At 38.2% G+C, this 72,089-nt stretch overlaps 2 pseudogenes; one reads left to right on the top strand and one right to left on the bottom strand.

Annotated features, from left to right (window-relative positions):
* Positions 1 to 22,692: 22,692 nt before the first annotated feature.
* On the bottom strand, positions 22,693 to 31,209 carry LOC114023063 (annotated as a pseudogene).
* Positions 31,210 to 40,905: 9,696 nt separating this feature from the next.
* On the top strand, positions 40,906 to 42,902 carry LOC114023065 (annotated as a pseudogene).
* Positions 42,903 to 72,089: the final 29,187 nt, after the last annotated feature.

Below are 72,089 nucleotides of genomic sequence, written 5' to 3' on the forward strand. Positions count from 1 at the left end.
GGAGCTTTGACTTTGTTGTCTTCTTCTGGTTGTATGTTTTGATTTTCTTTTTCACCAAAGTAAAATTCTATGGTCTGACTTCTTTTTTTTGTGTTGTTTGTTCATGATCCCAGCCAATTGCTTGAGTTTTAAACTCTTTGTTAAGGTAGGGGTCTGCTTCCAGTGTGGAGAATGTACTGTCCCCAGCTTCAGGAGTTTTGTGCAGCTGTTTTCAGAGATACTTCTAGGGACCTGTAAATTTTCAGTTCTTCCAAGGTGATGTGATCAAAGGAGAGGTGTTTACTCCTCTCCTGGCCTGTGCTTTGGTCTATGAGTGACCACAAGCACTCTTTTCTGTCTTGGAACTAACTGTGAGGAGGATTCCCTCTCCACTGCTGCTAAAAGCTGTGTCATGCCAGCACTCCTCCTTGCCCCAGGACCACTACCTAGGACTGCGACCCAGATCCAAGCATGGACAAAGCAAGAGAATCCTGCCTCAGTGCCAGAAAAGAGATCCTTGCAACCCTCTGATTAGCTGCTTGGTTCCTTCACTGCCTGTGGGCCAAGAGCTCCCAAAGCAACCTCTCCCACTATGGCTGCCACCCTGGGGCTGGGGCTGGACTATGTTCCTCTCTCACCCAGGTCTGACAGAAATTTCCCACTGATCTTTTAAGTGGTCTTTGGTGTCTGTGGGTTGAGAAGTCTGGAAACTGCCACAGCTGCTTGTGATTCAGTCCCCTGAGGCCTGCTCCAGGTTTGCTGGGGCCCCATCTTTGCCTGCACAGCCCATGCTGAACTGCACTTCTCTCCCTGCACTCCAGCCTGGCACAACAGACCTTTCCTGCTGATGATCCAGGTTGTCTTGGACTGGAGATTTGTTTCACTCTGTCTTTTTGTGGGTTCTGCAGCTCTAGAATTTATTTAGAGTCATTTTTACAGGTATTTGGAGGAGTTTGGGGGAGAGCTCTAGCAAGTCATTGCTTTTACTCTGCTATTTTGGCTCTGCCTATTGGGGTTATTTTATAAGAATGCTAAGTGATAAATCTCAAAGAACACAGGATTTCAGAGTAGGAAGTGACCTCATGTAGCTTAGAGGTAAAGTAACTTGCCAAAGTCACATAACTAATAAGTAGCAGGACTGGAGTTTAAATGCAGGCCCTTTGACTCCAAATGGCAAGGTTCCTTCTGCTGCATCTTTCTACTCCATTGTGGAAATTACTTTTTAGGGCTTATCTGCTAATTTTACCCTCATCTTCTCCAACTTCTCAGGAGCTGAAACATTTCTTCATCAGTGAAGATCACTTAAATTACAAATTCTAAAACTAGATACAATATGCCTCCTTTGCTTTACTAGTACTTACTACCTGTGTGACCTTGGGCAGGTTGCTTAACTTCTGTTTGCCTCAGTTTCCTCAAGTGCAAAATGGTAATAATAACAGTTTTTCCCTCCCTGGGTTGTTGTAAGGATCAACTGAGATAACATTTATAAAGAACTTATCACAGTGCCTGGCACATAATAGGCACTATATAAATACTATTCCCTTCCTTTATCTTCCCCTACTTAAGACTTATTGCTATACTATGACTCTAATGGGAACTGTTTTTCCTGACCCAAGGCTTAAATTTGTCCAAAGTTAAGACTGCCTTAATTATTTCAAGATAATAGGCTACAACTTGGAAACTACTATTTCCAAGCAAATCTGCAAACCTTTTGGGCCTAGGAGTTAATGAGGCTTTCTGGAGAAATGTCTAGTTCAGATACTAGGAAAATAAGATTTATATTACTACTGCTATAGTCTAAGACCTAGATATTTTTTGCTAGTGAAGAATTCAGTAGTAGATTGGTAATGGCTCAGATTCTTGAGAACGCACACTAGAAAAAGTCTTTGTGATCAGAAGAAGGTTAGCGATTTACTTTGGTCTCAGCACGGATCTAAGCTAGACAATCCAGGGCTGGCACAATGCACTTAGAAGCATGGACTCCCTCAGTACAGAATATGATTAGGCAATAACAGAGCGTTGCCATGGGAAAGGGGATGGAGAATTGGCCATTGTGGTATCTAAGGGCAACCAGTTGATAAATAGCTGAAGCTTGACTTAAAATTACCAGCAACGAAGTCACCACGTTGGGACGACTTGAATTAAACTTACATCAAGTGTATTTCAGTGTCTCCAGAGAAGACTGAATGCCAGCACAGGGGGGTAAAACCTTTTCAGTTTCCCTTGGCTAGCTTTTTAGTTGAGAATTCCCTCAGCACGACAAAATGATGAAAAATATGTTTTGGTTTTTTTGGATTTTTTTTGTTGGTATCTAAAACAAGTTTTTATTTCATTTTCTCAATTCAGTACACCTCAGATCTGGAAAAGGTTGTCTCTTGGTTGCCAAAGGAACTAATCTACTGGGAATAGTAAAACAATGGATTATTTCTTGACTAATGTGCTTAGGTTTGTGAAAAAGAAAAAAAAAAGTAATGAGAGAAAAATACATTTTAAAATAATAGCATATGTATGTAATTAATTGATTTATCTGACTGTGATAACTTTCAGGAAACTTTCCTAGACTGGATAGTAAGTTTCTTTGGTTGATATTTTCTATGCCTTCTGAAGCCCTAAACAGGAAATAATCGTACATTTCTACTGCACTTGGGCTCTTAAGGACTATGATCAGGTTGTTTTTTTTTTTAATTTCTCAATTTAATTTTGGCTCATGCTACTATTCAAGGTTTCCACTGGGACCATGAACTTTAGCTCTTGTCTGTGTGTTCTCAGTTTCCTTGCAAGCAACCCACATTAATAAGGCATAGAACAAATTTATTTATATTACTTTTATTTCATGCAACAAGGAATGCAGAAAAGACTCATATCTAAGCCCATACATGGTTATGAAAACTTTCCCCAATGGTGATCCAACCTTCCTCAGGGCCTTATACAGTTTCTACAGATTCATAGCATCCCTGTGGATATATGAACCCCTTTTCCAAATGTAGACAAAGTTCTGGGTTACTAAAGAGTCAATGCCCTCCCTTGCACCTCTGCAATCCATATGACTCACAGGACTAGTTAACTTCCAGGTTTGCTCTTCCACATAGTGGCTCTCTGCCTTTCTTCTCCCTGGTGCTGGTTCCTATAATTTCCAACTTGAGTCAGGAATTCTTTGGCTTAATCCTGGAATCACTGTCCTTCCATTGCTGGCGTCTGCTGCTCCTGCTCATATTATTATAACTACTGACTTGGGGACTCTTTGCCTTGACTCAGGGACCCTTTGCCTTGGTCCAGAAGCAGCTTGCCTATGAGCAATTTGCCTTGCTGCTGCTGCTGCTCTACTTGGCACCTGCTGTCACCTACTTACTCCATATTCTACCATTGTATTTCCACCATTGCTGCCATCGCAACTTGTAACTTTGTAAAAAAAAAAATTAACTTTTTGGGAATGATCTAGCCCTATCTAACATATCTCAGGGTATAGTCAACATGTTTCCAGCTTTTCTGTTAGCCAGGCCTATGTACACATAGAGGAATAGGCAGAGCTCTCTGAAGACCTATTAATTTGTTCTTCTTGACTAATGGTCAACAGTTCTCACCATTAGCCAGTTTAAGGTTTCTGAATTCCATTCACCTCTTTGTTAGCACCACCTCCTCTCTAGGCTAGCATCTTCTACTGAATCTTTTTGGAAGGCCTTTTCCTTTGGCTTTTTCAACTCCTGGCATCCCTTTCAGTGGCACAGTCTATTCAATTACCCTGAGATTCAGAGAAGCCTCAAGAAGGCACTAGAAGCACAGCAGAGAAAAGAGGGACTGTTGGCATCTACTTTTAGCATCCAGCTACGATGGCAAAAAGATCGCATCCTCCACGCATACCTAGTAATGTTTTCATTCAGTGATTATTATTTCTATGTCCTTTACACATTTATACTGGTCAGTGCTATCTCTATTAGATTGTAGGCTCATAGACCCCAGGGAACTTCTCCTGACATGCATTGTATGTTACCTACAAGTACCAGTTGCCAGGTGGTTAACTAATGTATATTTATAATGAGATATACTAATGATGGTATTAAAAAACACTTTGGCTTATTAATCTCTGTAAGAGACTGACAATTATGGTGATTAATATCCATGGGTCACATGCTAAAATTCTTAGTTGATTCATCAGAGATACTATATTAGGCAATCCTGTATTGAGTGGGAAATCATAATAGATGCTAGTAAGATCCCTTCCTAAGGTCACATAATTCTATGATTTCTTCCTTTCTCAGTGTCATACACATACATTAACAGTGCTTGATTAATCTTAAAGCATTTGTCAGGTTGGTTTACAAAAGCCACTAGCACAAGACCTCATGGTGGGGGTTGGATAGGAGAAGAGGTGTGAGGTAGTTGGGGGTGAGGAGCACAGCCTCTTTCCCATGCATTTGGCCCATGCATTCTCATGGCACATCTACATCAGGGTCTTGTCTCATGATATTCCCTTCCACATTCTCTGTAACTCATGGGATCAAGGATCAGATAGTCCCCCTTTCTCCCAGCACACCATGACTGCAGTCCATGCATTTCTAAGACCATTTCAAAACCAAAGTGTTTTTTGTTAAAATCATTGGTACATGTTTCCATGACCAATATAAAGCAATTAATTGGAATAGAGCCTGGACTGCCCTTGGTTTGTCCTTTCATCATGATGATTATTTGTCTCTAGGCCACAGGGAGGTTCTTACCTTCTTTAGTGTTTGTATTGCTTTACTCTCAAGTCTTTCACTCTTCTTACTGGAGTTCATATAACTTCCTGACCAGTCCCAACTCCAGGACAAGGGAACAGGGTGTCAGCCACATGGGGAACCAAAGAAAAAAGATTTTTAGTAAAGACTTAATGTTGCTCCATTCCTCTGCTCTCATCTTTCAGGTGGGCCACTCTGGGATCTCTTGAGTCATCCAGAGAAAGCTTGTATAATTATTACCAGGAGAAGGCAAAGGAACAAATAAAGAACATTAAATCAAGGGAACAATGTAACCAAATGTAAAAGAGGCAGTCTTGGAATCAGGAAGGCTTGACACATACTGGTTGTGTGACCCTGGTCAAGACATGTAACTTCTAAGTGTTCTGGGTATCTCTCTAAGACTGTAAGTTTCAGAGAAGGTGCTGACATGCATTGGTAGAAAGAATTTCCACATCTGGGAGTTCCTCATTTCAGTGAAATCATACTTCTAGTCTAATCCTACTAAGCACAAAGCACTATGCTAAGTGCTTTGAGGGATACAAAGACATATAAGACTCAAGGAATTTATAATCTTGTTGGAGAGACAAGATGCTTTTATAATGCTTCCCTTCATCTATTCTATTTTGAGCTAGCCTTGATTCTCAACTCTGAGCATTCATGGACCATCCTCCCTGTTCTAACTCCCTACCCTACCCCACCCCACTCTCCATAGCATTTCTGGCTTTTGAAAGCCTTCTCTCGTTTTCCAAACTAAAAATGATCTCTTTCTCAAATTTCCCCTAGGACTTTGTCTTGACCTCTCATTTGTATGATTATTGATTTATTTGGCCTCATAGTTGAGGCAAAGACCTGGGTTCAGGAATTTTCAGGAAATTGTTACTGTGGCTTTATTATTATGTGGTGTAGCAGGCAGGCAAACAAAGAATACCCCCCCCCCCAACACACATGTTCATCCCTACAGATTCAAGAATTTCATCCCAGCATGAGAGTGAGGGAGATGAGTTGGGGAGTAAGCACACTCAAAATTGAGGTTTAGGTGGTAAAATTACATACTCTAAAAATAGACCTGGTTGAGAACAGATAATTGGTGTCAGATGTGAGAGGGGGTGTTCTTTGTCAGACCTAGATGTGGTGGAAAAATTCTTGGGGTCACTTATCAATTCCAGGCTTCATTGAAGGTTGGATATTTGGAGTTTCTTTAACAGGATTACAAACTAAGTTAACTATCTATGGCATCAGAAGAATGACTCAGGCTGCAACTAGTCAAGAGTTTCAGCCAATCAAAAGCTCAAAGCATGATCTTCCTGATGAAGAATTAACACAGATAAGAATAGTGGAAAAGTATAAACTGCTCTCTTTGCCTATATACTTTTTTGGGCATTAGGACCATTCAGCCTGAGTGACTCTACATTGGAGTTTTAAAATTATGACTATAACATCAAACAATATAAAGCTAAAACTATTATAATTATTTATAATGTGCTTTGTTTTTCAGTTATTAATGTAACTGGGCCTTTACCCAAGCCTTTACCAAAATACCCAAGTATTTTGCATACTACTGTGTCTACACAAGGATATATGACTCTGGACTAATGGAGAGAATACTGAGCAAGATGTGATGGTCAGTACCTGTGTAAGGGATAGATTTGATGTGAGAGACAAATGTAATTCTTTGGGAGAAGAGAGAGAGAGGGCAAGAGAGAGAGAGAGAGACTTTGGAAGCTACAGACATGTAGGTGAGTCCAGTTCTTTAATATATCCTTGATTTCTATCTGGCCTCCCTAAAGATTTCAGAGACTTTCTTGTGGGTGAGATTAGGTCCTCTCTTTTGGTTGAGCTGAGATTTTATTTTGCTCCCATCTACAAAGCTCAATCACTCTTGGGTATTTTCTGGTATATTCTATTTTACATAACTTCTCTGGCTTCTGTTTGCTATTTGCTTAGAAAAGTAGATTTACTGAGTATTCATTATTTGTGATAGTTGTTGAGAGAGAAATTCTGAGACATAAAGTCCAATCACAATCCATTTATTAGCAAGGCTAGCAATTGCCAATAAATGGGGTCAGTGGTCTCTCAATGACCAAAGACCCCAAGTTAGGAATGATAAGATTTTTTATGGTGATTAACAAGATGACAGAGCAAAATCTCAAGCAGCATAGGTGTGTCTTCTTCTGATTGGCTAGAAAGAAAAAACTTCTGACGTCAGCTTGACATTACATCTTTTGGACCTCTCCTTCTGAAACCCCCTTAACCACAAACAAGGTGTGATTTGGAAAATTTGGGAGCGGCTACAACAGCTTTGATTGATTCAGTTTGACTTCTAGTAAGTTTTTTCCAGAATGTTGGTGGTAGATGAAGTCACAAGGATGTGACCATGTAAGGGTAGAGTTACAAGGAACAAGAGTAGAATCATGACCCAAGTGACCTGAGGTTACCTGAGTGAACCTGCAAGAGCAAGGAATTTAGGCACATACCATGAAGAAGAATATTAAATCTATGCTAACTTGAGTAAGTCTTAACAAAACAGAATTAAAAGTCAATTTTCAATTTCACATAGTCTTTTATGTAGGAAGGAATTGGTGGGAAAGAGTTAGGCTAGTAGATATAAGCTAAAGGCTACCATCCAGGTTATTGTTCTAACATCCAGACTCATATCTCTAGAATATCAATATTTAAAGGGGGCAGATAGATATAATTATAGTCTGATAACCTTCTTCGAGAAAAGTGGGGGAAGAAGCAAATGGCTAACCTTGGCCCTTCCTTCAAGGCTTACCTCAAGGTAGAAACTGCAGTCTCTCTTGAGGAGGAGCTATCCAGATTCCAGAGATATCTATTCTTGACACCCATTAGTCTCAATTAGACATTCATGTGGGCATACATATCTTACATGGGAACACACACAATCTTATATTACTACATGTATCATACTTCCTATTAGACTATAAGCTGGGGTTGAGGGTGTCATTTAAAAAATATAACCCCAGCACCCAGCATAGACATTTGATACATATGTATTAAACAATTGAATCTAATCCAACAATCAAAAAGTTAAATAGCAATCATGAATAAATGCTATTGGAGTTGAGAAGGGGATAAAATCACTGTGATCAAGGAAAATTTATGGAGGAGGCAAGATTTTTATCTGGGTCTGGAAAAATGAAGTAGTATTTGAGAGGCATAGAGAAAAGTGGATGAAACAGGAAATGCTAGAAATAGATAAACGATAGAGGTGTGGAAACTTGGTGAGAGATGAAGAGGGAGAAGAGACAGAAAAGAAAGCCATTATCTGGTTTTATTTCATCTTTTTTTCAAGGAGAAATTGACAGAAAATATATTGTTAAGTGAATTCTGTTACTTTATGAATTTTATAAGAATATAGGAAAAACACCAACAGGTAGCAAAGAAAGGATGAGGATATACTCTAGTACAGATAAATGCTTGACTCAGTCTCTTGAAAAAGAATAAAACCAATAAAAAAAAACAAAACAAAATCTCAAACCACTTTTATTGAGTTAAAAGAGTTTATACTCATTTAAACAGTAAACCAGTAAAATGTTCTGCTTTTTGAAATTAAAGTTTTAGATGAAGTTCATTGTTGTAATTGATAAATTAAAGGTTTTTTCACAGCTAATTGTTTTAATTTACTTTTTAAAAACTCAGATATGATTTTTTTCTTGTTTATTTAAAAAATAAACTTGCTTTTAAAGCCTGGATTCTAACTTTGTCAGTACTTGCCAACTTGCAAATGATCTACATTATGCATACAGTAACACATAACCAAGAGCTTTTCTGTTCAACCGCTGGTTCCCTTGACAAGTCACTGAATAAGATAGTGTAATTTGACTAAATTTTGAAGACATTGAATAAGTATGCATGGTAACAGCAAACCCATGGAAACAGAAAATTATTTAATCTTTATAATTTCAACCAAAGCCCATATTTATTGAGTTAAAACTGATTTTGTTATTAATGGATATTGCCATTTAGTGGAAAACCCAAGGGTTCATATGTATTTGTCTGAGTTAATTAATCAGGCACATGAAAATTTTCATACTTCATTATAATTAAAAAGAGGGTGGTGGAATATTTTAGCTTCAACTTCTCCACTCAAAGACAATCTTAAGAACATTGTAAAGATTTTCAGGTGTTTTAGACTGAGAAACAAAACTCTCACTCTGACCCATTCTGCTCTTGAATTTATCACTTAGATGAGGAGATGCATTGAACCTGTGATTTTATCAATATAGGGAACTTCCAATGAGGAAACTTCTTCTACCAATGCAGGTAAACACCTTCTCAGCAACTTAAAGTTTTAGTTGCCAAGGGCACTGAGACTTTAAATAATTTGTGTTTGTACTGAGCCATGTATCATATGTATCAGAGATGAGTCTTGAGCTTAGGTTTTCCTGGATCTGAGACCAGCTTTAAGCCATTATCACACTATGCTGCCTGTCAATCAACCCCCTAGATAGGAAGTAAGAATTTGTGATTAAAAAAATTGCATTTCATCTGCTTTCATTGAATTAAGAGTCCTTTGGGGTAGCATCCTTGCAGATGAAATCAGTGAGGTTGACTCACTAACTGGAACATTCTGTAACTTACTTTGGGACTTTAAAAATGATTAGTTTTAGATTTCTTTAGTAAAGTCCTTCTTTGGTCCTACCTTGTGGCAAGGAGATGACCCTGGGTTCTCAAAAGTTTTGCCAAAAGACCACAAGCTCTGTTAGGTCCTACCAGGCTGGAAAAACTTTGATTGTACAGCTTAGGACTGGACTGTTGTTTGGCCCAGTCAAATAGATTAAAATAAATTGGAGAGAATCTTCACTGGTATGGTGACAGGATGATGTGTTTTTCAGCTATAGTAAATCTTTCAAGTCCAAGGAGGGTGGTTATCTATGTCATCATATAGATCAGAGGTGGGGAACCTGCAGCCTTGAGGCCACATGTGGCCTTCTAGGTCCTTGGGTGTGGCCTTTAGACCGAGTCCAACTTTTACAGAACAAATCCTTTTATTAAGGGGGTTTGTTCTGCAAAGTTTGGGTTGAGTCAAAGGGCTGCACTTGAGGACCTAGAGACATGTGGCCTTGAGGCCGAAGGTTCCCCACTGTTGAGATGAAATCATTAATTGACTAAGACAGAGGGACATAAGATTTAGCTTAGGAAAAGACCATAGAAATCACCTCAGAGAGGGTTTCTTAACTTTTTTGTGTATCATATATCCTTTTGACAGTCTGGTAAAGCCTATATGGGCCTAATCACAGAATAATGTTTTTCAATTCATGAACTAAAATACATAGGATTACAAAGGAAACCAATTATATTTATATGTAGTTAGCAAAATATTTGCAAAAGAAGTTTAAAGGCCCCTAGGTTAAGAACCCTTTATACAAAAGAATGCCCTTATTCTACAGATGGGAAAATTCAAAATTCAGAGAGGTTCTTGCTTGCCCAATTCTATAACCAGCAATAGGTGGAGGAGAGATTTAAACATAGGTTTCCTGACTCAAAGCCCAGAACATTTTCTACTTTTTCACTTATACACTAATTATATATGTATCCAGAATTGGGGAAGGGGTCTACAGGGGTCCTTAAAAAAAACCCCAAACCTGAAATTCAAATCACTTGTGACTTCTAGAAATAAGCTGTCTTGATGCAGTGATCACTAACATTAGTTAAAAACATCTTCATTCAACAGCTGACCAACCTTTTCCCAATCTGAATTTAGTTTTGGCTCAAAACCTAAATGCCATCTTTATTAGTTTTGCTTTTTGGGAGTTAGTTAATTGAAGACATTCTCACAGGTACACACCTTGTGATGACTATGAATTTAACAAAGGGAGACAGAAGTGACAACTGAACTTACGTAATTAAAATTCAGTGAGTGGGAGTTGTCTGTGTCAGTCACACCCTCAGTGTTACCAACACGTCTGCATTCACGTGTTAGTCTGCTCAGGCTTTAAAAGGATTTTGTTTCCCAGTTAAACATCTGGGAAAGGGAAATTAACATGGACTGTTGGATTCTTTTTTCTTTTTTCCTATGGCAGAAAAAAAAAGAAAAGTTGAAGAGGAAGAGATGAAATAGTGTCTATTTTAAGGTGGGTGGAAGATGAAGTCCCTGAAATCAGGTCTGACAGAATTTCCTTCCCATGTGTTAAAATAGGCCTTTGTGATGAGCTATTTAAAAATCATCGAACAAAAAAATTAAAGAAATGATGTATATCATTTAGTTCCAAATGTTGTAAATTTAAATGGCTCTTAAAAATTCATGAAACAAATATTTTATTTCCACTTGGCATTTTGTTCTGTTTTGTTTTTCCTCTGGAACAGAAATGGAGAGGTTCCCAAGAAAGATGATAATGCAACAACTGAATATTTGATTATGAAAAAATGTTTCAATAACTACACATGCTATTTTCTGTTTATACATCTATTGCTTTTCTTTCATGGCATATATAGAACTCCACAAATATAATCTTATTAATTTTCACAAGCCTTCTGTGAATAAGATAGAGGATAAGATAGCGATATTATTCCCATTGTAGAGATATAGGTACTAAGGGAGTGTAAGTGTAAGAGTGTAAGTGATCTATAGATGAGGGATCTGATCCAAGTCACATCCAATTGGGAGGGAGAAATAAAGACCAAAACTTGAATCTATCTGTAGTTTCCAATAACAGATTCAACTCATTTCAATAAACATTTCTTAAGTGAATATGCAGAACACTTTACTAAGTATTAAGGCAGATAAAAAGTTTATAATTGACACCTCTGCCCTAATGTACCCACAATCTCACCAGAGTGAGGTTTCTCTCCCCTGGTATAAATCTATGACCTTTATCTTGTGTAGTTCTTATTCTATGTCCTCACCCAAGTTTGTCACATAGGATTTACTGAATATGCTGGAGAACTTCCCTTTCATATTTTAATATTTCAAAGATATTAGTAAAACACTCAGACTATCTACCCTTCATTTTTATGCCTTTAAATTTCAAATGGGAAAGATATAGCTCCACATCTGATGGAAAGGCAGGAGGCAGAATTTGCACCAAAATCCCTAGCTACTAGTTTTCCCCACCATTCTACCTTGTATTCTTTTTGTTTATACCTATGTAATAGAGCATTGGCCAATGAGGGCTCAGTCCTGGGAGCATGTGCAGGAGAATCACATGGATGGTGTGCACATTGTCTCCACTGATAGAATGTAAAGCTCCTTGAGGGCAGGGACTATTTCATTTTTTTTGTTTTTGCGTCCTCAGCACCTAACACAATGGTTGGCAGATGGTAGGCACTTAATAAATGCCAATAAATCAATTGATTGATCAATTCAATGACAGAGCCAGTCTGCCATAGCTAAGAAGTTACTCCCTCATGAAGTGAGATTATCTCCTATCAATGGTTTCCTCAAGAAATGATATCCCTCCCTGGCACTTTATGTCTCATCCAACTTGGGGGTATTTTTTTTTTTGACAGAAGGGAGTTGTGTCAAGCAGAATGGGTGGTTGAGTAGAAACTGAAAACCAAAATACAGTTAAGAAATGGTGGTCTTCAGGCTAGTAGTACATGAATGCACAAAGGGTCTATAGTGGCATCAGTGTGGGAAAATCCCCTCATGATCTTTCAAGTAGTATATAACATTTCACTTAAGTAGATAAATCCTAGGAAGCTACCTGCAACTTGTGGCTTTCCTAGTAATTTCCTATTTCTAGATGTAGATCTGGAAAAGCTGCTAGTGGAGATGTGGCCTCAAGGGGACAATTGAGTTGGAGGGACTGAATTTAGGTCAAATGAACATTGAGCCTAGAGGAGCATAGCAGTGCCCGTGTCTATTTAACTTCCCCAAAGGGAGGCTAGAGATGGCTCGCATATACAATGTAGAGCTCACGGTCGCTCAGGCCAGCAACATAAACCACCTCAGTTCAGACACACGGGAATTCCGCTCTAATCTCAATTGGCTGAGTATGACTCAGCACCCTGGTTAGCTAGTCCCCTCAGCTGCTGGAGCTTCTTGGTACCTCACCCTGGACTTGTCAATATTATTTTTGCTCACTCCTGTTCTGGATCTCATATTGAGACTGGAATTCATTTTTTAAAAATTTCCCTTGCTTGTTTTTGAAGAGGGCCAATGAAATCACAGGTGATGTCTTGACTGTGTTTGAATTAGATTTAAGTGAGGCGGAATTGCCCAAAATTGTCAGCATCACTCGCTTCCTGAATCATCAAAGGCCAGTGGCAGGACAAAAGTCAAGATGACTGGCAATGGCCCGGGATGCAGTGGATGACATTGGCATTTTCAGGCAAGGGTTCTTTACCAAGCTCCAAATGCTCCATAGCACCTGCTTCAGTTACCTTTTGGAACAAATTGTTTTCACAAGCCCCATTTGAGGGACTATTCCTTTCAGGCAACATTCTGAAAAGAACCACCATCCACCCTTCACCTGGACCTACATATTCTAACCACCTCTGAGAAAAGGATTTCTGGTTGATAGCTATCTCATTTTGATGTTCAGAAAGAGAAGCTAAAAAATTATTAGATAATAATTTTAATTTAATTTTTGATTTACCCAAAGTTATACACATAGTAAAAGGCAGAACTTGGGACTTAGGAACTTGGGATCCTTTGGTTCCAAATAGGTATAGTATCCATGGCAGCATGCTGTTCAATTAATTAAATTTGTCACTCTTTTGGTTACTTCCTCTCCCCTACTGTTGCTCATCTTTTAGTGGCTCAATGACCTCATGCTAGTTCCTGGTCATCCAAGTCAACCTATTCCAGAGATGCCCCAGGCTCCAAACATCTCTTTATCTCCCTCAACACAAAAGTAAATACGTTCTTGTGAAACAAAGTAGGTTTTGGGGTTCACTACTCACCTCTGATTTCTGCCTTCTTGCCTGTTTTTCTTTCTCATATCCACTTATTGGAGAATCTCCAGGAAGGATTCTTTTTCTTTCTGTGCTTATTGATTGATTGGAGGACAGCATAAACTTAATCTTTGTGGGTTCAGAAGGATGAAAGTTTCAAAGAGAACGATTATCCTTGTAGAAAGTCATGAAATTAAGGTGATTTTATATACTATACTTTCATGGTCTATAACTGTTGGCCCTAGCCGATTGTTGATAATCCTTCTATTTAATCAATCAACCAACAAACCTTTATTTCTGACTTCTATATGTCAGACACTCTGATAGGTGATGAGTATACAAAGACAAAAATGAAATAGTCTCTGTCCTCAAAGAACTTACATTCTATTTGCGGAGACAACATGTGTATAAGTAACTATGTATAATAAAAATGCAAGATAAATATTTGGACCATGGAGAGCACTCCGTGCCAGGGTAATGGGGTCAAGATTATCTTTATGTAGAAGGAGGTATGTGAACAGAGTTATGAAGGAAAGAAGGGATTCAAAGACATGGAGGTGAGGAAGAAATGCCTTCCATACATTGGGACAGCAGTGCACAGGTGATGAGATAGAAGATGCAGTGTCTTGTGTGAGGAACGAGAAGATTGCTTTAGCTCTACCTTTATCAGTTTCTTATTTTATCCCCCACATCCCAAAGTTTTCTTTTCTCTTTTCACTATCCACCTTCTGCCCTGATAGCAGATGAGCTTGCCTTCCCCCTATCTGAGTGAATGGGAACTATCTGATGTCAATACCTCACCTCCTCTCCCTTCATATCTTTCCTCCTCCACTTGACAAATTTCCTATGTGCTTTTTTTCTTAATTTACACACAATAGCACCTTTCCACCTAAAGAGCTGAAGATATTTTAGAAATGTCAACACTTTAAAACAATCACACAAAGAACAAGGATTTTTGCAGGCAGCCTTTGATTCAAAGTGCACCAGAAACTGTCAGAACAGCAATCCTGCTAATGATGATTCAGGACACAACTCCTTTTTATGAGTTTTAGATTGAACTGGGGGGAAAAACTCTCCAACTTAATTGCCTGAAGTTCTGATTTGCTTTCATAACATGGGCATCCTTTTTTTTCCGTGATATTAGAGGAGAATACAGACTTGGGTAAGCCTCAGGGAAGTGAAAACTTCACAGAGTTGTCACTAACACCTGAATGCACCTCATGAGGCAGTCAACACTATTTCAGGAACACAATTAACAAGTACAAGATCATAGAATCATAAATTAAGGTGAAGAGAGACTTAAGAAATCATCTAGATGGTTTCAGATGGTTACAGATGAGGAAACTGAGGCCAGCAGGATTAAGTAACTTGCCCACAATCACAGTAGAATCAGAGGTGGGATTTGAACTCGCTTTTCCTAATTCCAAGTCAGCTCTATTTCCACTGTACCAACACAGTCTCTCTCAAGTAGTCAGAATAGTCCAGTGTAAGATGTCTTCCAGAAGCTGGAATCTTCCACTCCTAGACATTCAGATAAAAGGAAGCTAGTGGCACAGTGGATAGAGTCTTGGTCCTTGAGTCAACATGACCTGCATTTAATTTCAGCTTCATATATTTAATAGCTATATGACCTTGGCAAGTTATTTGACCTATGTCTGTCTCAGTTTCCTTTTCTGCAAAATAGGGATAATAATAGCACCTACCTCCCGGGATTGTTGTGAGAATAACTGGAGCTTTGTAACCCTTAAAGTTCTATGTAGATGCTAGCTATTATTATTGTTACTGAAGGGAATTATTCAGTCTACATAATAACTATTTTCTAAACCTAAACTCCTTATCTACCCAGCTTAATCTATTTAAATAAAATAGTGGGATTTTCTTTTGAAAAATGTCATGTTTGGGAAAGAAAAGCCAAGATGACAGAATATCAGGCAGTTGTACAGTGAACCCTCCCAACTCAAAACTCCTCCAAATAGATTTGGAGAATGCACCAGCTTGAATCCTGATAGGGAAATAGAAGGAAAAGTCACAGTAAGTCATATTTTCTGCATTACGTTAGCACAGAGAGATAGAGAGATCTGTGGACAATGGAGATGGGTCTGAGCAAGAACCCAATGCATGAAGCACTCCAACACTCAGGGAGAGACTGTGTCACAGGGCAAGTGGAGATCCCAGAACCATATAGGTCACAGTCAGACCTATATCAGGGCACCTTGATGAGAACAGGTCCGGTAGCTTTGTCACATACTAACAGTTTCAGGTCACAAAAGCAGAGGAGGAAGACTGAGAGAAGACCTGTGCCCTGTTCCCATTCCCTCCCTGTCTCTCTCCCCTTCCCCGCCCCCCCCCCCCCAATGCAGGGCCTGAGATGTGTATTGAAAGAGGAGCAGGTTCAGAGGCAGCAGCAGTGTCATTTAGATTCCAGCAGCAGAGCAGGGTATCAGTTCCAGCTTCTAGTCCAGTCTGAAGCCTGTAGAGGAATCACTAGGGCAGGAATTCCAGACCAAAGAGGAGTCTGCCTTTCTGTTGCTTTGAACCTTCAGTTTCCCAGCTGGCTGCTAGTGATTGAGTCCAATGGTATTCTATTGTTGCTCAGAACCAAACTCAGGTCAGGAATTTGAAGAGTTCAGACCACGGAGGGGCAGCAAAAAAATATTTCTAGCCCTTTTTTAAGTAGCAAAGAATGGAAATCTGAGAGGGTACTCATTAATTGGGGAATGACTGAGCAAGCTGTGACATATGGATGTGATGGAATATTGTTGTGCTATAAGAAATGACGGTGATGGTTTCAGAGAGACCTGGGAAGACAAATGGACTGAAAGACAGTGAAGTAAGCAGAACCAAGAGAACAGTGACAATAATATCTTAAAGATGAGCAACTTTAAAACTCTGATCAGTGCAGTCACCAACCACAATTCCAGAGAACTATTAAATGGAACATGCTATTTACCACCTGATAGAGAGGTGAAGGATTCAGAGTTCAGAACGAGGCATCTACTTTTTTTATATGGCCAATGCAGAAATTTGATTTGTTTCACTATACAAACATGTTACAGGGGTTTTGTTTTTCTTTTATTCTCATTTTGGGGGGGGGGAATTGGAATAAGAGGGAGAGAAGACAGATTTTACTGATTGAAAATTATATGTATATATACATGCATATATATAAGGAAAAAAGAAAAAAACGCATTTTTCTTGTGAAAACCATTCATCTGAACAAATTCAGTACATCAGTATATCTTACGTTAGTAAGAAGTCAAGGCATTTATTTTACTTACTACTGCTGTTTTATTAGAAACCAAGTATCTTGTAAAGATAAAAAGATAATAGTAAGTCCTGTTAAACACAACACAAGGGATTTCATATACAATCTAAATAGAGGGAGTAACAAATTCTCTTGTTTTCAGACATGTTAAGATGATCAATTCTACCTTCTCCTCCACTTCATGGCATTGATTGTTCTGTACAGTACATAACCGCTTTTCATGAGTTGAAATCCTATTATCAGTTTCAAGTTTGCAAGGTACAGTAAAACGTAGAAAGAGTGCTGGATTTTGAGCCCCAAGACTTGTATTCCAGAGCCTAAGGCAAATAGGATGAGGTGGAATATAGAAGAGAACATTTTCCTTTTTCTCCCCTCACTCTCCTTGTCCTCCCAGGTATACCACCATCACTTCTATTCTACCAGAAGGATGTTTGTTAAGAGAGGGGAGGTTCATCTGGGTTGTAATCTAGGAAGAGACTCTTCCATACAACATGAGGTTTCTACATTGGTGGATGTGGACTAGCATGCTCAGTGACAGCTGTATAGCCACTGGGGTAAGGAAGCATACTCTGGGATATCAAAAGGGTTCTATATTGCTGAAGAGGGAGGAAATGTTCCTTTGCCTGAGCTGGGTAGAATGGAAGTGCTCTTCAGGGAAAGTACTTTAGATAGCCTCTAAATTTTCTACTCTGGGACAGAGCTTCTGTGGCACCTTCCTAGTTACCACTCTATTGAATTTGAAACCTTTTCTTTTACCTACTACCTATGTGACCTTACACAAGCCAGTTAACCTCTGTGGGATGCTCCTACAAATGAATTTCCTTATTTGTAAAATGAGAGACATAGTATTAGATGACCTCCAAGATTCCTTCCATCTCTTAATCTGATTCATATAATTCTATATTTATGAATAAAAGTTCCCTTTTCTTTGTGCTAATAAAAATTCTCAATTGTATAAGATCCTAGATTTAAAGCTGGGAGCACCATTAGAGACTAGTCAAAAAGCATTTTCTATCTTCCAGGCTGAGTGCTAAGCATTGGGGAAAGACAGACACAAAAAAGTAAAAACAGTATCTGGCCTTGAGGAACTCACATTGTAATAGGGGAGACAGCATGCAGACTTTGTAGGTACAAGTACATATAGAGAAAATTGGAGGTAATCTCAAGAGAACAGGAATTAAGATTAAGGAGGACTGGGAAAGGATTAGTTGGAATTTGAGCTGTCTTGAAGGCACCCAGAGAAGCTGGGAAGTGGAGACAAGGAAGAAAATCATTTTGTGTATAGGGGCCAGTGAAAATGAAGAGATGGGAGGCCAGTTTTGCTAGATCTCAGAATATTTTTTGTTGTTCAGTCATTTCAGTTGTGTCTGACCCCCTTTGGGGTTTTCTTGGCAAAGATACTGAGTGGATTGCCATTTCCTTCTCCAGCTCATATTACAGATGAGGAAACTGAGGTAACCAAGGTTAGGTGACTTGCCCATGATCATAAAGCTAGTAAGTGTCTGAGGCTAGATTTGAACTCAGCTCTCCCTGACTCCAGCCTTTCCTCCACCTACTACCCAGAATATGTAGAGAGGAGTAAAGAATAAGAAGACTGTAAAGATAGGAAGGCGGCAGGTTGTGAAGGGCTTTAAAAACTGGAGGATTTTACATTTGACCCTGTAGGAAATCGGGAACTGCTAGAGTTTATTGAGTAGGGAAGTGACACAGTCACATCAGCTGCTTTAGGAAGATTGTTCAATGCCACCTTTTCATTTTACATGAGAGGAAACTGAGGTCCAGAGAGGTTAAATAACTTCCCTAAGGTCACAGAGTAAATTAGTGGTAAAACTGGGATTTAATCTCATATCCTGTGGCTCCTAGTTCAGTGTTTTTTTCTACTGTACCACACTGTTTCCCTTGTGTTGATAAGTTCATAGGTGAACAGTGGATGGAGGCTAATTAGTATCTCCTTAGCCAGTGATGAACAGGCAAAGTCCCATTAAAAAAAAGTCACATTGAAGAAACAATACAAACATTGGTATAGGACAAGCAGTATCTCAGGGGAGGGCTAGCTATAAATGGTTTTATTGGTATAATTTAAGAGCAGTAGAGATGAAACAATTGAATATAGTTTGTGTTAATACATATGTGATATATACACATAAGTATATGCATATATATTATAAGGAAGCATTTAAAACAAACAAAAGTTATTTACATCATATATTAAAAGATAATCAATTTCCAGTTTTCCACAACTAGTGAAATATATAGCTAGATAGTTCCACCAAACAAAAACAATTTTCCCTCCCTGAATTCACCTGGGAGTTAGACCAGGGATGAAAAGCCCCTAACCCACAATTATTAGTTCAAACTCATGCTATAAAGTGTCTGAGTCACTTTATTGGGGCTTTCTCCCTGAGCTCTTAGAGGGCAAGGACTGTCTTACTTCTCTCTTTGTATCACCCCTACACCCAAAGCACAGTGCTTTGCATATAGTGTTTAATACGTGCTTTTTCATCCATCCATTCTATTTCTTATATAGCTATATAATTAAAAGCTACACATATCTGGAGCAGTGGGTTTGGTGCTGGATATCCCATTTTACCAAAAACAGTGAAATCTAGAGGGCAGCTAGGATAGTGAAGGACTTTGAATTCATGCCATACAAGCACTGGTTAAAGGAAATGGAGATGTTCAACCTAAAGAAGAGAAGATTTAAAGCAGACATTATTATTGTCTTCAAACATTTAAAGGGCCAATCTGTAGAAGACTGATTAGGCTTATTCTACCTGGCTTCAGAGAATGGATCTGTGAGGGGTAGGAAGAAATTGTAGACTTAGGCTTGATTTAAAGAAAAAAATATTCACAATTAGAAGTATATACAATGGAATGAGCTGCCTTGATATGTAGTGGGTTCCCATGAGGGATGTGCTGGACCTAGCTCATACTGGCTTATGGGCCAATTGTTAAGTTTTCAGTGTGAACATTGATACCTCAGAAATTAGCAAAAGCTACAAATCAGGACAGCTAGGTGGCCCAGTGGTTAGAACAGTGGGACTGGAGTCAGGAAGACCTGGATTCAAATCCAATAACAGACACTAGCTGTGTGACCCTGGGCAAATAACTTAACCCTGTTTGCCTCAGTTTCCTTATCTGCAAAATGAGCTGGAGAAGGAAATGACAAACCATTCTGGTATCTTTGCCAAGAAAACTCCACATGGCATTGCAAAAAGTTGGACGTAACTGAACAACAACTAAATAAATCTTTTTTTATTGATTTATTGATTTATTGTTTTATTTATTATCGAGACAAGAAAGTGATGGAGAAAGTGTTAATAATTTAGATTAAACTTCAAACTGTGTCCTGCTTTTTCAGAAGGTGGATAGTTAAATATTTATCAGCATATTGGAGATCTTCAAGCAAAGTGGCTAACCTTTTGTTGGGTGTATTTTAGAGAGAATTCTTGTTCAGATATAGGTTGGATTAGGTGGCCTCTGAGGCCCCTTCTAACCTGGACATTCTGGTGATTCCATTTGGAAAAGGGTAGATTTGGAGGGGGAAGGAAAAATGGAATCACCAGTTCTAATCTAAAGGAAGTTGCCTCTTCATTTTCCCAAATACAAAACCAAACCAAAAGTGTCCAACACATATACATCTTTCCTTCCCTTCTTCCAACTAGGAGCAATATGTCAAGAAGAACTTTTGACACAAAAATTTTAAAAAAATGCATTTCAGAGTGACAGGGAGGTTATTTCTTCAGAGGGGAAAATTTGATTTTCAAAACTGCCTGAACAGACACTGAAGTGCTTCATTAAAATGAACTGCCTTCACAAGATTATCGGAAAGATAAAAATGAACTGAAATTAAGGGATACCAAATAGTATATCAAACAGTTAAAGGCAACCTCATCTCTGTGTGGACTAAGTGCACTAAGAACACTTGACCTTTATAAATAGACCATTATACTTTAAGTATAATGAACTGAGTGATCTTAGATAGAAGATCACTTTAATCTGTTGAGCATTTTGACTGCTTCCCCAAAGCCAGTGCTGTGTTGATAAATGTTTAATAACTGGCTCTCCAAAAATGTATAGATGACATACTTTTGAGTTTAATCTACTTCATTAATTTTTTTTCCATCACTCCCTTAAGTCTAAACAACCAATACAACAATAAATCAAACCCTGAGTTTTCTTTCTTGGTTTATAAATCAAGTGATTGCTGATTTCTGAAATGTAAATGCTCACAATCAAACTTTAACAATACATTCTGGTGAACCAGTTTGAGCTGGCTCCGGCATACCCCTGCATGAAGCCTAAAACACATCTTTAATGGTGCAATGAACCTGTGATTTCAGTGACGTTGACAATGTGAATGGTAATCCGTCTGCACTTGTGTGATCCATGGGACTCTTGGTCACATCCTCCTATCTGACCTTTCTCAAATTCTTTTCGCATGGTAAGAACATGCGTGAGCTGTCCTTATTCCTTGCTTCTGCCACAAGACTGATCCATCTTTTTTTTCCCCTTCCATCATACATGTCTTTGATGATATCTTTTATACTGTTTCTCCATTTCCTAAAAATATGACAAGGAACAATGTTACAGAAAGCTCTAACTTGGCTTGGCTTCAAAGGACTTTGTATTTCAGATGTACAAAAATGTCTGATTCTTTTCACCTTTCATGTTGCGACCGAAAATAAACCACACTTTCAAGATAAAATGCAAGAGCTGTAACAAGAGAAACAATGACTCTATTTAATCATCCTTGTGCAAGGTTTGTAAACTGAATTAACCTCAGTCCTCTAGGGAAAGAGTTCTTAACCTGGGGTGCAGAAGCCCCCAAGAAGTTTGAGGATAGATTTCAGGTAATCTGTGAACTTGGATGGGAAAAAATTACATCTTCATTTTCACTAACTGCTAAATGAAAGCTATTATTTCCTTCAATTATCCATTAAAACAATTATTCTAAACAGGCATCCATAGGATTCACCAGAGCACCAAAAGTTTCCATGATGAAAAAAAGTTCAGATCCCTTGCTCTAGGGCAGGGATGGAGAAACTGTGGCCTTGAGGCCACATGTGCCCCTCTGGGTCCTCAAGTGTGGCCCTTTGATTGAATCCAAACTTCACAGAACAAATTTGTCAAAGGACCGCACTTGAGGAACAAGAGGGCCACGTGTATAGCCACATATGGCCTCGAGGCCTCGTGATTCCCCACTCCCGCCCTAGGGGCAGGTAGAATGAATGGCAGTAGGATAGTTCAGCTGTCTAACAACTACTCCAGCAAGGATTTTAAAAGAACCACCACCACTAACCACTAACTACTAACCAAAACATGATCAAGAAATCCAAGAAGAAAGTACAGTAAGTATATTTTTTCAGCCCAGGTCTACACAAAGAGACAGGCTGTAGCTCACAGAAGCCTTCCAGCTCCAGGACTAGAGGCAAGCCAGCAAAGTTTAGGAACTGGAATTAAGTAGATACTTTGAAATGCAAACACAGGAATGAAAGAGGAACCTAGAAAGGTGAATAAATTTGAGCAATTGGAAGAGACTATATAATAATGAAATGTTTGTATTTTAATAGGGGAGAAGAAATAAGTGCCCACTCAGAACTCTAGTGTCTTCAGGAGTCATAGAGATAATAAATAAGGTAGGGGGCTTGGGAGCAGCTTTGTTTTTTTCTAATGATCTCAAGAGGAAAAAGAAATATGCTATGGAAGATAGAGAAAGTGGTGGGATAGGATGTGGAGAAAAATCAGTAGAGAAACGTTGCCATGGTCACCATAATATATAATAAATTAGATAATTTAAAATACAAAAAAAATTACAGGGGTGGCAAAAGGGCAGAATTACAGCAAAAAAATCATTAAAAAGCTTGTTAGAGGAGACTAAATATGAGGAAATTGAAGGTAGAAGAAAAAAGAGAAAGGGGTCAGTGGCTTGGTTGAAGGTCTCAAAGTCAATATGGTATTTCTGGAAAGTATTTTATATAGTGAATCTGGAACTACCTAGAGTACTTTTTGTTTCCTTGTGTTAATATCTTTGAAGACCACTACTGTGGCAATGTTTCCACAATGCTAACAGTGATTGAGAGCCAATCCTACTGTCATCAGCTTTTTACCAAACGCATATTATATTCTTCATATACTGAAAGACATATTCTGCAGATGAATTTTAAGTTGTTACTGTGAACTAACTCATATGTGATTTTTGTTTTAAAAAGACCAACTTGATCAGACCTTTATCAAATAAACTTTCTGCTAAGACTTTTTTCTCTGCAGTTAACTATTCCCCTTCTCATTTTAGGTACATTGATTTGTTTGTGGTAGGACCTCATGGACTGATTGCCCAAGTATCTACATCTTCAGAATCTGACCACACTAGACTACAAAATCCTCCTTTGTAAGGAATTTACTGACTTCATTCAGTGATTTGGATTTTATTCAGTGTTTCAATGTCTGGAAAAAGACCATTGTGGTCTCATAAAATTTGCTCATCTCTTAAAGGTGCCACTGTGAATACATCAAAGACCTTAGTATAGACTCTCTATGCATCAGCATTTTCGTATTGGGTTTGGCACTCATTAAAAAATCCATATGCCTGTCTAACTTTCATGATTTCTTTGCAAGAATATAATGTGATAATACCATTTAGCCTTTAGTGAATCAAGCTAAGCAAAAGTCTTCAGATTACAGTAAATGCTGACTACAAAATCACTCACAAATATGTAGCTAATACTAAGAACTTGCTCTTTAGTTTTGTATAGTGCTCCAAGTTCATAGAGGGCAACTGCTATCTTTGATATGATTTTCACCTAAAATTGGGAATTGGTTGTTGAAGTAAAAAGATGGGAATTTTTATGAGAAGTGACCAGTTAGAAATTGTGATAGAAGAGAGAGAAACCAGGCATAACTGTACATTCACCACAGATTTTGGAGTATATTTCAATGGATTTAGAAGAAGTGGGATCCAAATGGGCTAAAACTTTGCAAAAGATATGAACCCAGGAAAAAAAGGGAAGCTCCCATGAATGAAATTCTAAAGACAGAAAGAGAAACAATTTGAGGAAGAGGAAGGGGGAGTTGTTAAAGAGACTGATTTGACTGCACTGGGGGACCCATCAAGTTTTAAATCTAAAGATTTCAAATTTTATCCAAATTTTACAAATTATATAAATTTTAAACAGATATGGATAGAAGATGGAATTGAAAATGGGTCAAAGAGAATAAATACAAGAGAAATGAATAACCTCAGGAGTGCCAAAATTCAGAATGAGCTGAGGTTGGAGACAGAACTGTTAATGCAAGAGAAAATGTTCTTATTTTTAAGCTATATTGAGGGAAAGATGATGATTAAAGAAGGGAGACAATTGTTGCTCAGGATTGATGAGAGAATAATAATGGGTGATGGAGAGAATGAAGAGTCCTTCAACTCCTATTTTTGCTTCTGTTTTCACTATCAATGATAATCATCTTTGGATTGCAGAAGACAAAACAACAACGACTAATTGGAAGTTGCTGCTCGCGATAAATGTTGTTGTTGTTCATCCTTCATTTTCAAAGGGGACTGATGATATCAAGGGTGATGTCTTGACTTGCAAATGAATTGGATTTAAGTGAAGCAGAGTTGCGTAAAGTCATCAGCCTTACTCTTTCTTCCAGTTATTGAAGTCCAGTAGCAGGATAAAAGTCGAGATGAGTGGTGATGGCCTGTGATACAGTGGATGACCTTGACATCTACAAAGTACTCCATAGCACCTGCTTCCTCTGCCTTTAAGGCCACAGGAACAAATTGTTCTCATTTGCCCATTCCTCTGGGGGAAGTCTTCACATGCTTGGAGTAGACATCCCCCTAACTCATCTACAGGCTTGAGGCCTGTTGGTTGCTCTCAACCTGGTTTAGCCTGTCTGCCAAGGTGGTGTTACTGGGTGTAGCCACTGTGCATGCTACAGCTTCTTGAAGCCACAAGTGAGAGTTGGGTGAATCAGGTGGACACTAAAGGTGGATGAGCAGCCCTGAAAAGGACTTGGTAAGTCCTCATGTGAGAGGTGCTAGTCCTCCCTGAACACCCCATATACCCTGGCCAAGATAAATAAGGACGTAGTAAGAGATTACCTAATTGACTTTAATTGGTTCAAGTTACCAAGTCCAGAGGAAAAACATACCCAACTACTGAAAAAAGGAAAGGGAAGGGGGAAGAGAACAGGCATTTATTAAATAACTACTCTATCCCAGGCACTATGCTAAGAGCTTTACAAATATTGTCTTATGTGATTCTCACAACAACCGTGAAAGGTAGATGGTATTATTATCTCCATTTTGTAGCTGAGGAAACTGAAGCAGATATAGTTGCTGAGATACTGTCATTGATCTTTGAAATATATACTTGAGGTCAGGGACCATTTTTCCTTTTGGTTTCTTTCCCCCCTCACTCTCCCCTCAAGACTCAGCACAATGTTTTTCACATATTAAGTACTATATTTATTGAATTAAATCATGAAAGAATGGGAGAGATACCACAGGTTTGGAAAAGAGGGAAGAGTATGGAGTCTTTAGCACAATAGTCACGAAACATGAGTTTTATTACCAGCAAAATCTGGAACATATATTGTGGAGGTGGTTAACCTATGATAGCTTGTTTTCTAAACATCTAGAAAGGAAAATGGTGATCACAACAGGTGAGCATGGCTTCTAGGAAAACAGGATATGCTGGATAAACCTCATGTCTTTTTTTTTTTTTTGACAGGTTGGTAGATCAGAGGAATGTATAGTTTATCAAGATTTTAATAAAGCATTTGATAAAATTTCTCATACCATTCATGTGGAGAAGATGGTGAGATGTATAGAGAATTGAATTAGGAATTGGTTGAATGAGTAGAACCAAAGAAGAGTCGTTAATAATTTGAAATCAGCTTGGAAGGGGTCACTAGTGGAATATCTCAAGGATTTATGCTTTACCTTGTGCTGTTTAACATTTTTATTGATGACTTTGATAGTCATCTATTTATTTATTTATCAAGTAGCAGATGATATAAAATTGGGACGAATAGCTATTATGTTGGTCAGGATCCTAAAAGGCTTTTACAGGCTTGATGTTGGGATGAATCTAATAAGGTAAAATTTAATAGACGTAAATATAAAGCTTTGTAAAAAACAAAAAAAAGTAAAAAAATTTACAAGTGAAGGAGATGTGAAAAAGATCTGAGGATTTTAATGGATGGTCATTTGGATATGCATTAAGAGTGTGATAAGGCAACCAACAAAAAGTTAATACTATCTTAACCTAGTCTGGGAGAAACACAATATCCAAGACTAGGGAGATGTTAGTCTTAACGGTATTCTGCCTTGGTGAGACAATACCTGGGATTCTGTGTTCAGTCCTGAACTGCCATATTTTAGGAAGGACATTGATAAGTGAGAGAACATCCAGAGGGAGGCAACCAGGTTGGTGAAGAGTCTTGAAATAAAGTTATAATTGAAATACCTGAGGATATTTAGGCTCTAAAAGAAAAGGCTTAGGTATGGCATGTTAGCTCTCTTTCAAAGATTTGAAGGACTGGCATATGAAAGAGAAATTAGATTTGTTCTGCCCAGACTGAGAGAGCAAAACTAGAAGCAATAATATGGAATTTCAGAGGCAAAAATTTAGGCTTGATATAAAAGTAGTTGTTGTTGGTGGGAATTTCTTTCTCTTGTTGGTGGGAGATTTCTTTCCCCTCTCCTTGGTCTAGTTGATCTAGTTCTGGAAAGTAAGGAACAGATAACTGTGATCACAAGATATCAGTATTTTATATCCTGTCTATATCCTATTATTCTTTTACAAAATATGGAAAAGTTACTCTGATTGAATTGGAAGAGGATTTTGGCATTGACTGGTTGAAGATTGACCATGCCAACAGAGGCCTTTAAAGAACTGAGCCCGTCAAGCCTCAGGCACAGTTCAGAATTCTAGGCACAATTGAGATGTATCTGGCAGGGAGCAAAGAAACATAATCTCCAAGGAACCACAATTCACAGAAAGGAGCAGCATTCAAGGCAGAAAACACTTTCAAGGAGTATGGCTCCTGGGAGGAGAGAAGAAGACAGACTTTGGATTACAAAGAAAACTAGTCTTGGCAGTTAAGAGTCAAGTTGTGGAGAGAAGTAGGCCCGTAGACCCCAGCTGAGTCACCTGCTCAGCAGAAATGCTGCACCTAGGGAGAAGCAGCATGAAGACTCCATTGAAAGTGAAAGATATGGGTACCTTTCAGTGTCAGAGGTGTGAGCTGATTTGGCTTCATGCGTTCCCCTCATGTGTGTCTCACTGCTAGAGTACTAGTCTGTGCCTAGTCTTTCAACTGACGTTGTTTATATTTATGGAATTTTAGGGGAACATTTTATAGCTTCTCTTCCTCCTATATCATCTTAGTAAATGCCTGTATTTTGAGTTAGTTTGAGTTGCTGTCTATTAAAGTTACACACACTGATGGGAGCTCAAGGGTTATTGTTTTAGAAGTGTGGAACTACTGAGCGCCTTTTGAACCTATCAGAATAGGCACCCCTTTCGGGAACTGACCTGGAAACTCACGGGTGCTGAATTGGGGAGGTAGCCCAAAAGAAGTGCTGAATAAGGAAAAAAATCCTAACATTTACTCAAAGTTTGAATGGACTGCCTTGGGAAGAAATGGGTTTCTCCTAAATAAAAGTTTTCAGGCAAAGCCTGGATGACTACTTGTTATGCATGTTGTAGGGAGGATTCTTGTTTAGATTCAGATTGGACTAGATGGCCTCTTGGGACCCTTGTAACTGAGATTCTGCAATTCTGTAATTGTTCATTTATATCTCCATAGACTATAGCAGGTGTAGATGCTGAATGAGCATTTAACTTTTTAACAGGAAGTAATAAGAATAGTCACATCATCACTTCAGATCATTCTCTGGCAGTTATTTGCAAAGCCCTGTGATCTCCGTATACTTTTTTAGGCCCAAAGGTGTACTTTGAAGAATCAAATGCTATGGCAGTAACAATGGAATTTGGGAAGTATCTAAAGCTGGAATTCTGCCCTCCTTCCTCCTATCTTCAACTCTCAGCATTTTTACCCTTTCTCTGTTCTATCCCTTTGGTCATAGTAGAAGATATATTTCTATTCTTCATTAAGGCTAATCCTTTTACCTGTGACCTTGATCCCATTCCTTGCTGTGATCTCCGTGGTCTTTGCTGTAGCTGTCATCTGTTCTTTCTCAGGCATCTGCAACCATTTCCTTATATTTGACTTCTTCCCATATGGCTACAAACATGTTCAGGCCTTTCCAATCAACCCCAATCTTTTCCCTTGGCCCTTCTAGATATTTGACTGCCATCTTTTTTCTGTCTTTCTCTCCTAAACTTCTTGAAAAAGTTGTTTACACTCAATTCTTCATTATTTACTGTCTTTAACTTCTTTCAATTAGACTTCCTTTCTCACCCCTCTACTACCCTCTGTTGCTCTTTCTAAGGTCACCCATGACCTCCTAGTCACCAAGCCTAATGGCCTTCTTTTTTCAGTCCTCATTTTCATTGACCACATTGCAGTTTCAAACATCATTGACTACCTTATCTTATTGGCTGCTTTCTCCTCCCTCATTTTCAGAAATTTCACTCTTTTTGCTTTCTTCCTGTGTTTGCAGCCACTTCTCTTATATTTCTTCTGTCTCCTTATTCCCTTCTTGTCATGTAATATGGATATTCTCCAAGAATCTAGCCTTGTCTTGCTTCTCCTTTGTATATTCTCTCCTACAGTATAGTATTTTCATTCATTCCCAAGGCTTCAACCACCTCTGTACAGATGACATGTAAATTTATATATTTGGTCATGATAGCTCTTATAAGTTCCTTACCTAAGCCGCCAAAAGTCTTTAGGACATCTACATCTGTAGAACATCTACATCCGGGTGTTTCAATTGGCACCTCAAACTCCACATATCCAGAAATTTTAGTGATTAAAGTGGAACTATCCCGTTTGGGTCACTTCATTATTGGATATAATGGAGGAAGAAGTGGCAAAGGCAATGAAGAAAGGAAAGATGGGAACATCTGAATCTGAAAAAAATACACACAAAAATTACATCAAAGACTGTCAATAATATTAAATAATAATAGCTAACATTTATGTAATACTTACTAAGCACCAGGTTAAATACTTTAGAACAATTATTTCAATTGATCCTCACAACAGTGTTGGATGGTTTTTCTATTTTAGTGGAGAAATTGAGGCAAACAGAGGCTAAGTGACTTGCTCAGGATTACACAGCTAATAAGTGTCTGAGATTGGATTTGAATTCAGGTCTTCCTAACTCCAGGCCTGGTGCTTGATTCGCTGTGTCACCTTGCTAACACTCAGAGATTAATATCCAAGGTGTCTTAAAGTTTGGAAGGTCACAAGAATGGAACATGTTATAAACAACGCTTTTACTAGAATAAAAGATATCAGTTACTGATATTGTATGTCTATTTTATTATCTACTTCATATTAAATATTATATTTAATCTTCATATAGCACGTCACTCAATCAAGTATTTAGTAACTAACTACTACGCATAAATATTAGGCTTATAAGATACTTGAGCTGAGTATGAGCAGGGAGTAATATGTATTCAGCCTAGGAAGATAGGCTGGAGACAAGGGATCCACTGAAGTTTCTTTTTTTTTGGGGGTGGGGCTAGTCAATGGAGTTAAGTGACTTGCCTAGTGTCACATAGCTAGTGAGTGTCAAGTGTCTGAGGTCAGATTTGAACTCAGGTCCTCCTGACTCCAGGGCCAGTGCTTTATCCACTGTGACACCTACCTGCCCCACTGAAGCTTCTTGAGCTAAGGAACAGAACTGAATTTTAGGAATATCAATTTGTAAGCAATATGGAATTGTGGAGGGACAAACTACTTTAACTAGTCTAAGTGAGGAATGATGAGGATCTGAACTAGGGTAGTTATGGTTTAAGTAAATAGAAGGGAATAGAAACAAGGGATGTTAGAGTGGTAGAATATATAAGATTTGGTAACCAATTGATATAGGGTGTGAGGATGGAAGAGTTGAAGATAACTGCTAGGTTGTGAACCTGGGTGACTAGAAGAATGGTGTTGTCTTTGATAGATGCAGGGAAGTTTGGAGGAGAGATAGGTTTAGAGGGAAAAATAAAGTGCTCTGTTTTGGGTGTGTTGAGTTTGAAATGCCTGTGGAATACCTAGTTGGTTATATTTAAGCAGGCAGTTGGAGATGCAGGATTAGATCCTTGTGAGAGAGATGGGTGCTAGATATATAGATTTGGGAGTGATCTGCATAGAGGTGTGAATTGAATCCATAGGAAGAGAGAGAGAAAGACAGAGAGAGACAGAGAAAGAGAGAGAGAGAGAGAGAGAGAGACAGAGACAGAGAGAGAGAGACAGAGAGGAGCCTGGAGTATACCCAGTCATGAGGGCAGTACATGGGAAATAATCCTATAAAGAAGACTTGAAAAAGAGCTGTCAGAATCATGACAAATTTGTGTCACGAAAACTTGAGTGGGACAACAACAAGAAAGAGGGGGTGATCAATAGCATCAATGCTGCAGAGTAGTCAAGAAGGATGGAGATTGAGGAAAAAATAATTGCATTTAGCAAAAAAGGGATCATTAGTAATGTTAGAGGGAGTGTTTTCAGTTGAGTGGTGGCAACAGAAGCCAGATTATTTAACACATCAAATGTTTCTTTGATGAAAACATGAGAAGGAAATATTTAGCCTTTCGTAGACTCTTTTCCACACCAGACCACAACCTTATGGTCACATAACTGGCTAAGAGGTATAGGGAATTTAAGATCCTGTTGTGTTTATTGTTGTTGAGGGCATGGACCCTCTCTCACATGCTCCTAAATACATCCTACTTGTTATTAAAGCTTGCATCTAGACTCAACCTCCCAACCCCCATGGAGAGATTTTTGGAGAGCTCAGAATGATGCCAATCAGATATTTATATCTATTAGGTCTTGGCCATCATGGGTCCTAAAATGCTAGAATTAATCCATGAGAAAAGTATCGATACCGTCAGACTTAGGGCTGGAAGTATCTGCAGAACATGGCAGCCTCCACTAGCCCAAGTACCCCCCTTTTCCACTTTCCCAGACTTTCCAGAATATAACAACCAGACAGTTTAATATACAGTCTCAAAAACCAGGGAGCCACATTCAAATGCATACCACTGACTCACACTCTTTGAATTACTAATTTCTTTTGTCTTTATCATAGCACAAATCATTCCAGACCTGACCCTCATGCTCTGATCACAATCTGTCCTTTGCACACTAGATACTCCTCTGGCTTCCTCTCCTGCATCCTCTCACCGACATTGGGAGAATGTCTTGCAGCTGTGGAACCTCACAGGGTCCAGTTATGGCTGCCACCTCTTCTAAGTCCATCAATTGATTTTCTAAAAGTATTGACTGGAGAGAACAAAAGCTATTCCTGAAAGTTCTCCTCAAATATGATGTCTCTTATACTTACTAAAAGCATACAATACCCTTTTTGCAGATAGACTACAGAGATAACTCTGTTCAAGATTCCCTAGGGTTCTGACATCAAGGGAATTGTAAAACAGGCAGACACTTTAATAACAACAGCATCAAAACTCTGACATTTATATGAACCCATAAAATTTGCAAAGCCAAGCCAGTGCTTTGGAAATTGTTCTGTACAGAGTGCAAACAAATAAGGTTACTTGTAGAATCAATGCTGTGTATTAGTAAGAGTGCAGGATTTGGAGACTGAGGACTGAGGTTTGAGTCAATTTAATACCTGTCTAAGCCTGGCAAGGTCACAGCTTCTCCATGTTTAAGGTTCCTATAAAATGAAGAGTCAGACTGAAGTTTCTAGAGAATTCTATGATTCAGACATTAATAATTACTAGCTGTGAGACCATGGATAAGTCATTTCTCTGAACCTGTTTCCTTATCTGAAAACTAATACTAATCAAGTATTTAGTAACCTTGAATACTAATACTTTCACTACTTTATAGGATTTTTTGAGTAAAGCATTCTGGAAATCTTAAAGCAGTATGTAAATGGTTAGCTTCTACAGGAAGTCTGTCTCATTCCCTCTTAAGTTTAGTGCCTTTCCTCTGTTGATTTTCTCTGATTTGTCCTATAAAGTTGTTTGTATGTTGTCCCCCTAATTAGACTGTAAGCTTCATGAGGGGAGGACAGTTTTTTGTCTTTTTTTTTTGATAAAATCAATGTTTAGCACAGTGATCCGCACACAGTAGGTACTTAATAAATGCTGTTGACTTGACTTGTATGAAAAATGCATGTTTCTATGACATCTAGCTAAATAGGTAACCTGAATTAGTTCATCAATTTAAGAAACGCTTAAGTTCCTATTATGTGCAGAACACTGTGCTAAACACACAGAGATAAAAAGTTAGTCCCTGTCCTCCTGGAGCTTATGTAGATCTTGGAAATGTGTTGAAGATAGATAATAAGATGATCCCAGAATTGAATAGGAGTAGGACATTGATCTGGCATTTTGGGAAAAATATTTAGGAAACATTTCAGTGCTTTTCATGATATTAGAGTTCTTGTTGCTATAAAAACTCATCTCTTTAACAATATTCTCCTGTTAAAACTATATGTCTATGAACCATGGAACACCATTATCCCAGAATCAGAATGACCAATAACTCAAAAGGCAATAATGACACATAGTAAGCATAAGTAAGCTATGTCGTGGTGGGTCCACTAAGGTGGATTTAAGGGAAGCTGGTAAAAAGCATTTCACAGAGTAAATATGAATAAGAGCTTTTTAATAATTAGAGCTATCCAACAATGAAACGAGCCATTTCATAAGACAATGAGTTCCCACCATTGGAAGGATTTAAGGAAAGACTGGCAAGCTACTTCCCAGAGATGTTATGGAAAGGATTTCTTGACCAAATTTTTATTGCTACCTTTTTTTTAAATATCAAGACATTTCCCAAAGTATTTCTTCACTGTCAGAGCCACACCTTACAAAGTAAAAAAAAAAAAAAGAGAAAAAAATGAGTTGAATAAAATTAGCCAACAAAATTCTGATATATGAAGTGTTCCACACCCATGGCTCCTGTATTTTGTAGAAGGGATTCTTCATTGAATAAGAGCTGGATAAATAACCTCTAAGGTCCCTCCAGCTCTAAATTTCTATGATCCCATGTCCTAGAACTAGATTTCTTAGTTCCTTATTCCAACTTGTGATTTCATTTGGATAGGGAGTTCTCTAGTGAGGAAACTACTTCAATGATGTAAATAGACAAAATTGTTCAACTATTATAGTCTGAAAGAGTTGCCTGGGACAACTAAGGGTTTGTGACTTTCCCAGGATCACAAAGCTAGTATGTCACTTACACTCAGGTCTTCTGAACTCCAAGCCCAGGTCTCTATCTCCTAGACATGCTGCATCTCAGTTATTATAGTGTATAATTAAGAAATTATCTGACAATAAAATAAATATTACAATAGTTTTTTAGTTAAATATAATAAAGAAATTATTACAACATTTAATTTTTATTAATTGACATAAGTAAATGTGACACGTGTCACAGATACTATAGCACACAGGGTGCAGCTCAATTTATTCATGGGCCACAGTTCTCTTGTCTCGTGCTCTCACTGGGTCTAGGTCCCTGGGCTCTGGGATGGTGGAAGCTGAGTAGTTGTCATACATTGGCAGGGGGAAGGGCAGGGACCATAGTTCTGAGATCAAAGGAAAATGTGGAGAAACATAGTCACAAGCTAAGGTAGAGATGGAAGGATACCTAAGTAGAACTATAGACAGGTTCAGGTAGGGGCCTGGCACCTAGCTGGATCATTGAAGTGATTCTCACCTTAGAACCATTAATACTTTGCTCGTCATTACAGAACCTAGATAAAGGCATTTTTCCAGAAACCAATTCTGGTTTCGTTTCCCCATCCACACTAGATGGCATAGTGAGCTAGCTGGCTAGAGCTGTGCATCCTGGCTTGAACTCCTGCCTAGCAAAACAGCAGCAACATCTCTACCCAGTATGCTGATGTCCGCTCCTACCTGTAAGGGTGCTTTGCATGATGTTTCAAAAGAAAAAAAAAATATTTGCTCAATTTTCAATTCAACAAACATTTCTTAAGTGACTTGTTTAATATCTCTAAGTAAGGCTCAGGGTACAAAGATAAAATGACATAGTCCCTGCATTCAAGGAGATTATGTATTATTAAAAAGAATAAAAATCAAAACCATTTTATATTCTATACCAAGTATTATAGACTATAAGCATATTACAGGGGTGGGGAACCTGCAACCTCAAGGCCACACATAGCCCTCTAGATCCTCAAGTGTGGCCCTTTGACTGAATCCAAACTTAAAGTTTTGGATTAGAAGATTTGGATTCAATCAAAAGGCTGCACTTGAGGACCTAGAAGGCCACATGTGGCCTCAAGGTCACAGGATCCCCACCCCTTATAGGACAAACAGTATGTGCATACAATTCTTCAGTCAGAAAGACTTGGGTTTGAACCCAACTTCTATCATCCAGTAACCATGTAATCTAGGGTAAGTTAGTTTAACATTTCTGAGTCTTAAGAAAGATTATATGTAAACTCCTTGACAGCAGTTTTTTCATTCTTTGTATCCACATGGGCAAGCAAAGTGCCTGGCACGTAGTAGTTCCCTAATAGGGAAAGGGAAGAGAACAAGCTTTATTAAGCACCGTGTGCCAGGTACTGTTCTAAGTACTTTACAAATACCTCCCTTGATTCTCACAACAACTCTGGGAGGTAGGTGCTATTATGATTCCCACTTTATAATTAAGGAAACTGAGGCAGACAGAGATTAAGTGACTTACCCAAGGTCACATAGCTAGTAAATGTTCAGTCTGGATTTGAATTTGACCCTAAGCCCAGAGCTTTATTTGTTGATTGACTGCCTGAATGAATGACTAAGTGGAAGGTGTTTCTGTATTGATAAAACCACAGGTCCTTGACATATATTAGCCTAAATCAGTTTTTAAAAGGTACAGTAATAATACCTCACATTTCCATAATGTTTACAAAAACCTTTCTACACAATGATCCTGTGAGGTGGGTAATTATAATCCCCTTCTTATATATGAATAGACTGGAGTTTAGAGGTAGATGTAATTTGTGCAGGTCCATAGAGCTAGGATGTGTCAGAGACTAAGTGTGTCAGGAAGACCCCTGGTGTTGTGTTTATCTTCCTTCACCCATCACTAAACTAAATATCACAGAAAAATGTGGGAAATTATATCATAAAAAAACCCATTTCTTTGGAAAACTGAAAAATTTTCCTTTACTTTTCCCATCCATCTTGCCCCAGGGATTATTGCTAGAAACTGGAGGGTGAGAATAGAAAGGGAGGAGCCTGTGCAGATGGCCAGGAGTGCGGCCTTTAAGGCATAATAAGAGCCAGGAGGATGTTTTTGATCTCTGAGAGAACTCTTGTGCGTGGCCAGCCCATGGTTGAATGAACTGTAGAACAAAAGAGGGCTTCAGTAACAGAGGCATGCTGGTCTGGGGTTATGTTTCACACAACTCTATCATAACGGGAGTCCTGAAACTATTTCCTCTAGAGACAACTGGTTCATTGGGAAAAGGAATGGCTAATACCATTTGCTAGGAGCAGAGGAAAACTTGTTATTGTTCAGTTGTTTTTCAGCCATGTTTGACTCTCTGTGACCCCATTTGGGGTTTTCTTGGCAAAGATATTGGAGTGGTTTGCCATTTCCTTCTCCAGCTCATTTGATAGATGAGGAAACTGAGGCAAACAGGGTTAAGTGACTTGCCCAGAGTCATATAACTAGTCAGTGTCTGAGGCCAGATTTGAACTCAGGAAGAGGAGTCATCCTGACGCGAGGCCTGGATATCTATTCAGTGTGCCACCTAGCTACCCCAAGTAGAAGAAAATTACATGCTGGCAAAGTGTTGTGGAAGACACAGCACTGCAAAATAGTGTAGAATAGATGATGGGGACACTTCTTGCTTGAGAACTGGGGTGGGAGTTGGGAGGAGGAAGAGAAGGAGAACGGGAAGCCAACAAGAAGCATCCACCAGAAGGTCAACAGGAGACAATTACTGAGAAGCTACCCTAGAAAGCTGAAGCTATAGCCCTGTTTGATTTACTGGCTAATCCTGCTCCTACATGCAGGATGTTTCCTTCCTTCCTTCTTTCCTTCCTTCGTCCCTCCCTTTTCAGTCTTCCCTCTCTCCATTCTTTCCTTCTCCCTCCCTCCTTCCCTCCTTCCTTTTCTCCCTTCCTTCATTCCTTCCTTCTTTTTTCCTTCCCCCCCTTCTTTCCTCCCTCTCTCCCTGCTTCCCTTTCCAGAGTCTTAGATTTGAATCCTGTCTTTGACGTTTATGACCTGTGTGACTGGTCAGGTCCTTTCATCTTCTTACACTTTGATTTCCCCGTCTTTAAAAATTGATAATAGTTACAATTTCTTATTTATTGAGTTGATACAAGGAAAAGACTTTGTACATGTTAAAGGCAAACCATCATTACCATACTTGAACAAGATTACACTAATCACCCAAACCCCATCATTATTGACTCCTGTTCTTATAGGGTTATTTTGTCAGCCCCTCCTTCTGGAGACCAGCCCTGAAGGCTTGTTTGCATTCCCCTCGGTCAATAGTCAGGCCTGAAGATCTTTTCTTTAGCTAAATCCCTCCTACACATAGAATATTTATTATCCATATAAATTATTTGCATTATGAGTGTGTTTAGTTTGTTCACATGTACACTCTTTAGTTCTAGGAACACTTATGAACAAAGTGTTACACTGCGTTCCTGTTTCCATTTTGTGCTAGCCAATCTTCTGAAGTTACTTCTCTTTGACTACATTCAATACTGAGGAAAAGCACAAGCAGATGGGGGTGTTTTTTTGAGAAGAGGGTGTAAAAATAAGATGGTCATCAATGCTAGTTATTTGAGTGGGCCACTAATGCCTGGAGTCTGTAGTACACTAGGTGGGGCTTTGGTATCACAGCACCTGTATTCATATTCTATTTTTGTTCCTTAATATTTATGTGACCTGAAGAAAATTATTTAACTTTCCTGCATCTCAGGTTCCTTATCTGCAAAATGCAGGATTGAAGTGAGTGATGGCCTGGATTGCACCTGCGATCTCTGCCAGCTCTAGTTCTATGATTCAATAATTAGAACTGACATTTGCATTATGTTTTAAAGTATGAAAAGCATACCTTATATCTACATCTTATATGAGCCTCACAAGAAAAAGAAAGACTACAAGAGTTATTAGAGGAAGCTTGGAGTAGTGGACAGAATGCTGGATGAGGAATCAGAAAGACCTGAGTTTAAATCTGTTCCAGCATATAGCCCTAGGTAAATTACTTAATTTCTTTCAGCTTTGATTTCCTTATTCTTTTTTTGTATTTATATTTATTTCATTTTTTGTTAATTTGAGTTTCAAGTTTATTACATTGATTTCCTCTCTCCCTCCCAACACTCATTAGAGAAGGCCAACATTTGACAAAGATATATATGTGAAACTATACATTACATAGTTCCATATATCAGTTCTTTCTCTGGAGGTGGTTAACATCTTCCTTTCTTCCCTTGTAGTCGATTTGAATATTCATATAACTCAGAATATTTTAGTCATTCACATTTACTCTTTGAACAATATTGTTATAACTGTATACACCATTTTCTTGGTTCTGCTCTTTTCACTCTTCATTTTAGAGTATATAGATTCTTTTCCTTTTTCCCTGATCACCTTGGGAAACAGACCCAATAGTGGTACTGATGGGTTAAAGGGTATACACAGTTTTATAACTCTTTGGACATAATTCTAGATTGCTTTGTAAAATGATCCCAACAGTGTATTAGTGACTCAATTTTTCTGCATCCTATCTAACATTTGTCCTTTTTCCCTTCTACTATTTTAGCCAGTCTAATAGGTGTGAGATGGTATCTCAAAGTTGTTTTAATTTTCTTTTCTCTAATTAATAAGGACTTAGAGCATTTTTTCCATATAACTATAGATAGCTTTGATTTCTTCCTCCAAAAACTACCTGTTAATATCTTTTGACCATTTTTCAGTTGAGGAATGAGTCATATTATTATAAATTTGATAAAGTTCTCTATATATTTGAGATATGAGACCATTATCCAAGAAACTGTTTATAAATTCCACCCCCCCACCCAGTTTCCTGCTTTCTTTCTAGCCTTGGTTACTCTGGTTTTATTTGTACAAAGTCTTTTTAATTTAATCTAATCAAAATTACCTATTTTACATCTCACAATGCTCTCTATCTCTTGTTTATTCATAAATTCTTCTCCTATCCATAAATCTACTTAGTAATATGTTGCATGTTCTTCTAATTTGCTTATGATATTTCCCTTTATGTCTAGGTTATATATTTATTTCAACCTTCTCTTGGTAAATGGTGTAAGATATTGGTCTTTGCCTAGTTTCTGCCAGATTGCTTTTCAGTTTCCCCAACATTTTTTTTTTTTACCAAACAGTGAATTCTTATCTTAAAGGCTTAAATCTTTATTTTTGTCAAATACAAGCTTATTATAATTATTTACTACTGTGTATTGTATGTCTACTCTGTTCCACTGATCCACTTTTCTATTTCTTAGCCAGTACCGGATAGTTTTGATAATTACTGCCTTATAGTATAGTTTAAGATCTAACACTGCTAGACCTCCTTCCTTCACATTTTTTCCATTAATTCCTTTGATATTCTTGACCTTTTGTTCTTCCAAACAAATTTTGTTATTTTTTTCTAGCTCACTAAATTTTTTTTTTGGTAATTTAATTGGGATGGCACTGCATAAGCAGATTAATTAAGGTAGAATTGTCATTTTGATTATATTGGTTTTATTATTTGGCATTTATTATATTAGCTTGGCCCACCCATGATCAATGAATATTTCTCTAATTATTTAAATCTGACTTTATTTGTATAAAAAGTGTTTTATAATTATGTTCATATAATTTCTGGGTTTGCCTTAGCAGGTATACTCCCAGGTATTTTATATTGTCTACAATTATTTTAAATAAACTATCTCTTCTTGCAGGGCTTTTTTGGTGATATGTAGAAATGCAGATGATGTATGTGGACTTACTTTATCTCCTGCTATTTTGCTAGAATTATTGTTTCAAATAGCTTTTTAGTTGAATCTATATTATTTTCCAACTATACCACCATATCATTTGCAAAACCAGATAGTTTTATTACCTCATTGCCCATTCTGGCTCCTTCAATTTCTTTTTCTTCTCTTATTGCTATTGCTAGCATTTCTAGTAATATTGAATAATATTGGTGATAATAGGCATTCTCGTTTCACACATGATCTTGCTGGGAAGGCTTCTAGTTTACCGCTGTCACAGATAATACTTGCGATGGTTTTAGGTAGATGTTTCTTATCATTTTAAGGAAAAATCCATTTATAACTATGCTTTCAAGTGTTTTTAATAAGAATGAGTGTTGTATTTTATCAAAAACTTTTTCTGCATCTATTGATATAATTATGTGATTTTTGTTGCTTTTTTATTGACATAAGCAATTATATTAATAATTTTCTGTATATTGAACCAGCCCTGCATTGCTGGTATAAATCCCACTTGGTCATGGTATTTGTGATATATTATTGTAGTCTCCTAGCTAGTATTTTATTTAGGACTTTTGCATTAATATTCATCAGTGAAATTGTTCTATAATTTTCTTTCTCTGTTTTAGCTCTTCCTGTTTTAAGTATCAGCACTATATTTGTTTCATAGAAGGAATTTGGTAGGACTCCTTCTTTGCCTATTATTCCAAATAATTTATTTAATATTGGAATTAGTTGATCTTTAAATGTTTGGCAGAATTCACTTGTAAATCCATCTGGTCTTGATGCTTTTTTCTTAGGAAGCTCATTTATGGCCTGTTCGATTTCTTTTTCTAAAATGTTTCTTGTAAATGACACATTGTTGGCATCTGGTTTTTGATCCATTGTGCTATCCATTTCTGTTTTATGGATGAGATCATCCCATTCACATTCAAAGTTATAACTACTATTAGTATATTTCCCTCCATCCTATTTTCCTTACTGTTTATCCTTCTCTCTCTCTCTTTTTACCCTATCCCTCCTCAGAAATCTAATTTACTTACCACTCCATCCCTAATCCACACACCCTTCTAAATGTCTCTTTCTTATCCTATCCTCTTACCCTCCTCCCTTGAGCTGGGACCAGGGCCCCCAACACCATTGTCTTGACAAACATTGTAGCTTCCTGAGGTCCCTCAGGCAGCTGTAAGCATCAGCTTACTCCTCTGCCCTAGAACTGAAACCAGGGACTCCACTCTCTAGTGAGTGACCACAACCAGTGGGACCCCACCCCTCTAAGACTGCACTCAGTACTCACTGATCATTACCCACAGCCACAGCCTGGGACCATGTCTAGTCAATGTTCCTGGTCTCCCTGTCCAGCACCAGTGGAGGGACCCCCCCCAATCTTCCCCCATCAACCATCCAACTTCTATACAATGAGTGGGGAAAGCTCTAGAACCTAAGGTTGCTACTGCCCCCAGGGCTGGTTGTTTGTTGACTTAGCAGTATCTGCACTTCAATCAAATCAGGAACCCCCTCTCCCCTCCAGGTCAGATCTTTCCTAGTCCTCTCAGATCCCCTTAGGCTGGATAGCTGCTTTACCCCAACTTTTAATTATTTATGCCACTCTAAAATTTACTTTAAGGCATTATTTTAAGTTATTTGTGGGGGAATTTGGGAGAGCCAGATAGTTTCCTGCCTTATTCTTCCATCTTCCCACAATTCCTGATTTCCTTAGTTTTTAAATGGGAATAATAATAGTACCTATTTCACACAGTATTTATGAGGATCAGATGAGGTTATAGGAGTAAAGCACTCTGTAAACCTCAAAGTGTTCTATAAATGTTAACTATTATTATCTCCATTTTACAGATTAGGAGACTGAGGCTCAGAAAAGTAAAGTGACTAGTCCAGGATCACATAGCTAGTAATGTCAGAGGCAGGATTGGAATAATAATTGTAATTAACATTTATATAATGCTTTTAAGGTTTGCAGAGTGATTTACAATTATTATAGCATTCGATCCTTATGACAACCCTGGGAGGTAGGTGCTATTATTTACCCCCATTTTAAGAATGATGAAGCAGAGGCTGGTGTAGATTAAATGACTTGCCCAGGTTCACACAGCCAGTAGGTGTCTGAGGCAGGACTATGAACTCAACCAATCAGGCCTGGCACCCAATTATCACTGCCACTACTGCAGCTCAGCACTGCTCACTGCCAGCATCAGCCCTCTGTAGTTCACCCTGGCCCCATAATCACGTTGGCTCTGCTGCCTTCACCTAAGAACTAAATAACAATTCTGGGCTTTGTGAAGGTTATATTTGAGTAAGTAAATTTAACTTTTGAGATGAGAGGAGCAGTCCACCACTCTTACTGTACCAGCTCTCACTTAGGTCTTCCTAACTCCAAGTTTAATATATGTAACATGATCAGCTATCTTAACTTAGCCAGGATAATCTATTTTAGACTACTTCCTCCATGATGTCTCTGATTTTTGGACCTTACCAAGGCCCCATCACTTTATTTTTATTTTTATCTTCTTTTTTGGTGAGGCAATCAGGGTTAAGTGACTTGCCCAGGGTCACACAGCTAGTGTCGTGTCAGAGGCTGGATTTCAACTCAGGTCCTCCTGACTCCAAGGCTGGAGTTTTTTCTACTGCTCCACCTAGCTGCCCCCCATCACTTTATTTTGCTCCTTTTTCCTGGGCTCTACTCTTTATTCTATCCAATCCAACCTAATCCAATAAGCATTTATTATCTGGAAGGCATTGTGTTGGATACTAGGGATGTTTCTTTCATCTCAAAAGTTAAATTTATTTACTAAAATATAATCTTCACGAAGCCCAGAGTTGTTGCTTTATTCTTAGGTGGAGGCAGCAGAGCTAATGGGATGATGGGGCCAGGGGCAGCTACAGGGGGCTGATGCTGGCATTGAGCAGTGCTGCAGGGCAGTGCTGGCAGTGGTAATTGGGTGCCAGGCCTGGTTGGTCTGAGTTACCCATTCTTGCTGCTATTGCTGCTACTTCTTCTATTAGTGGCATTGTATGAGCCCCAGGGGCAGTCCAGAAGAAGGAGAATTTCTTTGCCGAAAAATTTTAACAACTAAAGAACTAGAGATTAAGGCATTCAGTTGTCTGAATGAGTGGGGATAAACTCAGGAGATTTGGGAGGGCACCTCTTCAGAATTATTTCATAATTGTGAGGAAGCTAGGTGGTGCAGTAGATAAACGTCTAGGGCCCTGGTGTCAGGAAAACCTGAGTTCAAATCTTCTTCAGACACTTACTAGCAGCGTAACCCTGGGCAAGTCACTTATCTCTGTCTGCCTCGATTTCCTCAGCTATGAAATGAGTATAATAATAGCACCTGTTATTGTTGTTGTGAGGGTCGAATGAGATAATACTTGTGAAGTGCTTAGCTCATTGCCTGGCACATAGTAGGCATTATAGAAATGCTAGCTATGATGTTAATGATGATGATGTTAATTCAATATTTTACAGCCTCAGAGGCAATGTTCTGTATGTAAGCAAGTTAATGATGAATAAAAGGTGCTGGCAAACTCCTGGAGGAGCTCCTCTAACTTCTCCAACACTTTATTCTTCAGTATAGAGGATGATGATGAGGGGTAGATGTTTTCCAGCAACTCAACAAGAATTCTGCTCCCAAGTTAATGAATTTTCTTCCAAAAGGAAAGCTCAAGAAAGACAATGCTTCAGATCTGCAAAGACCTAGGTTTCCAACAGAAAAACTAGCAAAGTGAGTTACTGATAAGGGGGACGTGCACATTCAAGTTTTAGATCTCCTAACTCGTTTGAGACCATTGCCTTAGCCCTGTTGGTCTCACTTGTTGGAAGCTTACTATACCTGAGAAGGAACAACTTGGAATTTATCATAAGGCTGCCTGGGCTATAACTTCTGCTTGCGTAGTCTTTGTTAGGACATCTGGAAAAGTTATATCCAGGGATCCCCATACCCTCAGAATTCTCAGAATGGACGAATGATTTATATATGCCATCTCATTTGATCCTCACAACAAACCTATGATAGGTGCTGTTATTATTCCCATCTTACAGTTGAGAAAGCTAAGAGAGGTTAAGTGATTTGTCTAGGGTACCACAGCTAGTAAGGATCTGAGATAAGATTTTAATTCAGGTCTAATTCCAAGTCTAGCACCACCCAAACTAGTTCCCTCAACATAGATCCATGGAGGTAAAATATTGATATCTTTACTTTCCCTCATTTACTCATTCAGATTGATCCTTCACTGGCAATTCAGTTAAATTCATCATTTAACATATCATGTGATAGATCCTGCGTGATATAGAAAGTTTAGATAAGACTTTGGTTATTGTCAGGAACCATGTTGTCTCGAAGAATATGGTGCATATAAAAATAACTGCAACATGAAACATGATAAGCATGATAAAACATAATTAAGTATAAGCAAAATTCTAAGTGAGGCTCAAAGAAGGAGAGGTCATTATCAATGCTGTGTAGAGATGTAGGCATCATGGAGGATGTCCTGAAAGAGGTAGGATTTGACTTGGGCTTTAAAGGTTGAGTAGGAGCTCAATAACAGAAAAGGGATTGTGGAGAAGTCATTTCAGGCACAGGGATAACTTTGATCAAAGGTTTTTTTTTTATCTTCCCAATCCCTCTACCCACCTTCTTAGGTTGGGCTCTCCCTTTTGGAAGTCCTATAGATATCTTAAACTCAATATGTCTAAAACTGAATTTGTTATTTTCCCCACAAAGCTCTCTCTCCTTCCTCACTTTCTTGTTACTGTCAAAGGCATTACCATCTTCCCAGTCATCCGGGCTTGCAACCTAAGTGTTGTCTCCTCTTTCTTACCCCCAAGATCCAATCTGTTGCTGACTCTTAGAGTCTACCTTCACAATATCTTGGTGAAACTTCTCATCACCTCATGCCTGGACCATTGCATTAGCCTTTTGGTTGGTTTTTGTCTCCAATTTTTTCCCACTGCAATCCATTCTCCATTCAATATCCAATTTCCTAAAGTCTGACAATGTCAACAAACTTCAGTGGCTTCCTATTACTTCTAGGATCAAATATAAAATTTTCTGCTTGGCTTTTAAATGCCTTCATAAGTTGGCCTTTTCCTACCTTTACAATCTTCTTACATCTTATTCACCTCCACATACCACGAGTCTCCTTGGTTTTTCACTGGTTGTGCCCCATGCCTAGAATTCTCTCTCTCCTAAACTTCATCTCCAGGTCTCTCTGGGTTCCTTCAAGTTCCAGATAAAATCCCACCTTCCACTTCTATAAGAAGCTTTTTACAATGCTCCTTTATGTGCCTTCTCCTTTTTTTTTTGAATAAGATTTATTTTATCCTTATATATTTAGTCTGTACTGGATTGTTTGCATGTTATTTTTCCCTTTAGACTGTGAGCTCCTTAAGAACAGGGGCTTTTTTTTTTTACCACCTTTCTTTGTATCCTTAGCACTTAGCACTATGCCTGGCACATAATAGGTGTTTAATAATGCTTGCTGATTTAACATGTGAATCTGGGTGGTTAGAAAGGTCTTTCAACAGAAAAATGGAGATCTGGAGTGTATTCTCATTAGCAAAGCAAAATGCTGACCATATCCAGTCTCCGAGTTTGCACACGAGGCTCTGCATCACTTGGTTTCTCTTAAATTAAGAAAAACTGCCACTTTCTAGAGAGCAGGAGCTGCATTTATCAACAATGTTGTATGGAAGCCTCATGAGTCTTCAGAAAAGTAGTGAAGGTTTTTCTCTTTTGTTTCTGTTAAATGGAGTGAATCTAAGAGAGGGCATGTTGACAAGCCAAAATGAAGAATGTTTTAAAATATTTATTATTTTTTTACTTCAAGGATTGATCATACTCCAAGAGCCATTAACAGACATAAGAGATTTGCCTAAAGCAAAATTTGTCCTGAAATTCCTAGGGATCCTATTTATAGAGAGGGTAATAATTAATAATTATTATAATAGTAGTAGTAGTAGCAGCAGCAGCAGCACATCAAACATTTATATGGTGCTTTAAGTTTGCAAAGTGCTTTACAAATTTTATCTAATTTTATACTTCCCTCTGGGAAATAGGTATACCCCTATTTTCCAGATGAAGAAACTGAGGCAAATGGGTGAAGTAACTTATTTTGGTAAGTCTGATAAGTGAATAGAGATCATAGGGATGTTACAAAAATGACTATTACCTAGACAAAATAGACATATAGCTCCAAAATTTGTAAAAATAAAGGCTTTAATGGAAAATAATGTAACAATGACTAAATTACACCCTTTCCAAGCTATTTTTCTTGACATCCATTATTATTCTCCCCTCCTCCTTCAGAACAGGACATCTTGCCAGACTCTAGTTAATTTCATCCCTATAATAACAAGGCACGTCTCATTTAGGGCTATGAGGTTTGCTAAGAGCTTTACATATAATTTAATTTGAGTCTCATAATAGTCTTGTGAGGTAGGTACTATTACCTTCATTTTACTGATAAGAAAATGGAAGGTCTGGGAATTTGTGACCTGCATTGGTCACACAGTAAGTAAGTGTAGGCAAGATTTCAACCCAGTTCTTCATGTCCAGCCTTCTCTACACTCTTCTACACATTGGATACAAGAGGTGAGACATTTTAGAAAGAGCAGCAATTCTGGACCCAGAGGAGCAGTGTTCAAATACTAGCTTTTTTTTCTACCTGTGTGATCTTAGGCAAATCACTTAATTTCCCTGGACCTCATTTTCCTCATTTGTAAACTGAAAAGGTTGGATCTTTAATGACCCTTTCAGATCTAAACAGGTGATCATAGTAACTAAGGACATGATTTTGAGAGGCTTGGCCAGGGCCAGTGCTTGGCACAATTGTAAGGGTTGTTTTTGGCACCTTCCTACCTCAGACCCCCTTTCCTCCCTGCCAGGTCAAGACTTCAATGACTATGGGGTAATTCCTCTAAACATGTTAATAATATTTAAGCAGTCACTAGGTGTGCAGTAGATAGAGCACTGGACTTGGAATCAGGAAGACCTGAGTTCAAATCTGGCCATAGACACTAGCTGTGTGACCCTAGGCAAGTCACTTAGCTCGACTGCCTCAGTTTCCTCATTTGTAAATTGAGTTGGAGAAGGAAATGGCAAACCACTCTAGTGTCTTTGCCAACAAAACTCAAAAGGAGTCATAAGAGTTGGACATAACTGAAAATGACTAAACAATAACAAACATTTAAGGTATAACTCCCCAAATAGCATTTGTTACTCTCCTTCCTCCCTAAGGTGAATAAAAGTTGGTGACTCTGGGGCTCCCTGGGCTGGAGTGGGGGAGAATTGGGTGAAATGATTGGAATTACTATCACTGGTTATCCTCTACCTGAAGTCTGGAGCAGGATACTTTAACTTCCCACTAAAGCCTGGGAGTGGAGCCCTTCTAATGACTATCCATCCCCAACCTACCTATACGTACAGTGAATAAAAGGACACTTGGCTTTTCACATTTGAAAAGTTGCTCACCTCTAGTGTAAATAAGCAAGAATCTTCCAATTTGGTCTGCAACATAGCATTTTCTATTCTATGAAATCAATTAATCAATCAATAAACCCTTGTTTAAAGGAGGCTTTTAAGCCTCCTTTGTGCCAGGCACTGTGCTAAGTTTTGGAACTTCCTTTTCATATGGTGCTGAAAAGTAGAAGGTATAAAATGTGCTGGTTTTGAAGTCAGTTAACCTGAGTTCAAATCCCAGCTCTGCTGTCTACTTCCTGTGTGACCTTGAGGGAGCCACTTAAAATAAACTATGGGTCTCAGTTTTCTTATCTATAAAATTGATAACTGTGTGACCAGTGACAGGTTACAAATTTGCAGAACTTCGGTTTTCTTATCTGTAGCTAAATGCCCTGTAAGGTCCCTTCCCACTCTAAATCTCTACTGTTGAGTCATTTTAGTACGTGTTTATTTACTTACTAGTGTAATTTAGAGATTCTTTACATAATTATAAGCACTTTATTAAGTTTTCCAAAGACTTTCACATACATTTTCTTCTTTAATCCTTGTAAAACCCTTTTGAGATAAAGAAACTGAGGTTTGCCCGATCCAATCCATTCTCCAATCTAAGAAGCATTTGTTGAGTTCCTACTATGTGCAAGCCTGTTTGGGATAGTGATAGGGATGAGACCTGTGATTTTATTGGTACAACTCTCTCCCCACCTTCAACTCCTTATACTAATGGGTACCTTTTCTTCAATTTATTATCTTACAGAGCTGTCTAGAACATAGGTGTCAAACTCCAGGTGGTCAGCAAAATTCCTGAATACAATGGAATAAATTAAAATGTAATTGGGAAATTATAAACAAAATAAACAAACAAAAACATCAAAATAAATAAAAATACAATATAAGACAGATAATATTAATTCATGGTCTCCTAAGTCAATATACAGCTAACAAGGATTCATGTTTATTTGAACTTGACACCATTGAAAGAACCCCTGGAAGTTAAGTGATTTATTCATGGCTCCATGGTCAGTATGTCTCTGAGGTATGACTCCATCCAAATCTTTGAGTCATAATTCTGATGGCTTTGAGGCTGGCTCCTCCTCTAACCACTACACCACACTGCCTCGCTGGTGCTTGAGGAACACAAAGACACAACAAAGAATAGTTCTAGCACCTAAGCATGATGTAAAGAGGTATGAGTGGCCATAAGGAAGAGGGGGAGAGAACTATCAGCTAAGGTGGGGATTCTTACCCACTTTTGTGTCATGGATTCCTTGGGTAGTCTGGTGAAGCCTATGGACCTTTTCTCAGAAGGATGTTTTAAAATGCATAAAATATAATACATGTGATTGCAAAGGAAACTACATTCAAATGTAGTTATCAAAATGTTCTTTAATAAACGTCATGGAATTCAGGCTAGAATTACTGATAAGGGAATTAGAATTGGGAAGGTTCAACACACTTTAGCTGAACCTTGAAGAAATTGAGGTATTCTAAGACACAAAGGTGAAGAGAAACACTTTCCAGGACATACTACAGCTGACACTTAGGTGCTGTGTGATTTTGGGTCTTAACTTTCATAGGACTCAGTTTCCTTATCTGTAAAATGAAGGAGATTGGACCTGATGGTCTCTGAGGCCCTTCTTATCTTGAAATCTCTGATTCTAGGACATGGAGAACTGCCTGTGGTGAGCTCAGCATCGAAGCTGGAGTTGGGGAATAGGAAGTAGACCAGTTTGGCCAGAGTGAGGATAGTGAGCATAAAGGGGAGGAATGTGCCATAATCCTGGAAAGGCAGCCCAAGGTCACACAGCTAGTAACTGGCTTAGCTAAGAGAATCACACCCAGATCTTCTGACTCTAGTTCACTTACCTGTGTTATATTCTCTCTTTGAAATAATCTCTAAGGTTGATTCCATCTTTATAATCCATGAAAATGCACTTTCTTGTGTTCAAATCCGAAGAAAACGATGTTTTTTTCCCTCATCGCCTTTTGCTGCTTAGGAAGCAGTGGGAATACCCAATATTGTCATTCCTCAAGTGTCTAAGCAATTTTCCCCCTAAGCCAGGAAGTCTACCTCCTTGTTCATGAAGGCCATCTGAATTACCCCAGGCCTGTGTGGGCTTTACTGTTCCTTAGAAAATACCTCTACTGTCATGGCTGCATCTCATGCTCATGTCTGAATAAGGACTTTCATTCACATGCCCTCCATATCTGGGCAGCCTTTTGAATATAAGCTTTGTGAGATCCTTGGTTGCATGTCTTCCACTTTATGGACTGTACCTAGCACAGGGTGAGCCCTGAATTGAGGGTAAATAAATTTTGGTGGCAGCAATTAGTAATAATAAATAATGATATTCATTAGGAAGCACTTCTGCCTATTCATATATCTGCCTTCGTGTGTACACTATTCATTCTCGTTATACTTATGTCGAGTCAAAAACTCTCCTTGTTTTCTAGATGGAGACCATTGTGCAGAGAACTTTCTCTCTGTCCAATTTTCCAATCTGGGAGCCAGAGTAGAGCTACAGTAAGTATAGTAATGTAGTAGAGTTAGAGTGTGTGATATAGTGGAAAGAGAACTGAATTGGTATTAGAAGACTTAGGTTTAAATTCTTGTCTTGCCACTTTTTTTTTTTAATCTATGTGATGCTGGGCAAATCATTTACCCTCTTTTGGCCTCAGTTTCTTTATCTGTAAAATGAGGGGGTTGGACTACATGGCACTTAAGGTCCCTTCCAAAACCTAAAACTATTATTCTATGACCCTATGATCTAATCATAATAGCTAGTACTTATATAGTGCTTTCAGATTTACAAAGTGCTTTACAAATATTATCTTACTTTATCCTCACAACAAGCCTAAGAGATAGGTGCTATTCTTCTCCTCATTTTACTGATGAGGTAGCTCAGGCAGAGAGAAGTTAAGTGATTCGCCCAGGTTCATACAACTAACAAGTGTCTGAGGGAGGATTTACAGATCTTCCATATTCCAAAGCCAGCACTCCATCCACTCTACCACCAACCTGCCTCTTCTTTCTAGATTGCAGAAATAAGACTCTACACTACAACTTTGTCTCTAAGACATGTGTACTGGGCTTAATGTTGGGAGAGAGAGAAAGGAATTGAAATGGTTTCTGTAATTTGACCACACACTCAAAAAGGCTGGATCTTTAAGTAGGTAAAGCAGGCAGTCAATATGATTTATTAGGATCCAATCATAGCTTTAGAGCTGGAAGGGACCTTAGAGGTCACCTAGTCCTACCCCTTTATTTCATAGAGAAGGAAACTGAGGACTAGACAAGGGAAAAGACCTGCTCAAGATCACACAGTTAGTACATTGCAGAGCAGGGATTCAAATTCAGGTACTCTGAATCCAAATTCAGAGAGCTAAAGGATTGTTTGCCTCCAAATATCTCCCCTATTGGCTTGTTACCTGCTGGAAATTCCTGTCACTAATGCCAAGACCCTTGTAATAAGACATTAGAAGATCATAGATCATCAAAATATACATTTGAACCAAGAAGGTACCTTAGAAACCATTTAGCCTCTGCATTTTACAGATGGGGAAACAGAGTCACAGGTTAGTTAAATGGCATATCTAGGATCATAAAATTAGTGACAGAGGCAAATTTGAAACCAGGTCTTCTCATTTTGCCATCAGAGGACACACTATATCTAATAGCCTCTAAACATGCTTTACATTCCACCCCAGCTGTACTCTTGCCACCCACTCTGCTGCTATGTCTGCAGGACAGTGGAACTTCTGGAGATCATCTCTTGGGGGCATTCAACCCTACCTGAAATTCCTACTAATGTCCTGAATGGTGACTCCTGATATGTAATCAATCCCAACCATGCTTCACATTCCACTCTAGCCAGCTTCCTACTACTTTCCCTGACTACTGTTGCACCCGCTGAACCACTGGACCTTCTTACCATCTGCACTGCAGAAATTTCTTCTCCCTTCTCTGCCTCCCCATCCTCTTATCTTTCTAGTTCTTAAACTGTAATAGAATCAATACTATCATTACTATTATAAAGGGTGTGTCCATCTATTATAACTCTGGCACCATTAGCTGCTATTCTCCTTGGTAAATAGCAGTATCCAAAGGAAATAGTTCACAATAAGTTCTGATTAGGGTAGGGGGAAGTGGAGGAAAGGTTAATAATGGGAAATATGACTGAGAAGGGCTGGATGGATGGGATTCTGTGAGGGAGAGGAGGGAGGGTCCTAGGAAGTCAAGGATCACGTCAGTATGAGGGCACTGAGCACCTGGAAGAGGAGACAAAGGTGTCTTTTTGTTGTTGTTGGGTTTTTTTTGCTTTTTGGTGAGGCAAAGGGTTAAGTGACTTGCTCAGGGTCACACAGCTAATAAGTGTCAAGTGTCTGAGGCCAGAAACAAAGCTATAAAGGGAGTACGGGGAGGTGATAAAAAGGCACCCTCTTATTTTAAATGAGATAATGAATATAGAACACTTCAAAGACAATGAAAATGGAGAGGCCAGCCAGGTTGGATGTTTTATCAAGTGAGGAAAAAATGGCAGGGATGAGGAGGGAAGGGTGTGGCATGGTGGTGTGGGCGAGGTGGGAGTGGAAGAGCAGAAGAAATAAAAAGAGTAATGAAACCTGTTAGTGAAGAGAGTACTCTAAAGTTCTTTGTATAAAATCAGAAAAGATGAAGTGGAATTAAACAAATGTGAAAGCCAGCATGTCATTCCCACTTCGTTGCCCAACTCTTCAGCTATGTAGATGCATCAAATCCATTAGCCAGCATCCATTTTCACTTGTGAAAATGAGGGGATTGGTCATCTTCTAAGGTCCCTTATAGCTGTAAAGCCTATTACCCCTTTCCCAAAGTAGCAGCAACGTATGTTTTTTCTTGCCAAATTGAGTCATTGCCGTGACCATATCCAAGAGTCTATGCAATATTCTTTACTTGCAGGCCTCCACCTCTCCACCCTGAGCAAAGGCGATGGAGAAAGATAATTACTCCACTGAAACAGGGGTCACTTCAAGGCTTTAGGTTGTGTGTGTGTAGTAGGGGAGATTAAAAATTTAAATATCAAAGTGACAGACTTTAGTGAAAACTATCGTAGAAAACTTCATAATTGGCCCAAGGAGAATGGCAAACCAACCTAGAAACTAAGTAGCCAAGGGCTTCTGATGACAGAGTCAGGGGCCATATGGGAAAGGGTGGGAAAATGGGTCTGCTGCATCAAAGCTGTAGGTATCCTCTCCCTGGAACAGCATATAAATTAGTAGTTTAAAGACTTCTTTTCAAGATACTTGAAGCTATAAAGTCATCTTAGCATAGAAATAATGTCATAAAGTTAGTTAGTCAGTCAATAAACATTAATTAAGCCTTTACCATGTGTCAGACACAATGATAAGCTCTGGGGATACAAATAAGAAAAAGAAAGACAGTAACTTCCCTCAAGGAGATTATAATCTAATGAGAGAAGACAGTACACAGAAGGATGCTGACTAGGTGGGAGGGTGCCAGAGCATACGCACAGGGAGCATGATGCTCTCTGTTGGTGAGAAATGAAGAGATAATGTTATAAGGGATTATTAGATACCAGCCCACAAAACCCCCTTTAATTTATAAGCTATCTGATGCATGCTACTAATACTGTAGTACAATAGTGTCAAATTCAAATTCAAATAGAAATACTGAATTGTATATAAGAATCCCTGCAATCCATATATTGACTTAGAAAACCACATATTATCTATGTTTCATTGTATTTTTATTTATTTACTTATTGTGTGTGTGTGTTTTTTTTTTTTTGGTTAGGCAATGGGATTAAGTGACTTGCCCAGGGTCACACAGCTACTAAGTGTCAAGTGTCTGAGGCCAGATTTGAACTCAGGTCCTCCTAACTCCCGGGCTGATGCTCTATCCATTATGCCCCTATTTTTATTTATTTAAGAAATATTTCTCAGTTACATTTTAATCTGGTGTAGATTTAACACTGTTGCTGTAATGCTATCTCCATGACAACAAATCTACTGCCCTTGTTAATAGCACTTCATGTTATAGATAAATTTTCTCTCAACATGGACTACAACTCCCTACCTAACTCACAATTACAACCCCCACAATGTTTAGTGTGATTGAAAATAGTTTAGCAAAACACTGTTATTAACACTGTTTCTTGTTATTGATAAATTTTCTTTCAACATAGAACATACACTCCTACCTAAATCATAATTACAATACCTAAAATATTCAGTCATTGAAAATAGCTCAGCAAAATAGTATGAAAAGGAATGAATTTGACAATGCTTGGGATTTTACACTATTGTAAGTGGTAGTTTACCAATTATTTTTTAAAGATAGGAAGGGCAAATGCTTTAAGTTTAAATTAGTACCAAAGTTGTCCACTGTGTATGATCTGAGTACTGTTGCATTACACATTATTCTTTTTTGTTCTGTTTTTTTCCCCTCTTTTGCTTCACTGAATACATTTCTCAGTATTTCTTTAAATTTTTCATATTTTTCATTCCTCATTGCATAGTGACATTTTATTATACACACCCACCACAATTTGTTTAGCCATTCCTTATTTGTTGTGCATAAACTCTGTTTCCATCTTTTTGTTGATATATATAATGTTGATATTAATGTTTTTGTGCAGATAGGGCTTTTCTTATTGGGGTATAAAACAGGCATTGTGGTTCTGAGTCAAAGGGTAGGAACAACTTATAACTTTTCTTGTACTGCTCTAAATTGTTTTCCAAAGCAGATGGACCAGTTCACAACTCCGCCAGTAGTGAATTTGTTTGATTGTTCCCCAATCTTTTTCCAGAGTCATATCCAACTTTAACTTAAAACAATTTTTTTCATCCTTTGCCAATTTGATATGATACCTCCAAATTGTTTTAATTTTCATTTATGTAACTACAAGCAATTTTGAACATTTCTTCAGAGGGTTACTGATAATTTACATTTCTTATTTTGAAATATATTAATATCTTTGGCACTTGGTTCCAGTTTTGCCATTGGTCCTTGGTGAGTAGTTTTCTTTCCCTAGTACTTTGAGTTCCTGGGTTCATCAAAGATTAGATTGATGTTCACATTTTCATTTTATCTAATCCATTCCATTGATTCCCTCTTCTATTTTTTTGTACAGTGCCAGAGTTTTAATAATTACTGATTTACAGTATATTTGAGGTCTGCTAATGCTAAACATCCTTCTTACTTTTCCTCTTCCTTTTTCTCTCTCAATCTTCTGTTCTCCTATACAAATTTTGTTACTATTTTGGCTAAACACCTTATGTGTCTCTTTGGTAAATTGATTGGCACAGAATAAGATCTGCAGGTTGATTTGCATAATAATTTTAACAGATTGATGCATAGCAATCATGAATATTGGATATCTCTACAATTATTTGCATTATTGGAAACTTTTGTAATTTTATTTATGAAACTACTGGGTATGCTTTGGTAGGTTAACTCCCAGATATTTAATGGATTTTGTTGTTATTTTAAGTGGCATTTCTATTTTTCTCCCTATGTATATCTATAAATTTTTTCTTCCTCGTAAGATACAGAAATGAATAGAGTTGATATCAAAGTTGGGAAGGCCTAGATTCAAGTGCTACCTCTGACGTATACCGATAGCGTGTGGTCCTGGGCAAATCACTTTAACCTCCCAGTGCCTGAGGATTATATGATTCTGAGATGATATTGACCTTCATTGGTAGAGTGAGTTCTTGAGAAGGAATTCCTGTGTGTCAATGAAATCTCAGGCCCGAGCAAGCAAATAAGAAAGAGAGAAAGAAGGGAAGGAAGGAAAGAAGGAAGGAAGGAAAAAAATAAAAAAGGAAAACAAGAAGGAGAACATTTGATCATTTTGTGGATTTGTGATACTTTGTTAAAGTTATTAATTATTGAGATATTTTCATTGATTCTGTTAGGCTTTCTAAGTGAACCATTATGTTATTTTCAAATAGAGATAATTTTACTTTCCTTTCATCAATGCAGATTCTTCATTTCTTTTTTTTTTATATTCCTGCTATCACAAGCATCTTTAGTACTGTGCCAAATAACAACAGTGAAATAATGAGAGTGAGTGTGCTGATCTTACTGGGAAAGCTTCCAATGTTTATTACAAATAATACTAATGCTTGGTTTTAGATAGATACTTCTGCTTATACTAATGAAAGAGGCTTTCATTCCTATGCTTTTAATTTTTTTTAACAAGAGAGTTATATTTTATTAAATGTTTTCTCTTGCATCTATTGATATAATATCTGGTTTTTGCTGTTTTGTTATTAGTAAGATCAATTAATCACTATGCACTTATGTGTCAGGCATGTGATATATTATGCTAATTGTTTCATAATGTTGAATCATTCTTGTGTTGCTGCTACAAATCCCACATGGTTGTAAAAAATCATTCTTTGGAAGTAGTGCTATAGTATCTTTGCCAGTATTTCACATAATTTTTTTTTTTTAGGCAATCAAGGTTACGTTACTTGCCCAGGGTCACAGAGCTAGTCAGTGTCTGAGGCTAGATTTGAATTCAGGTCCCCTGATTTCAGGGCCAGTGCTCAATTCACTGCGCCACCTTGCTATTCTGAGTATGTCCTTAATTGTTTTTTGCACCATTATCATCACTATCTAGAGTTACGATGGACGGTGGACAAAGGACCAGCCTCAGAGTTAGGATGGCTTGGGCTCAGGTTCTGCCATTGTCACATGCTGGCTATAGGACCATAGTCAAGTCAATTAACCCCTTAATTAATCAATCAATAAGCATTTATTAAGCATCAACTATGAGCCAGATATTGTGGATATAGGGACAATAATGAAATAGTCCTTGCCTTTAAAGGTGTTTATATTTTATCTGTTGGAAGAGACAACATGCACACACAAACATATATATGTGAAATATACACAGAATTACATTTTAGGAAATTTGTAAGGTGAGGATACTAGTTGTTGGAGGGGGATTACCAAAGGCCATGCCTGTAGAAGGTAGTACTTGTTCTTAGTTTTGAAGGAAATCAATGATTGCAAGTGGTCGAGGTTAGAAGAGAGTGCATTCTCAGCATGAGATACAGCTAATGCAGTGGCATGGAGACGGGAAACGGGCGGGTGGAGCTTTTGTGAAGAACAGCAAGAAAGCCTGTCAGGATACACTCAAGTGTGCAGAAAAGAGAGTAATATTTTTTTTTAAAAAGTCAGGATAGAGAAACTTATATTTGATTTTAAAAGCAACAAGGAGCAATTTGAGTAGAGGAGTGATCTGTACTTTTGTAAAATCAGCTTTAGTGGCTATAGAAGATGAATTGGGATGAGGAGAGAGAAGCAGGGAGACTAATTAGGAAATTATTCCTATATAGTATGAGAAGGGTGAACTAGTGTGGTGACTGAGTAGAGAGAATAATATGTAATATGAGTTTCGTTTTGTTGGTAGAAATGACAAAATTTGGCAAGTGATTGGACATAAAAGAGTGAGGAGATGAAGTTGACAATGAGGTTGTAAACATGAGTGAATGCAAGGATGATTGGTGTCTTCAACGAAATTAAGGAAATTTGAAAAAGAGATAGCTTGGGGGGGCATAGTGAAAATAGTAGTACTGTTTTGAATATGTTGAGTTTGACATGCCTATGAGACATCCAGTTAGAAATTTCTGGATTCTGCTTTTACTGATATGCTTTTCTTCTCCATAACTTAATCCAAGTAAGAATATGATTTAGGAATATGATTTCCTCTACCTAGTCTCTACTATCTATTTTCACACAGAATACTCATTTTGAAGAAATAATAGTTCATTTCTGAACCCTATTTTCCATTCTCCAAGTATTCTAGTTCTGTTTGTTCTAATTCTATAGGGCATTTTCCTTAAGTTCCTAGCTTTTATATTCTCAGTGCTCCTCATGCAAAGTAGGACTTCAAAAGCAACAATAATCATATCATGTTCTTACAGCATGTAAATATTGAGTTATTATTTACTTGTTACTTGCTTTCAAGTCTTATTTTATGTTGCTTGGTAAATAAGTATAAATTAACAAAAGATTGAACAGGACAGAACAAGACAGAAGATTGAAATTTTCTGACATTAATTAAGAAATATTTTTTTCACTTGGTGAATTGTGTTCAGCCTTGTAAAAAGGGCAATTTTAGTATACAAACTGATTTTCCTTACCTTTTAGTAAATTTTATTCTGAGTTTTCTTTTTTGTTCCTTACTGGATAATCTTGCTTGCTTTTTGATACACTCAATGCTTCTTTTTGGATGTCTGTAAGATTCTTTCTTTGATAACGAAGCTTTGATTTGAGGCTACACTTCCAGATGAATCAAACTTAGTTTTCCTCTCTGTTGACACCCTATAGATTCTATTGGTTTTTACAACGTGTCACAAAGTAGATACTTAATAAATACTTGTTGATTAACTCATATTTATTCTGCTATTTGTTTTCAATACTTCCAAAAATTTTCTTACATGATTTTCTGAAATTCAATATCTATACAATTTGTTTTTCTGGGAGACCAGAGACAGCTAGGTGGTGCACTGGCTAGAATGCTGGGTCTGGAGTGTGGGAGACCAGAGTTTAAATCTCCCTTGTGTGACATTGGGCATGTCACTTAGCTTTTGTTTGTCTTAGAATCCTCATCTGTAAAATTGGGATAATAATAGCACTAATCTCTCAGGGTTGTTATGAAGAACAAATGAGATTTTATATGTACATATGCATGTATACATATATACATATATAGTACTTAGCATAGTGTGTGGAACATAGTAGGTGCTATATAAATGTTAGCTATTATTACTAATTAGCATTATTATTGTTATTATTTTTCTCTGAGCTCTGTCCTCTAGCTCTGTTGATTTGATTTATCTTCCAATTGTGCCATTTAAAAACTTGCTGTTTATCTCACGAGTCATGCATTTTGTAATCTCTTTGAAAGGTTTTTCCTGTGTGAGTTTTTTTCTTTTTTCTTTGAAAAAATTCATGTGTTACACTTGTTGCTATTTTGAGATGATGAAGAGATTCTGGAATTTGTTGTTGTCATTCACTCAGCCATCTTGATAGAAGTTTTATAACAATGTTTGCTTGGGAAAATGCCTTTGATTTTTAACCAAGGACATCAGGAACATATTTCAGCCTCTTTTAATTGGAGGGATGCTCTCTTGACATCAGTCTCTGGGATTTGGACTTAGGACTCAGGTCTACTTTTTCACTCAGTGGGTGCAGAATGCAGCACAAATGCTTCTGGGAAAGAGTAGGTTGTTAACTCTCAACATTTGTGTAATGTAAAAAAATTGTGGATCAATTAATCTCCAGTTGTTCTAGTTATGAATCATCAACCAGATGAAAACAACTCCAGATGTGTGTGTTTGCATACTTGTTTCTAATGTATGATTTGTTCATAATTGGATGGCTTAATTTATGGATTGATTATATATTTTCTGGCACTCTCTTTCCACATAGCATGTAGAAAGAGCTGATAATAAATATATCTTTATTCACTGTAGGTAGCGTGGTTTAATGACAAGAGTATTGGACAGGGATTTGAGTTTTTGGTGTGAGTGCCAAGTCTACCACAACTAGTTGTGTGAATGTGGACAAATCACTTCTCTTCTATGAGACCTAATTTATTTATCTATAAAATGAGGTGATTGAATTAGGCGATTGCTTATTGTCCATATGTCTTTAAGTTTCTATATAGAAATTTTAATTACTAACTTATTTCATTATTTATAATTTTAAAAGCAATAGGGAAATGAGGTTATAACTCTTCTTAGGGTTTTTCCTTAGTGAAAAAAAGAGTGAGGATCATTATATTATTAGAAGCCTTAAAACAGATAATGATCTGCCTTGTGTAATTATGTTTAATAGCCTTTCCTGAGATTGGTGAATGGTGAGAGAGTAGCATAAGCTGTCAGAGGAAGAAGAGTATGACCTTCTCTGGCCCTTGGTGAGGTAAAAGTAGCATTTTCCGCTTAATCTCTCTCTCTCTCTCTTCCCTCAGAAAGCTACCCCAGATTTGAGATACTCTGTAGGTCTTCATTCACTCAAAACCTTGGATCATCATTCTGTACTGATCCATTGACTTTTGCCACCAATCAGAAGATTCTTTTTCTTTTTTTTTTGTGAGAGGCAATTGGGGTTAAGTGACTTGCCCAGGATCACACAGCTAGTAAGTGTTAAGTGCTTTGTCTGATAGAAGATTCTTTAATTCAAAATAAATCACCTTTACTCAAGTTGGTTAGCAAATTATATGACAAGAAAACATTAGACCTTCTCCTCCATGCCCCTCCAAAGAGAGGGGGTTCATGTTTTCATAAGTTTTCATTCTAACAATGGAGGAGGGCACACATGTTAATATAATATATGTGAGGGGTTGTCACTTACCTTGCAGGGCCCCACACCTCTCACATGGGGCATATGGATACCTACTTACTCTCTGGGTTAGGTCACTCACCCTGGCCTCCACTCACACTGGCAGGTCTAGATTCTCAGGGAAGGACCACCTCTATATGTCTCCATTAAAACTCTTATAGAGTCTTAGGGGCAACCCTGTTGTGAAGGAGTATACTCTGCCCGCCCTCCACTAAATCTTTCAAGTCTCTAGGGATGTACTTTCATTTACACAAACCTAGTTACCCATAATAATGACACAGTTGATCTTAAATATAACCATTTGTTTAATAGTAAGGTAAAAGCCATAATAATCATAAATATAATTGTAACCTCATAAGTACTCATATAAGACAAATACAGGAATAATTCATATATCACAATCCACACATAAACCATGCTCACTCTCTCCCACCAATGCACTCAGTATCTATGGGGTAGAGTGGGCACACATTTAAAGGAAACTCTTAAACAACAGTAAATGAGGAAAAACCACATGCTCAGAGTAACTCACAACTCAAGATGTATAATCTTCAGTGTCTTTTTTCTCAGGATTGTCCATAAAAGTTCCTTGATAACACTGCTTCTGTGCTACATAGATTCTTTTTTTAAAAAATTAATTTAATATTTTATTTTTTCCCAATTACACATAAAAACAATTTTTGGCATTCATTTTTGAAAAAAATTTGTGTTCCAAATTCTCTCCCCCCTTCCCTCCCTTCCCATGCCCCTCATTGAGAAGGCAAGCAATTTTTGTTTTTTTTTTTGTTTTTTATTTTTTAAGGCAAGCAATTTGATATAGGTTATACATGTACAGTCATGCAAAACATATTTCCATATTAGTCATTTTGTGGAAAAAAAAAACAGACCAAAAAAAACCCAAGAAAAAATAAAGTAAAAAAAGTAGACTTCAATCTGCATTCAGATTCCATCCATTCTTTCCCTGGAGATGAATAGCATTTTTCATCATATGTCCTTCAGAACTATCTTGAATGATTGTATTGCTGAGAATACCTAAGTCATTCACAGTTGATCATCATACAATATCATACAACATTGTACTATGTACAATGTTCTTTTGCTTCTGTTCATTTCACTTTGCATCAGTTCATGTAAGTCTTTCCAGGTTTCTCTGAGGGCATCCTGCTTACCATTTCTAGTAGTACAATAGTGTTCCATCACAATCATTTACCACAATTTGTTCAGCCATTCCCCAATTGATGGTCATCCCTTCAATTTCCAATTCTTTGCAACTGAAAAAAAAAGCTGTTATAAATTTTTTTTGTACATATAGAGTCCTTGTTAAAAAAATCTCTTTGGGATATGAACCTAGTAGTGGTATTGCTGGGTCAAAGGGTATGCAAAGTTTTGTAGTCCTTTGAGCATTGTCAGCAGGACAGAACCAGCCTCTAACTTATGGATGGCCAGAGCTGAACAGATCAGGTCAGAGATAGCAGAGTCAGGAATCAAATAGAAGTTTAATTTCAAAGTGAGGGAAATGGCTTACAATACTTGTTCTGGGGTCCCACCTCTTAGTGGTGGTGGGAAAACCTCCTTTAGTGTGGCTGAACTTTGATTTATATACTTTATATAGTGTGGCTGGACAAAGAGTCGAATGATGTAGTTTAGCAACAGTAGTAAGGCACAACAGCGACAGTGAGGCACAACAGCAACAGTGAGGCAAGGTTTGCTGAGACAAAAAGTTCATTCATAGCAGGGCTTCACGTTTAGGCCTGTTGGTGCTTGCCCAAGCTCAGGGACCATCAGTTCCAGAAGGTGAGCACAAAGGATTGTTGTTATGCCAAGCTCAGAACATAGCTTGCTTGCTGGGCTGTAGCTCTGGAAAACAGGGTGTCTCCCAATATTTTGACAGTATAGTTCCAAATTGTTCTCCAAAATAGTTAGATCAGTTCACAACTCCACCAACACCCTCCTTCCTTCCTTCCTTCCTTCCTTCCTTCCTTCCTTCCTTCCTTCCTTCCTTCCTTCCTTCCTTCCTTCCTTCTTCCCTCCCTCTCTCCTCCTCTTCCTCTGTCCACATAGGGAATCATACTCTTACCTGCAGGTGCTCTGCCCAAACACATATAAATTTTGATTGCTGAAACCTTCCAAGATAGCTTGGGGTTTACAGGCTAGATTTCTTTTTTAAGGACCACACCTTATATCCAAATCACTCTGGCTCTCATTGATTGGCCAACAATAGGTCCCAGCCCAAGCCTCATTTGTTCATAGTTTGGGCTCTGATGATTCAGAGTGAGTGTGAATAGCAATTGTTCCAGTATGGGCCAGAAACCCTTATGGTCTTCTCCTCCCATATTGATTTTTTTTTTGACTAGGTAAAAGAGGCCATTCTTTGTCTCATTTCTTACCTAGCCTAAATCACTGAATGGGCATTGTCTCAGACAAATTGAGACAAACAACAATAACAGTGTCTCAATTTTCCCACATCCCTTTCAACATTTGTCTTTTCTGTCATATTAGCCAATCTAATATGTGTGGAGTGGTACCTCAGAGTTGCTTTAATTTGCCTTTCTCTAATCAATAGTGATTGAGGACATTTTTTCTTATGGCTATAGAAAGCTTTGATTACTTTGTGAGAAAATCTACATGTTCACACCTTTTGACTATTACTCAATTGAGGAATGGCTCTTATTTCTATAAATTTGACTAAGTTCTCTCTCTTTATATATATATATATATATATATAGATGTACACATACATACATATATATGTACATATACACATACATATACTTACCTTATTTAGCTTAAGGTTAGTAACCAAATTCTCAGTTTCTGTCTATGATTAGATATATTATATTTCTTCCACAATCATATAAAGTATTCTGATGTAAGCATCTCCCAAATCATCACATGCAAATTTCTTTGTTTCTCTAATTCTTTTTATATAACTCGCTGAAGCATTCTCACACATAAGGAGGTCTAGCAGGAACAATATTTTAACCTTGTCTGTCATGAAACTTAGGCTAGTTTTTCCTCAATTATTGACACCACTTGGCAGCCTAAATACAAAACAGTCATGACTTGTTCCACTAGCTCTCACTTAAGTTTGGTGGAACATAATGGGCAAGTCACACGAGGTTGCTTCTCTCAGCTCGAACAAGGTGTCCTCAGTATCTATCCTTGTTGAATATCCTTTTGTTATGGCTAAGTATCCTTTTGTTAACTGTCAAATGACCTTTAGTCAATGGTTAGCTAGTAAGTATTTAATAATTAGCTCTACAAAAAGTATACATGACACATTTTTAAGTTTCATTTGCATTATTAACATTTCCTCCATTCTTTTCTTAAGTCTAGACAATCAACAAAATGATAAATCAGTTCCTGATTTGTAGCATTTGCTAATTTCTGAGATATAAATGTTCACACTGAAAATTTACAATGGCTCTCGTACCCTTGCCTACAAATATCTCATTTTGTTCCAATATTGAACCTAAACTTCTAGGGGATTGGCTTGAGTCAGGCCCAGATGAGAACACCAGGAAACATATATAGAGGGAACACAGGAACTCTGGTGATCAGGGCACATGTAGTAAGGCATACACATTGGAACACACGTAGGTTGGACAACTCATACCTCCAACTCTGCAGATCCATTGATATACTCTTGGGATTGTGACCTATCTGCTTTTCACTGGACGTTTCCACTTCTTTTCTGTGGTTATTAAGCTGTTTTCATCTATAACTTATTGACTTTTAGCCCTTCAGGGCTATCTGCTGTTCATCACTATTTGATGGTCTATCATTCTTTTTGGACATAGCGGAGGCTTTAAGTTACCATACCAAGTTAGGCAGACCACAAAAGGTATCAGCATATCTCTGCATAATAGCGTCTATGAAAACTTAAGGTCCTTGGTCTCAGGCAACTATCTGACTGGGGAGTCAGAAAATTACTTCTTAACTCATATTAAGTTCCTGATTGGGAGTCTATATCCCCAAAATTCATTTCAAGGGCCTCTATGCAAAAATTTCCCATAGGACAAGTATGAAGTTGAGGAATTGAGATTTCTCTTCCTTCTTAGATTAGCCTCCTTAACTGGCATGTAAATGAAGCTAGGGACAGCAACAAAAGCCTAGGTGAAACAGTCAGGGCCATTAGCTTTCCATCCTGGTCCACATTTTTGTCTTTACTGTACATACCTGCCAACTTTATTGCTACATTTTGGCCTGAATAATGCTTGCTATTCTCTCCACTCAAGTAAAGGAGCTCAGCTTTTCAAAGCCTGGCTCCTGGCACTTGGTATATAAACATGTAAATGGGCACTTCACTCTGTGAGACTCTGTTAGTCTTGCGTAACATGGGTCTCTACCTGGTTTCAACTTTAGTCCGTAGCTGTGAAAGGCTGTTTCTGTGGCAGCAGGAAATTTGTTTCCTTACTGAAGCTGTGGAGTTCAGAAAAGGTTACTCAGCAATAGTTTTACAGAGGAAAGAGAAAATTATTTCAGGCTGAATGGAAAAAAAAATCCTAAGAATTCATTTTGTCTTTTCAGCTTCAGGAACATCTCATTCAGAGGGTAGCTGTCACTTTTATATTCATGACCTGGCATGATTCACATAACTAATGATGCTCCATCCTTACTTGATTGAAGAGATGGCTTTAGAAAAGGTGGGGGCCTTGGGGCACCCCAACATCTGCATGATACAAGAAGCAGAAATGGATATAGCAAATTGTTCCTTTCTTATATTTCCCTTCCCTCCTTCCTCCAATAATTCATGTATCTTCCCTGCCTTCAACTCTTCCTTACCCTAGTCAACCAGCAAGCACTTTATTAAACACTTACTATGTGCCAGGCACTAGGCTAAATGCTGGGATGCAAGGAAAGGCAAACCCATTGTATTTGCTCATGTTCAAATGGTGGTGGAAATAGGATACAGACAACTTTGTACATACTAGATCCATACATAATAGAAGTCACATGCACTAGCTTAGCTCTCCTCAAGGTGAGTTGGTCTGCTTCCAGATCAAGGTGAGATTGTAAAGGTTTCCACATAGAGTGACCCCATCATTATGTTCATTGTCTTTCTTCTTAAACTATATCATCTCCTAACTTTATTCTTTCTCTCAAGAGTACCACCTTCCTTCTAATTGTCCAGGTTCTCAACCTAGAAGACAACTTATACTCTTCACTCTCATTTACTCTCCCCATCACAGTAGTTGCCTGTCTTGTTTATTCTCATCTTGACCACATTTCTTATGTCAGAAATGTCAAACTCAAAGCCCTTGGGCTACAAGAAGCTGGCAAAATTCCAGAGTGTGGCCCAGATCAGATTAAAATGTATTTGGGAAATGTTTAATAAGGTAAATTAAAATGCAATAAAAAATAGACAATGTTAATTTGTGGTTTTTAAAATCAATGTGTTGCCTACAGGGACCTGTTTCTATTTGAGTTTGACACCATTATCTCTTATCTTGTGATCCCTTCTCGTATAAGAGGTACATTGGAAAGAGCACTGACTTTGGAGTCAAGTCTTGCCTTTGGCTCTACCTGTATGACCTTAGGTAAGTCATGTAACCTCTCTGTGACTTGGTTTCCTTTTCTGGACTATATGGCCTCTAAATCTATGAACTGATAATACTGATTCAGGCTCTCATCTCACTTAATAATGCCACAGACTCTTAAGCGGTCTCCCTGAATTCACCCTTTCCCTACTCTCATCCATTCTCTACACAGTTCCCAGATACATTTTTCTAAAGCACAGGACTGACCATGACACTCCCCTATTCAAGAAGCTTCAGGGGCTCCCTATTTTCTCTGGAATAAAATGCAAACTCCCCTGTCATTTAAAGTCTTTTACCATCTGGATCTAACCTATTTCCAAGCCAATTGTGTGTGACTCTTCTCTATACAGTCTATATTCTTTTTTTTTTTTTTTTGGCTAGGCAATGGGGTTAAGTTACTTGTCCAGGGTCACACAGCTAGCAAGTGTTATGTATCTGAGGTCAGATTTGAACTCAGGTCCTCCAGTGCTCCATCCACTGCGCCACCCTGATGCCCCCTATACATTCTATATTCTAGTCCAACTAACTTCCATGTTTTTTTCACATATGACATTCCATCTCCACTCTCTTATGTCTTTACAAGGACTGTCCGTCACTGCTGAAATACACTCCCTTGTCACCTTCATGTTTTGGAGCCCCTAACTCTTTCTAAGATTAAGCTCAGCTCAGCTCAATTCAATGTTTAGCACAGTGCCTGGAACATAGTAGGCACTTAACAAGTGTTTATCGACTGAATGACTCAAGTGCCACATCCTAAAATCATTGAATTCTCCAGTCTTTGGTTCTCCCCTTCTAGATTCCTCCCTCTCCCCTTCTCACTTTTCTTGTATTTGTGTTCTCTGTAGTTGTATTTATTTGTCTATGTGTAAGTTGTTTTCCCCAGAAGAATATAAATAAACTACTTGAGAGGACTGTTTCATCTTTGTCTTCATATCCTTAACATCTGGCATAATGTCTAGCGCATAATACGCACTTAATAAATTCTTATTGAATTTAATAGAATCAGAACAACATTTCTCACATAACAAAGATTCCAGGTACTTGCCCCCATGCATTCAAGGCAGAGGTTCTTAGCCATTTTGAGGTCACACTGTCCCCTTGGGCGGTGTGGGGAAGCCTATGGGCCTCTTTGCAGAGTAATGTTTTTTTAAATGCATAAAATAAATTATATAGAATTATAAGTGAAGCCAATTATATAGAATAGTTATCAAAAAATGTTTAAGAAAACAAGTTCATGGACTCCAGGTCAAGGTAAAAAGAGTCCTGTTGAGCTGGCTCTTTCTCTGCATATATCCCTTTGGACAACCCCGGAGGTTTATTTCTAGACACAGTTCTCATTTCTCACTTTCATTAGTGCTCCAAGAAAGGGCTCAAACGTCATAATTTTGAAATGTGCAATGGATACTAAATTAGGAGGTGCTAGAAGCAGCAAGGACAGAAAGTCATACATGAGAGCCTAAAGAGCGGTAAGGAATTTTATTTGGGAAAATGAAGTGAATATATTTGAAGGAAATAAAGAGATTTCAGTCAAAGGAACTTAGGGAGCAGTCAGTCTAGAAGCAAGAAACCAAGCTGAGAATACATCTGAGCCCCATGGGTAGGACAAGTACATGGCAACCTACATGATACAATTCAAAGTCCTCTTTGTATCATGGGTCCGCTATTTTAAACTTTGACCCCAATTTAACCCAAGTCCATCTCAGACATTGATGCTTTGTGATCTGAATGCTTGCTGGTCTAAGCTTCTCTCGATATTGATTGGCATTGGACATCTTTGATTTGGGCTTTTGTGCATTACCCTCTTTGTGCTTCCTTCTTTCTGACACTATTAGTAGACTCTTGCCTCTTCTCTTCCATTTTCTGTTTTATTTCCCGCCATCCTGTATCTGGTCTTGTCTGCAGGTAGAGCAAGGTTGGACATGACAATACGTTGATTATGATGGTCTCTGGTGTCATGTAGCACTTAATCTATCGGGCCATCATCAAGCTCATATTAGTCCATCTTATCCACAAAGATAGCATGGCATAGTGGAAAAGGAACCAGAACTGGAGCCAAAGTACTTAGATTCAAATCCCAGCTTTACCACTTACTAGTTATGTGACCTTAATTATCTTCTCTGGGCCTGAGAGTTCTCATCTGGAAAATGAAGGGTTAGACTAAGTGATCTCTAAGGTCCCTTCCAGCTCTACATCTTTGATTCTATGATATCATGAGTCACTTTGATACATGTTTTGATGGATCTATTATCTTAATAGTATGTGTATTTTCACCACTAGTGCAGATCACAACTCATCTTTGCCTTCTAATCCTATAGAATTCTTTCTTCCGTCTTTCCACAAATTCTCCATAGCAGATCTTTGGGTAGCATGGAGTAGCATGAGGGAGTGGACAGAGGAGGAACATGTTGTAGTAGATAAGCTTGACTTGGAGTCAGGGAAAATCTGGGTTCAAATCCACTTAATAAGAATTAGCTATATGACTTTGGGAAAACCACTTAACCTTTCCAGGCTTCAGTTTTCTCAATGTAGATGCAATGACCTCTAGATTTCTTGCTGGTTCTAAATCTATGATCCTATAATCTGCCCAACACACTACAGGACTTTTCCCAGTCTCTTATTTTTCATGGATCTCACTGCAACTCCAGGATGGCATCTGTTGCTCTTCATTCTTATTACATGACTGCTACATGCTACATGACCTCTTTGTCCACTCCTACAGTACATGTCATAAAGGGTGCCTTTTATATCCCTTCTCAGGTAAGAATCAACTCAAATCAACAAGCATTTATTTATTAAGTGCGTACTATATGCCAGGCACTGTGATAAGTTCTGAGAATACATATACAAATAGAAAGAAAGGCAGTTCTGAATGTTAAGGAGCTTACATCTTAGTGGAGAAGACAACATATAAAAAGGAAGCTGAAAAGAAGGTGGGGAAGGAGAAGATACCTCATGCAGGGACACAGTAGAGAAAGTCTGGATAGTCAAGAGTGGAACCCGGAGAAGAATCAAGACATGGCTGGCATAGGCATTAATAATATTTTGCAGCATATGTACACCTACCATATGTTTCTTCTTTTACCTTGAGGTCACTTAAAATATTACTTCTTTGGAGATCAGTCTTTCTTGATTCACTGCCCTACAGTAAGGTTGAAGCAATATTATTATTATTATTATTATTAAAAACATGGCCCTTTGGTGTCAGCGAACAGCTTGGGTTACTGAAAATATTGTACTCGTGTGTAATATCATTAGTCCATTTGGGATGTTTAATCCTGTTGGGGAGTGGAGGAGTGGAGGGGAAACACTCAAAAAAGAGTATATTTATCTAGGAGATGAAAAAATTTGGGGATATGACAGCTTCAAATGAAGGACTTTCACATGGAAGACTATGGAGATCTAAGAGGAATAGGCCACAAGTAGAGTTGTCTTTAAATAGAATGGGCCACCTCAGGAGGGAGGGACTTTTCCTGATACTAGAGATGTTAGCAGAGTCAGGATAATAGCTCATGTGGGTTACTGTAGAAGGGATTCCTGTTTCAGATATAGATTGAACTAAATGGTCTCTGAAATCCAACCCAACTCTCAGATTCCATCGTTTATAGTGTCATAGGATTTAGATTTAGCAGAGATCTTAGATTTTTACCAAATGAAACTTTCTCATTTTATATATGAGGAAACTGAGGATCAGAGAGATGAAATGACTTGTCCAAGGCAGGTAGTAGAGAACTCAGTTCCCCACTTTCAAATCCAGGGTTCTTCTGAATTACACCATCCTGAAGGTCCTATTCCAGGACCTAGTCCAGGACACACTCAGATGGGATAGAGGCTCAATTAATCGTGATAATAATAGCTAACCCTGTGCTAAGACCTTTACAATTTTATCTCATTTGACCCTTACAACAACCCTTAGAGGTAGGTGATATTATTATCACCTTTTTACAGTTGAGGAAACTGAGGCAAACAGAGGTTAAATGATTTGTCCATGGTCACACAGCTAGTAAATATCTGAGATCAGATTTGAACTCAGTTCTTCCTGACTCCAAGCTTGGTACTCTATCCACAGAACCAAATTTTTGTATATAGAAGTTAAGGAATGACATCATCATAGTTTCTAGTTTAAATTTATCTTCCTTATTATACTAAGCATTAAGTAATGCTTTTAAAATAGAGACTTATTGGTTCTCCAAGGATAATCCTAGACATTGTTTTTAACCTTTGACAAGAGTTTGGTTAATTTCATACCAGCATATTGGGTCTGCCATCTTGGAATAACCATACTATCCTCTTCTTCCATTCTGTTTTATTTTGAAGGGTTTTTCTCACATTGTACCTTTCCTTCCTGTTGTCAATCTTGCTTTTCTCTCTCCAGCAGCCTGCCCCAGGTGACATTTCTGTGGACATTTGTCTAAGATGGTCCTTCTTCCTGCATTTAAGTGTCTTTGCTATTGTTGCATACAAACAGCAGAGTAGATAAGCATGGTTTTTTAAGATCTTTTTTTTTTCCTTTTTTTTTTTGCTTCATACACTCCTTTGGCAGTCTGGCAAAGCTTATGGATCCCTTCTTAGAATAATATTGGTTGGTTTGTTTATGAATTATATTCATAATTGAGGGAAATGCAAAATTTTAATTAAAGGGTAGTAAAAATAAAGGGCAGCTAAGTGGTGCAGTGGAAAGAATGCTGGGCCTGAATTCAAGAAGACCTGAGTTCAAAATGGGCCTCAGATGCTTACTAGCTGAGTAACCCTGGGCAAGTTACTTCAACTCTGTTTGCCTCAGTCTCCTCATCTATAAAATGAGCTGGAGAAGAAAATGGCAAACCTCTCCAATATCTTTGCTGAGAAAACCCCAAATGAGTCAGACATGAAATGATTGAATAACAATGATAACAGCCGTGAAAATAAAGATGTAATTTTTCCCCCATCCAAGTTCATAGATCCCTGAAATGACCCCCTGTGGGGGTTAATGGACTTGAGTTTAAGAAACCTTGGTATGGAGCTTTGGATTTAGAATCAAAACATGGTTCTGACACTTTCTTGTGACCATGGGTAAAGCATTTAATCTCTTTGACTCTCAATTTCCATATCTGTAAAGTGGGCCCCATTTAGAGTTAGAGCTAGAAAGGACCTTGGAGGTCATGATTCTTATACTAACTGCCACGCAGGGTTATTATGAGGAAAGCTCTTTGTAAAAAAGCTCTTAGAGCACTAGATAATTGTGATTTTTTATTAGCAGCGCTCTGCCAGCTGCGACTTCTATTTCACTAAACAATTTTATTTAGATATGGCCTTAAACTTTTACAGTGGAATGATGGCTCCTTCTGGTAGAACACCCTCAGCGCCTTGCCCAAGTCCTATGGTAAACATGCTAAAAATGAGCTGCAGCTTTTCTCCTTCATCCCTTAGACAGCCTCCTGAGGGGAGTAGCTCTTAATGGGCTCAGTCACCAGTGATCTTCAACATCCCCTCCTCTCTTGACTGGGAATCATCCGGGTAAAGCAGAAACCACTGGTTGCATATATCTGTTAGCAAAAGGCCCTGAACATAGGGTCCCTGGAAGCGGCTGGGGCTCAGATTCCACTCCAGTCCCCCTGTGATATTTTCTTTACTCTGTTTCTCTTTCCTTCATCTGACCTTTTCAAAGCCAGAATAGAAAAGATGAGGAAAAACATAGTGTGCTATTAGTCTTGTTGTTTAGTCATTTTTTAGTCATGTCTATGACCCCATTTGAGGTTTTCTTGGCAAAGATACTCGAGTGGTTGGCCATTTCCTTCATTTTACAGATGAAGAGACTGAGGCAAACAGGGTTAAGTGACTTGCCCAGGGTCACATAGCTAGTAAGTATCTGAGGCCAGATTTGAACTCAGGAAGTTGAGTCTTCTTGACTTCAGGTTAGGCATTCTATCTACTGTACTCCCTAGCTGCCCTGCTATTAGTCACAATCATGTCATTGAGTAGTTTTGCTTAAGTGTTTTGGGGAATATGTATTGTAGTGGATTGGGAGAGGGTTTGGAGCAGTGTTTATTGTGTCAACGTGTAAAGTATTGATATTCTTGTAAAATAATTTTAAAAAGAAACATGTCCCACTCTCTCTGGGCTCATTCTTTCAATTTTCTACTCCCATGGCTAGGGATACTCCTGGGCTCACTTTCCTTCTTCCCCAACAAGTATACTATGGTAAAAATGAGTCCCAGACTTTTGGGGGAATGTTTTTGTACTATGCAATCATAGTAAATAAACACAATGAAAAGTTAATTAATTCCATCTAACTAATTGTCAACTGGATAATTAATGAGAGGTACATTGGGAGGTTCTTATAAGCAATAGTATGAGGGAACCCCCCAACATCTCAAGGGTTACCCCTAGGACCTTGAAGGGAGAAACAGTAAGTCCGTTATCTGGGTTCCTAATTTACTAGTCCAGTGGTGGTTGGAGAAGAATTCCTACAATAAAAGAATATGTCAGATTTCTTCTGTTTCTTATTTAAGGCCTCAAAATAACTTGTCTCCAATCAAGTTATATATACCCTAGGGACTAAATTGCTAGCTAGGTAACTTCTAGTTTCTTTCTTTTATATGTTTTTTGCTCCTTCATTTTAAGAAATTTCTAACAAGGTGATGGATAGAGTCTTGCACTTATAGTCAAGAAGGCCTGAGTTCAAATCTTGCTTCAAAGTCTTAATTATATTTGTGACCCTGAACAAGTCACTCCTTTAGCCTGAGTTTCCTCATCTGTAAAATGGGAACAATGAGAGCATTCATTCATAGGCTTGTTGTGAGGATTAAATAAGGTAAGTACAGCACTATATAAAAGTTAGTTATTATTATTTCATGACTACCCACTTTGCTAGATATCAAAGTAGTTTCTTATCAGAGACTTCTTAAAGGACCCAATTTTTTTTCCTACTGAATATTTTAAAGTACATTTTGAATGCAGAACAGTTTTTAAATATAGTTACAAAGTTATTTCCTTATAGGTGTCCTATCCTTTTTGGTAATAGACTGGAATTTTGAGGTCTGGTTCATTCAATCTTATTCAGGCAGAGATGGTAGAACTTATGACACCAGCAGGCTCAAGGCTCAGGCTAACCACAGCACAAATCCAATCTCAGTCTGCCAAAGAAGGAAGGAAGGAAGGATTGGCCTAGAAGAAGGAATCAAAGGAGGCAACTAACTCAGAAGGGAATTCGATTCATTTAAATACTTTCATTGATTGGCCAACAATAGGTGCCAGCCCAAGCCTCACTTGGTCATTGTTTGGGTCCTGATGGCTCAGAGTGAGTGCAAATAACAATTGTTTCTGTTTTGGCCAGAAACCTGAAGGGCCTTCCCCTCCCTTATTGATTTTTTTTTAAAATGGGTAGAAGAGGACATTTTTTGCCTCATTCTTATGTAGCCATAATCACTGAATGGGTGTTGCTTCAGACAAACTGAGAACTGGGCAAGACCTTGACTTAAAAGAACCAAGGTCTCTCACCACATCCAGGGCCATCTTCAATTGTCTTGATCCATGTCTTGCCACTAGACCCAGATGGCTCAGAAAGAGTGAGGCTGTTGACTTTGCACAGCTCTCCCTCACTTAAATCTAATCCAATTGCAAGTCATGTCATCATCTTCCCTATGTCATGGTCCTCTTTGGAGAACAAAGGACAAACAACAAGCATCTATTGTGTGTAAGGCAATGTGCTAGGTTCAGAAGAAAGAAAGATAGATATTACATAGACCTACCCTCAGGGAGTTTACATTCTACTAGTGGGAAAATACATAAACAGAGCCTCAACCAGCATGTGGCAAGTAGGGCTTGCCCAGGCTGTTCTAATTTA

This window comes from Vombatus ursinus, unplaced genomic scaffold (assembly GCF_900497805.2).
Source record: "Vombatus ursinus unplaced genomic scaffold, bare-nosed wombat genome assembly UNPS02014816.1, whole genome shotgun sequence".
NCBI classification, from domain to species: domain Eukaryota; kingdom Metazoa; phylum Chordata; class Mammalia; order Diprotodontia; family Vombatidae; genus Vombatus; species Vombatus ursinus.